Here is a 72,089-nt window from a genome sequence, read left to right as displayed (position 1 = left end):
GTTTCCTGTTCACCTGTTGATCGAGTAGGCCTAGGGGTTTTGATGTGACGCTAAGAAAAAAAAGGTTTTTACTTTTACTTTAAATACTTAAGTATTTTTGAAGGCAGATACTTTCGTACTTCTACTCAAGTAAAAAATTTAGGTGAATACTTTTACTTTTACTTGAGTAATATTCAATGCAAGGTAACTGTACTTTTACTCAAGTACATAATTGGTGTACTTCGTCCACCACAGACCACTTCTAGGCACTATGGAGATGCCTATGGCCTGGGAAATTAAAGATCTAAATTAAATACCATCTAAAATGGTATTAAAAACATCTTCTGATTTACTTCAGTTCTTCTTATTCTTCCAATATCCTGAGCAAGGCTCCCAAAATTAAAAATGTTTGGTCAGAATTTCCAGTGTTCTAAAAACTGTTTGCTCTGTTTTCTGCACTCATCTATTGGTCTGTGTAGTAGACTGGTGGAAAAATAAACAAGATGTTGAGGTTTATGATTATGTTCATTGATTCATTCATCATTCAAACTTAAGTTAATATTTCTCATGTGAAATATCGAAATGTGATTAAATGCGATTAATTTAGAATAATTCATTACAAAGCTTCTAATTAATTCGATTAATTTTTTTAATCGCACCCCACCCCTTATATATATATATATATATATATATATATATATATATATATATATATATATATATATATATATATCTATCTGTATATGTGTGTGTGTATATATTGTAGTGAGCTGTGGAGGGGTGTGTTCAAGAGCGACTGAGTGCACCTGTGAGTAATTGGGGACTGATGAGGGTGAGCTAGATAAGGGGATGGGTGATGTGAGGGAGACAGGTTTTTGGTTTGGGCGAACTTTGGCAAGACGGCATCTATGTGGTGCGGGAGGGTGTTGTTCGCTGCGGTTAGAGCAGCCGGCGACGAAGATAGCTAGCAGCTGGCTTAGATGCTCCTGCGGTAGGAGGGGAGGAGTGATTACCTCCTGTACCAAGATAGCGGGGGGAGATAGTGTAGGACTTGCCTGTGACGCTGTGGAGCCTAGCCCAGGGGTTCTCAACTGGTCTCAGCCCGGGACCCACTTTTTCTCATTGTCATTAAGTCGCGACCCAGTTTTATACAGTACAAATATTATAACAAATTAAAAGGGTAAACAATTGGTGGTTACCATGGCAACAAGATGGTTCTCATGCTGGGCTACATACTAAAAATTACTCAAGGAGCCAGTAGGTCCTAAAATGAAAAAATCAGGCACCAATAACTTTTTCTAGGTGCCATAATATAAACTAATAAGCACTCACATCAGGTCAGCTGTTATTTAGGATCTCTGTCGTCCAACATGACTGATGTTTTCTCTTCCTTGTAACTGTGGTTAAGTTGGTTTCATGTTCGCGTATTCGAAATTAGACATGTTTTAAATGTACTATTATTACCATCTACAAATGACCTTAACATGGACAAAAGTGGTGGTCGTAAAGGCCCCGGAGCACTGCGCACTCTTTTTTTCTGCAAAGATTTAAATAATTTTTTTAACGATTCTTCATAAGATAAAAACAAGTTGTATAAATATTAAGTGCACATTTTGTCAAATGTTTAAATAGCTTTTAAAATGTCCATTATAAGAGCATAAAACAAGTTATAGTTAAGTGCATCCTAATCAACAACCTTGTTTTGTGGAATTATGATGGCCCATTTAAAAGCTATTGAAATATTTGACAAAAACTGACCACCACACATTGATGCAAGGTATAAATACCCATCTTTTAGTTGTAGGTTGTTATTAAAGATTAACTTTATGTAATCCAACTTCTTTGGTGGTCTTAGATGGACCGTTTAAAAGCTATTGAAATTATTGCAAAAAACAGTGCGCAGTGCTCTGGGGCCTTTACGACCTCCACTTCCGTGTTAAGGTCATTTGTAGACGGTGCCTTAGACCGTGCAGCGGTGACAGGAGTATATTTAAAATAACATGTTTTAAAATACATATATTCCTGATGTAAACAAAGTTGTAGATGTTTGTCTTGGGTGCCAGAAATAAGAATTTGCATATTTTGGTACTTTTAACTTAAAGGTATTGAAGAAAGAATTCCGAATATGCGAACGTGAAACAAACTTGACCAGGTTTCATAGTATGTATATGAGTGACTTTTGATCCCATTAAAATGAACTTAAAACTATGTACAGTTATAAAGGAGTGTGTCCTCTTATGGTCCGATAGAAATGTAGACTGTGAAAAAATCCAATATTTTTGGCTTCGCTATTTTCAACAAGCTAACGCTTAGTGCTAAAGTTTCAGCTCGGCTCCGCTGCTTTGCGAGTCACGCTGGTGATTCCCGCTTTTGTTAATGGGCAGAGCGAACATGAGAGTGGGAACTATAGCATAGGCTATCGGTTAACTTTTAAAATACAACCTCAAAAGAAAATTGTGGATATTTTTCCAATGACAAAAAATCTTCACCCATAAAATATAATGCTCTTGTATCACCTGTCGCCACTGGCGAGTGAAATAATTTTATTACTCATTTATGGTCGCGATTGCGACCATTTTAGTCGCAGTCTGGAGCTGTGGCATGTGCCTCTGTCTTTTTTCAAGATAAAAGACGAGTACAAAATCTGAAGAGTAGACTTTTTTTTTTTTTTTTTAACAAGCTGTCCGCGACCCACCAAGAACGTGTCCGCGACCCACTTTTGGGTCGCGACCCACCAGTTGAGAATCACTGGCCTAGCCTGTGCAAGAACTAAACAACGCCATAAGCTCAGACCCCGGGGGAGGGTCTTATTCGCCAGCGAGATAAGTAGTGGTTTTAGAAACAATTATATTGTTGCTTGTTTTTAGTGTTCAAAATTAAAGGATAGGGAAGGTGTGTGGTTGTGGGGTGGATTAGGGGGTCCTGTAGTGTGTGGTGGTGCCTGCCCATTTATATGGTGTGCTATTTAAGTGATCTGTTGGGTTGGCTGTTTGCGGTGATCGTGACATCGAGGGTTGTGGTGGTGTGGTGTGATATCTTAAAGATAGCGTGGCCTCTGATTCCACGTACATAGTGATTGCCTGACCTGACCTATATGTTTCTGTGATAGTTTTACATCACTTTATTAATTATCTCGGTGGTGTGTGTGGTTATGTTCAGCCTCAGGGACCGGACCTTCCCGGTTTAACAAAGGTGGTGGCAGCAGTCTCGCTATCTCGCGAATTTAGGATAATTATAACAATATACTGTATATGAATCTATACATGGCACGTAGTATATATGACAGCTTTTATTGTCATATGGACAATATTACTTCCAGCAATAATATGATTACAAAGCCACATAGTGGCATAACAAAATAACTAACAAACTTAACAACTTGACCCTGACAAAATACAGGGGAAAAACAACTGGAAAGCTACTGAACCCTACATTGTTCACCCAGTGAGTAACCTCTGCAGCTTTTTTATTTTTATTTTTTATCTCTGCTGCATACTGTCAGCCCATATCAGCTGGCCCAGTCCGCGGCCGCGGTCCAACTCCTTCATGTGTTTACAGGCTCAGTCCGCGGCCGCGCGCTGAGTAGGTTTGCCTGACTGGAGCGGGCCGGGGCCGCAGTGCCACAATGGCTCCTCCACAGGCCGAGTTAAACTACCGGCGGCTGGCAGCCCGGCGGCCCACTAACCCATTGGCCCACTGGGGAAATTCCCGGTAGTAATGTATGCCAGTCCACCCCTAGACTCCCATTAGTCCAGCGCCCCCCACACAGGAAGTATACAGTAGCCTATATTTAAAAAATCTATTTAAATCTATTTATTTATTTAAAAATGTATAATAATTTACATAAGTTTATATGTATAAGTAGCATATGTTCTCTGGACAATTTGATGGGGGGGGGGGTGCTCTGATGAGACACCACTGGTTCAAGGAGGAAGAGCAGTTGTGTGGAACTAAGATGATCCAGGTGCCCACTCTGAGGGTTCTGCATCTTCTCCATCATTTGATGTGCTAATTGCGCACCATTCAAAACACACGTGCAATTCAAGTTGGTTCGCCAAAAACACAACCGTGTCTCTTACCACAATTTGTTAATTAATTCAATTAAAACAGAATTAATTTATGAAGAATGAGTGTTTAAAGAGTGAATGCAGTGTTATGTGAAACTATTAAAATATTTTCAACCACATGTAGTAGTGTCTGCTGTTTTCTGAAAATCACAATATGCAATTTAGATGACTTGAGCAAATCAGAAAGTATTGAACTAATCAGAAGCAGGAGCTTAGCTATCACAAGTTTAAATAATTCATGCAACAAGCTCCAGATCATCACTGAACAAGTCTACATGTGTTTCAAAATACAGATATCGGCTGTCAAACACAGTCAGCTGAATGGGAAGAACAAGATATGTGCTATAACCCACTGGCATATTAAGTTGAACAGAGGAGGAGATAGGGGTCACTGACATCAAAACAAGGAAACCACTCATAATGCGGTTTCGTCCTAAATCTAGAACCCTAAAACTGTGAAGGAGGTGGGCAAGGGATAGTGAGCATCATAGCCACTATTCAAGATGAAACAACCAAGATACAGGAGTACACCAGTAAAAGAGGCCTAAGTGAAGAAGTGCTTAGTGACCAGTCAGCAGAAAGAGTGCATCTTGGGAACAATTAATGTTATGTGCAGGAACCTCGAGCTCAACTAGAGGACCTGAGCTTCTGAACTTATATTGTTTTCACTAGACAGGATGGAAGCAGCAGTTTTTTGTTTGTTTGTTTTTTATGATCACATGAAGTGAACATAAAAATGAGCAGAGAAAATTACCAGTAAACCAGTCCAGAGAGCAGAGCAGGCTAGAGTAGAGCATTTCAGGTTCAGGTCACACTACCCCAGGTCATGGAATTAGCAAAGACCTCTTTTCACATGCATTTAGCACCTCAGAGGTTTTTAGAACATATAGCATGGAGTGTAAAAAGGTGCCAGATGTATTAATATATTTCTTTAAGTTGTATGTAATTACCTACTAGTTTAAAACATTAGTTTTACTTATCTTGTACACACAGAATGAAATTGTTTGATGTACAACTAAATGTGAATTTCAGTGCAGCTACAGTAACACAATGCACTGAACCATATCCATGATGGAAATGTTCAAAATGTTAATGACTGCAGCATTCTTTAATTCACTGCAATATGAATCAATCTCTTATTTATACAATATGTGTATCTGACACATAGGGAGTCTATTTAGGTTGCTTGCATAATTACATTTATTTTAGGAAGTTTTAGAAAGGTCAAAGATTTTAGGCACTATTCCATAGTTTCTCCATAAACATTTAGTGTATATTCTGTGCACTTCTTGAAAAAGCCTGCTTTGATTGTTTTTGCCAAAATTACAAATAAATAAATAAATAAATAAAATGTAAAAAATTGAAAGAAAAAAAGAACAAATGTGATTTATAAAAATGTCCAAAATGTGGTTTGATTCAATGTCCAGTAACATGTTTCAGATGAAGGCATTAATTTATTTGATTTTGTATAATTTATTTTAATGTATAAATAGTTTATTTTATACAAAATTTTACATGGACATTGTTCTCAACATGACATGAGACCAGGTGATCCTGACCTTAAAATCATTGATTTGTGTAAGTTGGTTAAACAGGCATCATGACCATCTCTATTGGGATTCATGAGTTAATAATTCATTTGAAAACAACTCTTTACTCATCAAAACTGATGATATAAAAAGGCACCCTCTCTGAGGATCCACCACTGGATAACCAGCCATGAGAGCTGTTGTGCTTGCCTTGACTGTGGCCCTTGTGGGTAAGTTATGATCAGATAATGGTTTAATTTCCTCAGAAACACTAATTGGAATCTGTAATCGAGTTGCAAATCTTTGCAAAATGGTTAATTATTTTATTATTTTCTTACCTCATTTAGCAAGTCAACAGATTAACCTAGGTAAGTGTTTTTTATAAACATAAGTTTAATCTCATTTTAGACACACTCAGACATTATTATTTAAGGTATTTCAAAGATGAAATGTATTTCATAAGTTCCAGACTTTGTTGCCGGTAAGACCTTTGTGTACAACTATGAGGGTCGGATCTTGGGTGGTGTGCCTCAGGAGGGCCTGGCCAAGGCTGGTGTGAAAATCAGCAGCAAAGTTCTCATCAGTTCTACAGCTCAGAACATATGCGTCCTGAAGGTAAAATAATTTGTCATTGCATGAAATAGGAACTGTGGCTATGTCATCAACACATACATGGCTAGTTTGTGCTTTTAAGAAACTCTAACAAAGATTTGGGATCCTTTTGTGTTCAGCTCTTGGAACCCAAGCTCTTTGAGTACTCTGGTGTCTGGCCTGAGGATTCTTTCACTCCTGCCACTAAACTCACATCAGCACTGAAGAGTCAGCTTGTAACTCCCATCAAATTTGAGTACTCTAATGGTGTGGTTGGAAAAGTATTTGCCCCTGCTGGAGTTTCATCTACTGTTCTGAACCTGCACAGAGGTATCCTCAACATCTTTCAGCTCAACCTGAAGAAGACCCAGCACGTCTATGAACTGCATGAGGTACGAGAACACATTTCTTTTAATATCTCTTGATGTTTCAGTCATATTCTGATCTACCATCTCAGCTTAAATAATTTCATTTTCCAAGGATGGAACCCAGGGTGTCTGCAAGACCCATTATATGATCAGAGAAGATGGAAGAACCAATCACATTGCTGTGACCAAGTCCAAAGACCTGACCGATTGCCATGAAAGGGTGATCAAGGATATCGGTTTGGCCTATCTTGAGACATGTGTTGAATGCCAGCAGGTGAGATCAAACATTATCAATGAGTTCAGTATTTTTAAGTGAGCATTAAAACTGGTAAAGTGTACACCTTCTAGAACTCATTCTGTTCTCATCACAGAGACTTAAGAGTCAGACTGGAACTGCAACCTACACGTACGACATGAAGTTCATTGATGCTCAACCTGTGGTCTCTGAGGCTAGAGTTGAAGAGGTCCATGAGTTTTCAGCATTCAATACACTGAATGGAGCAGCACAAATGAGAGCCAAGTATGATCTATCGTCTCGTATTTTCCATCCTGTCACTACATTGATAAAATATTGTATGAAAAATCTGAAAAGTAATTTTTCACACCAGCCAAACGTTGAACTTACTGGAGGTGCAGAACAAGCCCACCGCTCCTAGCAATGACCAGTATTCAGCCCGTGGAAACCTACGGTATGAGTTTGGCACTGAGATTCTTCAAACCCCTATTCAGCTTCTGAAGATCAACAATGTACAGGCTCAGGTATCATTGCTCATGTACATTAACATGCATGAATATGTTTTCATGAATTTTTCTGAAAGAAACATTTTGTTCTTTTACAAGTGTAATTTTATTATGCCATCAAAACTTCAGCCATTTCCCTTACTTTCAGATTGTGGAGGTCTTGAAACATCTGGTTGAAAACAATGTAAATAAAGTCCATGACGATGCTCCCCTGAAGTATGTTCAGCTTGTGCAACTCCTGCGTTTTGCAACTATGGATGATATTGAGGCAATTTGGGCTCAGTACAAGACCAAGCATGATTACAGGTAAAATTCCTTAGAACATTTCAATGAAATACAGTGCAGCGTGATTTGTGCTTTTCTAAAACTCTTCTTCTGGTAGACGATGGATTCTGGATACGATACCTGTTATTGGTACACCAGTAGCTTTGAGATTCATCAATCACAAGTTCCAAGCTGATGAGCTAACCAAGCCAGAACTCATCCAGGGCCTTCTGTTCACTTTGCACATGGTCAAGGCTAATCCCGACACTCTCCGCATGACTGCTGTGAGTAGATACTTTTATCCTTATGGTAAATGAAGTTCAGCTGACCCTTATAAATGCTAAAAAACCTTCTGACTTTCTGCTATGTTGGACAGAGTCTGGCTTTGGACCCGAAAATCAAATCGATTGCAATGCTGCGTGAGTTGATCATGCTGGGCTATGGTTCCATGATTGCCAGATACTGTGCTGAAGTTCCTTCATGTCCTGCTGATCTCCTGAAGGTAAAACGTCTGATTTATGAGTATAAATCATCTCCTTTAGATTCAATTACTTTTCTTAATAGGTATCAAATGGTATCAAATATAACAATGTGGACAAACGTAATTTGGAAACATGATCCGAGATCAAGAGAGGAAACAATTATACCGTTCAGTGTGATGAACATTTTCATTTCAATGTTCATTAATTCTAATGGACCTGGTCTAAAAACAAACACATTTAATCTCTGAATTTTTCTCCTCAGCCGATCCATGACATTGTTGCTGAGGCTACTTCCAGAGCTGATATGCATGAACTCACCCTGGCACTGAAGGTTCTGGGCAATGCAGGCCACCCATCTAGCATTAAGCCCATCATGAAACTCCTCCCAGGATTTGGATCTGCAGCTGCAAACTTACCCATGAAGGTGAAAGATAATGCCATCTTGGCCCTTAGGAGAATTGCCAAGACAGAACCGAACATGGTAAGCATCCTATGATGATTGATCATAATATGCATTTTAGCACATTTTCAACCTGGAGCTCAGTCTAATTGCTCTGTTTTAGGTCCAGACGGTGGCACTTCAACTGTATATGGATAAGACTCTTCATCCTGAACTGCGTATGGTTGCCTGTATTCTGCTCTTTGATACCAAGCCTTCAATAGCTCTTATGTCCACTATTGCTGATGCCTTGGATAAGGAACCCAGCATGCAAGTCACCAGCTTTACTTACTCTCACATGAAGTCTCTGACCAGAAGCATGGCCCCTGATTTCGTCAATGTGTAAGAATGTCTCACTTTTCAAATTATAACTTATATTGTTGAACTTTAAACTGCAACCCAGAAATGACTACTGTGAATCTTACAGGGCTGCTGCAGCTAATGTTGCCATCAGAATCTTAAGTCCCAGACTGGACAGACTGAGCTTCCGTTTCAGCAGAGCCTTCCGTGCTGACGTTTATTTGTGTAAGTGTTAAAGAACTTTGCTATTTTTCCAAAGACGGTAAATTACAGTAAAATAAGTAAATGATTTTATCGCTGAAGAATAAATGTTTATTTTACCTTCAAAGCTCCTGTTATGCTTGGTGCTGCTGGTAGCGCTTTCATAATCAATGATGGTGCCAACATCGTGCCCAGAGCTGTTGTGGCAAAATCACGTGCCTACCTGGCTGGAGCTGCTTCTGATGTTCTTGAGGTAGGACGCGCACTGTTTGAGGGTGTCAGTGCACTCATTTAAATGGTGAGATTTTTATTCTACAACTGGAATGACCACTTATTCTTTCATCCAGGTTGGTGTGAGAACAGAGGGACTCCAGCAAGTTGTGACGAAAATCCAAGCTGGTAATGAGAACACTGACTGGATGACCAAGATAAAGCACATCATGAAGGCAAGAAGACAACATTAACATTGAATTCAATTAATTTCAATAGATTAATCTGTATCTACTTCATCACATATTTACTTACTCTGTTATTCCTCTCCAAATTGAAGGACTGGAGAAATTTGTTGCCAACAAATCAGCCACTGGCTTCCATGTACGTCAAACTCCTCGGACAAGAAATTGCTTTTGGCCAAATTGACAAACACCTAATTGAAAGTGTCATGGAACAAGCAGCACAGGTATTTAATTATGCAATTATTTTATTTAAAAAGTAATGATTATTTACGTGCTAAAACTAATCTGTCATTCGCTCTGTGGAGGTTGCTACAGGGAAACGTGAATACCTGAGGGAGATTGTTAGGGCACTTCAGATTGGGATTGATGTCCAGTACTCCAAGCCCATGATGCCAGCTGAGGTGCGTCGCATCCTTCCCACTGCTGTTGGTCTGCCGATGGAGTTCAGTCATTACACTGCTGCTGTTGCTGCAGCATCTATCAATGGTAGGGCTTCACTTCAACATCACATCCTGGCTTGAACAATGCACGTTATTAGTTCTGTTTGATTAAAGGTGTTCCTTGATATCTTTTAGTTCAGGCAACCATCACACCTCATTTACATAAGCAAACAGAGCCCATCACTCTTGACCACTTGAGGAAGACTAATATTCAGCTGCATGCTGAGGCCAGACCAAGGTACAGTACCACAGACACCTTTCAACTGACTCAGAATACAAGCCAGTAAAACACCATCAAAATGTTCCCATTGTTTTTCTTTCAGTATTGTCATGCAGACATTTGCTGTAATTGGAGTGAACACTGCCTTCATTCAGGCTGCTGCAATAGCCAAAGGAAAGATCCATATAAATGTGCCAGGAAAACTTAGTGTAAAAGCTGACCTTCCAAAGAATAATTTCAAGGTGGAGCTTGTACCTGTTGAATGTCCTGATCATGTTGCAACCATTAGGTAATGGAAAAATGTCTTTATTGTATTTCTATTCTAAAAAACATAAAGCATTTAATAAAACTGTTAATATACGTAATAAGATCCATTTAGATCTTGCATATCGTCAGCTTTAATTTGTCACTGTAACCTGCTCCAACAGCTTTGAGACTGTGGCTGTAGCCAGGAACGTTGAGGACCTCCCTAGTCAGAGGGTTGTGTCTCTGGCACCTCCAGCGCCCTCTGATGCTCAGCCCACTTGGATCCCTACTTCGTTTCAAAAGACAGTGTGTGGTGTCATCCCCAAAATTCGCACGAAGGCATGCCTAGACATTTCCTTCCGCAACGCTGGCTTTATTCACAACGATCTTATTTACTACATTGTTGGACACCACACAGTTCGCATTTCAGTAATGCGAGGTAATTTCTCAGGATAAACCTTGAATAAGATCTGTTGTGATATTTTACCTATAGGAATAAAAATATGGCAAACTTACTCTCATGTTCACTTTAGCTGATGGCCCTGCCCTTGAAAGACTGGAGCTTGAGGTCCAACTTGGTCCTGAGGCAGCTGAAAAGCTGAGTAAAGGAATTAGCCTTGATCAAGGTGAAGGCTCAGAAGAACGTAACGTCCTGTTGAGGTTGAGGGAAATGCTGAAGGCTGGACTGAAGAACATCGGGTCAAGCTCATCGAGCTCCTCTTCCTCAATCAGCAGCAATCAGAGTCCCAGTAATTCCAGCAGTTCCAGCAGTTCTAAGAGATCCAGAAGTTCCAGTAGTTCCAGTAGTTCATCCAGTGCTCGCACATCTGAGGTAAGTTTAGAGTGAATCACTGATTTCAGGATGTATGTGGTCTTCCAGTGCTTATTTTTATTTCTGACCTTCTACAGAAACAATCTTGTGAGTCATTCATTATTTTTTCTTAGGCCACTTCTACACGTGGAAGCTTCCAGCAATTCCATAAGAACAAGGTTTTCAAACATAAAAATATTTAAAGAAGATTTAATAATAGTGTCTAAACCGACAAATGTATTAAATAATGAGTTTTCTGCTTTTGTGGCAGTATTTGGCCTTAGAGGAAGTGGCAGGCACCAGCAGCTCCAGTTTTGAGAAACAGGTACCACAAAGTCTCATGTTGTGATTTTAAATATGACCAACACAAGGCAAAATTTTAGGTCCATGAGCACCACTTTAAGTGCTAAAGAGTCTCTTTACACTTGTAGGCTAAATTACTTGGAGATTCTGTTCCACCTGCCTTTGCCATCATTGCTCGTGCTGTTAGAACTGACCGTGCACTGGGATATCAGCTTGCTGCTTACTTGGACAAGTCCACTTCAAGAGTCCAGATTGTGTTTTCCTCAACTGCGCAAAATGACAAATGGAAGATCTGTGCTGATGGTGTTCTGCCAAGCAAGCATAAAATCGCTGTAAGTTTGGTTTTCTGTAGCAGTTTTCAAGACAAGACACCAACTTTTGCAAATGTACATGTATTGAACTTAAATTGAGCATGACTCTTTCCTATTAGGCCAAGCTTGCGTGGGGTGTAGATTGCCAGGAATATTCTGTACATGCCAAAATTGAGACCGGCCTGCATGAGTCAAAACTTGCTGCCCGTTTGAAGTTGAAATGGGAAAGACTCCCAGAAATCCTGAACATTCTCAGCATCTACAACAGGAGGTACATTAATGAAGATCAAAACAACAAATGTCTTTCACTGTGATAAACTGAATCACACTTACTTTTTTCTTTGCTTTCCTCTTTGTTTTTCCTACATTAGGGCATCAGACTACATTACAGTGGTAGCGCCTTTGGTTGGAATTTCTGTTGACACAACCAATAACAAGAACAGACAGATTGTCTTGATCGTCTCTATTTCAGATCAGGACTCTGTAAACATTATTTTCAGGTGTCCAAAGGTGAGAAACATTCTCTTCATGGCATAGCACAATGTGATATTTCAATACTTTCATGTATTTATTATTTTAAATGCTGTTCATTCTTAATTGTAGATGACACTGTCAAGGAAAAATGTGCCTCTTCCGATTTGCCTGTCCCATGAATATGATCAACATGCTGCACTATAAGATAGACATCTTGTATCTATCTTAGGTATGTGTGCCATTATTGCAAAATTGCTCAAAAAGGCCTATTTCATTAGAATGTAACAAAGTAAATCATCATGTAAAATAAATATACAGCATCCCAAAAGAAACCTATGTCTCTTGTGTATTTTCTGTTTTTTTTTTTTGTTAAATATTTGCTTTAAAAATATTGTACTGATCTATGCTCATAGCCTTCAATATTTTCTTCACTCAAACTCAGATCAGGACTACACCACTATGAGTTATAGAAGACCACCAGTAGATTTCAATTATACTATGATTATGCCTCAAGTACCAGTTCAATAGGTAAAAAAGGGAATAAAATGCAATACCTCACACACCATATTACCACAAACAATTAATACATCACTTTATAAAAGGGCACACAAAAGGACCAGAGCTCAAAAACGGCACAAGCTAAAGGAATATTACTCTAGGAACAAAGAAAACAGTGGCTACGCAATTTAATTAACAACTTTACTGTGCTGTCCTGTCTCGACGCCTTGTCAGAGTCAACAGCCAGATAACTCCTCTCCCAAATAAAACACGGGAACACAAATCTCGATTGACCTTTTATGATATTGGGAATATGGTAAAACGAGGGTGACTTCAAAGGAAACCTTGAAAACTCAGCAAAGAAATCGACACCACGCTCTGCTTTTTCTTTGTCTAGCTACCCGTCTCTCACTTTTTACGTCATCCGCCAACCACCCCACAGAGAACATCAACATCTGCCAGTAGATGGCAACACATTAAACAGAACATTTACACTTTTCTCTCCAACTGCATCTATTTGCTGATATACCGGAAAAAGTAGAGGAACCACGGACATAATTTCGGGGGGGGGGACATGTCCCCCCCACCTTTTCAAAAGCCGGTTTTGGTCCCCCCGAGTTTTTACGGTTAAAACCAAATATTTAAATAGCAACGAATCCATGTCCCCCCCACTTTCCCACTTTTGAAATCAAAACTACGTCCATGAGAGGAACAACTTGGATTTCCGGACACGGACGTCGGGCGCTGCTCTCGTAGGGAGCTGGCTGGGCTAACTGTTGTATGTTTGTTTGTGAGTTTGTTAGCTGGATCTACCAATCTGCTTTTTATAGGATTTTTAAAGGACTTTTTCAGGATTTTCTAAAAGGATTTTAATTTCTTATGTGCATTTGAATTTGGGTGTATTGCGATGGGACTGCTTGTTTTTTTCTTGTTAGGCCTGCAGTGCTATTTGCTGCTGGGAATGTTTGGCCTTCAGTTTAACTCTGGTCTTCTTCCAGATACGGTGTTTCATCGTACTTACTCGAGAGAGTTCCTTTTTAGCCTGAAAGACTGCTCTCCGAGTACTTACAACTTTTGGAATATACCAGCGGAGTTATTGTCTCATTCTGATGCCGGTTATCAGAAGAGTTTCGGTTGAGGGGAATAAAGAACATGGCATCAGTGAACTCATCTGGAGTCCCTATCAGAAGAGTTTCGGTTGAGGTGAATAAAGAACATGGCATCAGTGAACTCATCTGGAGTCCCTATCAGAAGAGTTTCGGTTGAAGGGAATAAAGAACATGGCATCAGTGAACTCATCTGGAGTCCCTATCAGAAGAGTTTCGGTTGAGGGTAATAAAGAACATGGCATCAGTGAACTCATCTGGAGTACCTATCCGAAGAGTTTCGGTTGAGGGGGTTGCTGAAGGTTGTTGGCCTGATTCATTTAATTCATTTTTTACTAGGTTTGAAAGGGATATTCCAGGCAAATTAGATTGTGAGGCTAATATGGTACAAGGTTTTAGTTCTAGGCAACCTCTTAATCTTAATTTTAATATTTAATTTTGATATAGCCAGTGTTTCTCAGTGTTTTAAATCTATAAACGTAAATAAAGCAGCAGGCCCAGATGGAATTTGTGGTCGGACATTAAGATATTGTGCAAATCAACTGGCAGTTGTATTCCAACAATTGTTTCAACTTTCTCTGACCAGTGGTATCGTTCCCCAGACATGGAAACACTCCATAGTAGTTCCACCAGTGGGGAACCGTCAGGGCCCTCTACGCCCTCTCAGAGGGCCTAAAATATTCTTAAAACATTATATATATAATTATCCAATTTTATTTTATCTACTTACAGTTTTACAATTGACATCTAAACAATTACAAAAATATAAGCAAATAAATTATTCAACCGTGTCTATTCAATCTGTGTTGGAAGGTGAGGGGTTAAGTGGAAGCCTGTGAGCCTGTGTCTCCCCCTATCAGGACTGTGATGCCCGCTGTTCGTTTACAGAGGGCCTGGCAGTTATAATTCAACGCAATACCAGTTTCAAATGACAGTAAAATTGACCAATCATATCTTCCCTCTTAGTGGGCGGGCTTAACTGTATGATAATTTCATGTCCCCCCCACCTTTTCAAAAGCCGGTTTTGGTCCCCCCGAGTTTTTACGGTTAAAACCAAATATTTAAATAGCGACGAATCCATGTCCCCCCCACTTTTGAAATCAAAACTACGTCCATGAGAGGAACAACTTGGATTTCCGGACACGGACGTCGGGCGCTGCTCTCGTAGGGAGCTGGCTGGGCTAACTGTTGTATGTTTGTTTGTGAGTTTGTTAGCTGCATCTACCAATCTGCTTTTTATAGGATTTTTAAAGGACTTTTTCAGGATTTTCTAAAAGGATTTTAATTTCTTATGTGCATTTGAATTTGGGTGTATTGCGATGGGACTGCTTGTTTTTTTCTTGTTAGGCCTGCAGTGCTGTTTGCTGCTGGGAATGTTTGGCCTTCAGTTTAACTCTGGTCTTCTTCCAGATACGGTGTTTCATCGTACTTACTCGAGAGAGTTCCTTTTTAGCCTGAAAGACTGCTCTCCGAGTACTTACAACTTTTGGAATATACCAGCGGAGTTATTGTCTCATTCTGATGCCGGTCATCAGAAGAGTTTCGGTTGAGGGGAATAAAGAACATGGCATCAGTGAACTCATCTGGAGTCCCTATCAGAAGAGTTTCGGTTGAAGGGAATAAAGAACATGGCATCAGTGAACTCATCTGGAGTCCCTATCAGAAGAGTTTCGGTTGAGGGTAATAAAGAACATGGCATCAGTGAACTCATCTGGAGTACCTATCCGAAGAGTTTCGGTTGAGGGGGTTGCTGAAGGTTGTTGGCCTGATTCATTTAATTCATTTTTTACTAGGTTTGAAAGGGATATTCCAGGCAAATTAGATTGTGAGGCTAATATGGTACAAGGTTTTAGTTCTAGGCAACCTCTTAATCTTAATTTTAATATTTAATTTTGATATAGCCAGTGTTTCTCAGTGTTTTAAATCTATAAACGTAAATAAAGCAGCAGGCCCAGATGGAATTTGTGGTCGGACATTAAGATATTGTGCAAATCAACTGGCAGTTGTATTCCAACAATTGTTTCAACTTTCTCTGACCATTGGTATCGTTCCCCAGACATGGAAACACTCCATAGTAGTTCCACCAGTGGGGAACCGTCAGGGCCCTCTACGCCCTCTCAGAGGGCCTAAAATATTCTTAAAACATTATATATATAATTATCCAATTTTATTTTATCTACTTACAGTTTTACAATTGACATCTAAACAATTACAAAAATATAAGCAAATAAATTATTCAACCGTGTCTATTCAATCTGTGTTGGAAGGTGAGGGGTTAAGTGGAAGCCTGTGTGCCTGTGTCTCCCCCTATCAGGACTGTGATGCCCGCTGTTCGTTTACAGAGGGCCTGGCAGTTATAATTCAACGCAATACCAGTTTCAAATGACAGTAAAATTGACCAATCATATCTTCCCTCTTAGTGGGCGGGCTTAACTGTATGATAATTTCCGCCCGCTGTGGCGACGCTAGCTGTTGAACAGCCTCCGTCTGTATGTTCTTTTCTGGTTCCACAAGGGATCCACAGAAGTGAACAGCACAAAAGCATTGAAGGCGGAGATATCGATGCAATTAAAGAAGAGGACAAGAGGCCACCGGGCGGTCCGCCTCCTACAGCTGTAGGTGCTGACCACCTACAAACAACCAAGAACAAATAAAAGAATATAAATGAATAAATACTTATACCTATCACTCACAAGTATTTTATATAATTCACTCTTTATATAAATGTGAGACATATATCTAATGAATGATAAATGATAAATACAATAAATACATATTTATCTCAAACACAAACATGAAATCAGTGAGAATAAATAAAGTCTGGAATCAGTTCATAAAGTAATAAAAGCATATAATCACATACCTTGTCAAGGTTGTCCACGCCACCCTTGCAGCGATTGTAGTCAATGATGATTTGTGGTTTCTGCTTCTCATCCTGATGTACAGCTGGCTCCGCCTTCAATGCTTTTGTGCTGTTCACTTCTGTGGATCCCTCGTGGAACCAGAAAAGAACATACAGACGGAGGCTGTTCTTAGAGGAGCTGGGGAAATCCATGGTGTCCTCAGAGATTGCGCGGAGACGGCACCCTCCACGTACAGCAGCTGCTGCTGCTATGGTGATGGATTTGCAGGCCCCTGTTGCTTCTCATACAGAAACAACTGATATAGCCATTGGCACTACTGCCACCAGAAAGAGAGGTGTGTGCTGGCTGTGCACAGGCCTAAAGAAGAGGTCCTCTACCACCTGCACCAAGTGTAACATGTGTATTTGTAGAGAGCACCAGGTCACATGCTGCAGTGCCTGCTGGTCTGCTTGAAATTAACTAAACTTTTAGTAGCTAAACTCAAAGTTGGTCCAGAGGTTAGAGAAGTCAGCCCCCATCTGTACCCCACCCTCATTAGGACCACTATGGGCCCTTGAGCAAAGGCTCTCCAGGCACCTTACATGGCTGCCTCTTGTTCCATATGTGTGTATTGTTGTGTTATGGTTAGGGGTTATAGTGAAATTCAGAGTTCTAATTCCATTGTACATTTGTGACAGCAATAACAATTACAACAAAAGTGTTCTTTCTTTCTTCAATTCCTTCTTTCTTTCTAAACTGAACACACACACACACACACACACACACACACACACACACACACTTGGGGTTTCCCCGTTAGTCACATGACTCCATAATATAACTGGCAAAATTACAAGAATTTCATTCATCAGCCTAAAATGGAAAAATGGCAGAATCCAATGGAATATAGTAAAAATGTCAAATTTCACTACTTTTCTTCAAAATGAAATACTGACATTTCAAAATGCATGGTTTTATACTGTAACTGCAGTGAGATCAAAAAACGTGGTTTCAATGGAAGTCAATGGGGCATTTTTGGCCACGAAGGTGTTCAGAGGGAATATGTGGCACTACATAAAAATTGATAATGCAATAAAATCTATTTTTTTGCTAATCTTTGATATATCCAAGACTCTAATTTCCACCAATGTCCCATCCATCTAGTATTTATTATATGGAAAATAATTCAATTTTTGTGGGTTTTTTAAACTAATAATTAATCATTCATGTAATTAAACTGTCATTTAAAAGGTTAAAATTCTGGAAATGATTGAATATTTGATCATTTTGATTAGGGCTGAAGTAGATTAAGTGATTTATGAAAAAAAAGCAAAAAAAAAATGTTGACATATGAGGATTTTATTGCTGATTTTGTGCATGTACATTTTTGCCACAAAGGTGTCCAAAGGGTGCAAAATATGAAATCTGGCACTACATAAAAAATAATAATGCAATCAAAACAATTTTGTTACTAATCTTTGCCATATCTAAGACTCTAATTACCACCAATGCCCCATCTGTCTACTGTTTGTTTTATGGAAAATAATCAATTTTTTGTGTTTTTTTCCAAAAAAATTGCAATACTTCAAATAATTTAACAGTCATTTAAAGGGTTAAAATCCTGAAAATAATTTCATGTTTGGTAGTTTTGAGTAGGTCTGAAATTGATTAAGTGATTTATGAAAAAAAAGCAAGATAAAATATTGATGTATTATGATTTAAGAGCAGTTTTTTGGTGCGTGTCCATTTTTGCCACGAAGGTGTCCAGAGGGTGCAAAATTTGAGGAGGGCATGAGGGTTAAAGCTACTCAAGATAATTTGGATCCTCTACAGTTTGCATATTGCCCCAGAAGGGGATTTGATGATTCTAAACTATTTTTGCTGGATGTACTTCATAGACATCTTGAAGGACCTAAGACAAGAGCAAGAATTCTATTTGTGGACTTTTCTTCTGCATTTAATACATTATTAGCTGAGAAACTTGTACATTACTTTAGATTAGAGTATGGGCTGATACGTTGGAGTATGGACTTTTTGACCAAGAGGTCACAGAGAGTACTTGCAAATGGAACCCTCTCAGATATTATGTATACCTCAAGGTATATTATGTATACTGGTTCACCTCAAGGGTGCGTATTGTCCCCGTTATTATTATTCGTTATTATTCATCCTATACACTGATATCTGTAGGAGTGGTCATGAAAATCAGTATATGGGTCATTCCACCGAATGAGTGCCATTTGCATGTTGGAACTCTTCCAAATGAAACTTAATTTTGTATCTTTTTTTAAGTCTGGATCTATATATTTAACTATTCAAAACATGTATTGGTCAATCTCAGACAGCTGTATTTTATTTTTTACAAGGTTTCTAACCCAAAGATGGTTACATTTTTCTCAGTCCTGTTACCAAAACTTGTGTGACATTTAAAAAGCCTGTTTAAAAGAATGCCAGCTAATTTCTTCGATTTTCCCTCAAGAAAGTGTTTATTTTAAAGAAATTGTCGACTACATGTTCAAATAATTTATATTTATGACTAAAACATCACTATATATACACACATGTTATATTTTTGGAAAAGATGCAAAGCCATTTTTATCTTTTCAAGAAGACTCAAACCTGAAATTAATATTTTTTATATCATGTAATTTATTAAACAAAGAATAATAATAATAATTTTAAAGAATAATTTAAAATTTTAAAGAATAATCAAGTAACAGGAATGAAGATTGGGTAACAGGAATGAACACTGAGTAACAGGGACATGTGCCATGTGTGTGTGTGAACTTCTCTGGCCTTTTCTAAGACATCTTCTCTAACCTGGCCCAGAGCTCTTTTTTTATTTCCATATAGCGACCTGTGACTGGCCTCAGGGGTGGGATAATACACAAAACATCCTCAAAAAAGTACCAAAGCACGTCTTCACGTGTTGGCCAGAAAAACCTGTTGACCCCTATTTTGTGCATGCAACGGATCTCAACATGTGTTTCACTTGTATCTATGATGATGCCCGGGTATATGTCACTCTCGTACTTCACAACACACCATTTGCCAACAACTTCAGGACTTTGCCACTGAACTTCCATGGCTTCCATGGGAGTCGTCTGATGACTGAATTTGAAATGCTTTGTGTAACCCTGGTGAATTGTTGTGTCTCACTCATACACTGATTTTATTTATTTATTTTTTTTCCTTTTCTCATTCGTTATTTACAGGCGATTTTGCCTTAATATTACATTAAGGATAGAATATTGGCAGACGCTCCCTTGGGCCCCTCCCCCCATATGAGGAGTGATCCGTTGTTTTTTTCCAAACGGTTTTTTTTTTCCACCGTGACACACACGGAGATTAGTGATGGGATTTTCGGCTCTATTTTGAGATGCGGCTCTAATGGCTCTTCTTACTGTGGAGAGCCGGCTCTTTTCGGCTCCCAAACGGCTCCCCATATATATTTTTAACATTATTAATTAATTAATAGCTTAAACCTAATTTTATAACATTTTGTTTCATTATTGACATTGTTAAGTAAAAATGCTGCATAACAATGCTTTATTAATAAAAGTTTTATTATAACCAATTATTAAATTATCACAAAATAGAACGCGATACAGCTTGGCCAATTGCCTACCGTTTCCACAAAAAAAGTGGAGACCTTTTGTTTTCAGTGTTTTCCCACCACATTATTAACTGAAAGCTGCGTGTGATTGGTCAGATGTGTGGAGCACACGCTTGACATGCGGGAGAAGTTCTTTGCAGTGTTGTCTGAAACGATATGGGTGGTAGTATAAAAGAAACACCCCTAAAAAACAAGGAAAAACAGGATTTTACCTGACGAAAATTAATGTTGCATTGTGCTCCAGGTTTGAAAAGTGCTAAAGTAGGCTAAAGTACTTGAATATGTAACTGTATTTTGTTTCACAACAAATAGATTTCTGACTGAATCGATGTGATAAAAAAGCGAATTATTTCGAATTATTTCGAGTACATGTATAAATATTTAAGTTTAAGGTGCTGGGAAATATTGAAAATGGCAAGTGACGTACAAGTGCTTGAATTCCACCTTGTAAAGGTGTATGAACCCGGCATCAGGGGCGGATCTACCGGGGTGGCATGGGGTGCCACCCCTGCTGCCACCCCAGTTGGCAGCAACAAATTAAAAGAAAAGTTATGGCCATTTGACATTTACGAGCGCAAATCTCCAATGTCCGACGGCAGTGAACACGGCAAAAGATTACGTCAGACCGGCAAGAGACTGATTGGTCTGGAGAAGAAAAAAAAAACCCGCAAAGAGGCGGAGCCAGGAGGAAAGAAGACACGGGAGAAAAGAGGTAAAAACTGATTGCTATATATATTAAAAAATGAAATTACAGTGAAAGCACATTGTCATTGTTAGTATTGTTGCGATGCTGATTTTGAGATGATATAAATCAGGTTAAATAACGTTATTTCGCTATACATGTCAAGTTATCTGGGTCTGACGTTAGTTGTGTGTAAAGTAGGTTAAGCTAATACTAGGTATGCTGACGAACCAACGTTCGATGCGAAAAATTCTGGCTCAGTAATGTGTTCCAAACTACGTTGTACTTTTGTAAGGGTGTCATATAACATCACTCCTCACCGCCTAGCAGGTGTATGTTTTTTCCTGAATAATACTGTGACTTCGTTAAGCACAACCCAGCCAATCATCAGGCACTATTTATAGTCAACTCTGAGGCGATTTCAGGTCGGGAGACCAGCGAGAAGATACTTTGTTGTTTTCAAGCGGTCTGTTTTCTTCATCAACGCTCCGGACACCATCGAAATATATGTGGACCTAAAAATACAGCTTTTATCTCAATACTGACCAAATTTAATCGAAATCCGTGCAGGCGAAAGTATTTTACTAGACCGCGGAAAATAAGTAGTCATGATTGACATTGGTGTATCGAACGTCACGGTAGCTAGCAACTTTAGGCTAAAAGCGGCGTCTCGGTTTAACTCGTTCCCACAGTGTTTTCTTGAAATCGGTACTGATACCAGTGTTGTGTAGTTTAATCTAATTGTTTTCTGATATAACTTGTTGTTAAATGGTAATATAGTTAACATCACTTCGAATTAGATTATGATTAATTATTAATTATGATTAATTCGAATTAGATTATGTGAATTTCAGTCACACGACTTCTATTGTAATTATTAATGTATTATATTTTAATGTGATACATGATATTATAAATATCATAACTTTATCAATTCTAAACCAATTTTCAAAATCCAGGTATCATTTTAAAGGTATATTTTAGCTCTGTCTAGATATGTGATTCTTTTAAATCTTGGGGATGTTTGAAAATTTTGTCATCATACCTACTAATACTGATTCAATGTCTGTCAAAAACATTATAAAGTTTCTTGGGAATCTTACAGAAATGAAGAGGAAAGGTAATATTCATAGTTTTTTCTCACCAAAGAGAAAGGCGCCAGAAACAGAAACTGAAAAACAGAGCAAGGTAAACGAAGATGAGGTGGAAGGAGAGAGAGAAGAGAAGGATAAGGTGGAAGGAGTGAGAGAAGAGAAGGATAAGGTGGAAGGAGTGAGAGAAGAGAAGGATAAGGTGGAAGGAGTGAGAGAAGAGAAGGATAAGGTGGAAGGAGTGAGAGAAGAGAAGGATAAGGTGAAAGGAGAGAGAGAAGAGAAGGATAAGGTGAAAGGAGAGAGAGAAGAGAAGGATAAGGTGGAAGGAGAGAGAGAAGAGAAGGATAAGGTGAAAGGAGAGAGAGAAGAGAAGGATAAGGTGGAAGGAGAGAGAGAAGAGAAGGAAAAAGTGGAAGGAGAGAGAAAGGGGCAACAAAAATGTGACAACGATAGAATACAAGGCCAAGGCGACCAGGGACAGGAGGAAGAACACCACAGCGGTGAAGATATGGAGAAGGGAGAGCATCACCAATATGAGGAGGGAGAAAGAGAGAGACAAGATAACATGCAGGGCTCAGACAGTGAAGGGGAAAGAAGAATGCCTGAGAAATCACCAATGGTCTCCAGTCGAGCTGGTCCACATGGTATGGAAAGTGTTGCTGCATATTATACTAAATTACATATAAATAAGAACAAAACAGACATTTCGCTATAAGGTGCATTTAAAATATGTTGCTTAGATTTCTTCTAATAAATATAAATATTCATGTTTGCATAAATATGAATAATTGAGAAAAGTTGGGGACAGAGATATATTTTAGCTCTATTGCTCAGTTTAAATTCCAAAATTAAACAAACTAACCTAAAAATACTCTCCCAGGTTAAAATGTTATTGTCTTAACATTGTTTTGTGGTTATAACTAATCCATGACAGTTACAAATTGGTGTTGTTTTACTATTTGTTATATTGTATAATTAGTTCAGATGTAATGGAGTTACTCTCCTCCATCTTCTAGATATATCCAAGTCCAGGTATGAGGTGCCAGTTCAGCCAGTGCGAGAGAGTTTCCCCAAGATTGTCCAGGGAGGTGCCAGGAGAAGCTTCCGCAGTGACTGGTATAAATCTCATCCCTGGGTAGAATACTCACAATCTAAAGATGCAGCTTACTGTTTTGCTTGTAGACATTTTTCTCTCCCCGATGCTCCAAGGACTGTTTTCACCTCTTTAGAGGGTTATCGTAACTGGAAAAAGGCTACAATGAAAGATAGTGGTTTCTGTTCTCATGCCAGATCTGAAAGCCATGTAAATGCAATGTTTGCATGGACAGAGAACAAGAAAATTATGGATAAAAATACCTCAATGTTTGGGTTAATGGATGAACAAAAAAAGAAGCAGGTGGCTGAAAACCAATACTACATTAAAGCATTAGCAGAAATTTTTAGTTCTAACAGCCACAGAAAACATAGCACAGCGGGGCCACAGGGAGTCTCCCAACTCAGAAAAAAAGGGTGTTTTTCTGTCTATGTTAGACTTGCTGGGTAACCATAACCCCATCATTAAAAAAAGACTTGAACAACAAGTTAAAAATGCAAAATACACCAGTAAAACAATACAGAATGAAATACTTGAGTGCTTGGCTACAATGGTCAAAGAAGAAATCATCCAGGAAGTTAAAACAAGCAAGCAGTTTTCAGTTATTGTTGATGAAACTAAAGATGTTCAGAAAAAAGAGCAAATATCATTTGTTTTGAGATATTTTTACAACGGTGTGGTTCATGAGAGCTTTCTGGAGTTTGAAGTGGCTGAACACCTGGATGCTGCTGGCTTAAGTGACAAGATTATATGCTTCCTTGAGAAGCATGGGCTGGAGTACAAGAAAAACCTTGTAGGCCAGGGCTACGATGGTGCAGCAGTGATGCGCGGGGCACATGCTGGTGTTCAAGCAAAAATTAAAGAAGTCCCCAAACATGCCTTCTATGTTCATTGTAGTGCACACTGCTTGAACTTAGTTATAGTAGATGCTGTAAAAAGTGTGGCAGATGCAGGAAACTTCTTCTCATTGTTGAAACGACTGTATGTTTTCATGTCTGGATCTTATGTACATAACAAATGGTTAGAAGTACAGCGGGAGATGTTTGATGGTGCACCAAGGGAACTCCAACAGCTAAGTGATACTCGATGGGCCTGTAGGCACATAGCATGTCACAATGTTATGGACAGGTTGCCTGCAATAGTACAGGTGCTTGAAGAGATTGCATCTGAGAACCATCCACAAAGAGCTGTTGAAGCAAGAGGGATATTGGCTCAAATTGATCTGAATTTTGCTGGATCTCTTGTTCTGTTCAGAAAGGTCCTGAGTGACTCCAAATTTTTATCAGACATGCTCCAGTCTAAAACAGTGGACTATGCTAAGGCTGTTGAACTTATTGAAGCGCTTAAAGAGACACTTGTCCAGTACCGTAGTCAAACCTCTTTTGAGGAAATGTGGAGTGAAACTGTAACGTCGGTGGTAGACGCACACACCGCGTTAGAGAGAGCGAGAGAAAGGTGGAACCAAGTGCCACAAAAAATAACAGAACTAAAAGGAGCGCCTGAATAATCGCGGACTGCTCAACGCGTAAAAAGAAATAAGGCAAAAACAAGGACGTCAGGGGAAGTAGCTGACTAATAGCAAAAAGGCTACTCAAACAAAAAACCCTTCCCATACAAACAGCAACAGGATAGGAAGATAAACAGGTGGGGAAAACTTGAGGAAGGTCAGTAAGTGACGCAGGAGAGGACTCAAAAAAGACAGAGAAAACAGACAGGAGAGATAGGTGACGGGACACCTACAGAGGCCAACGCTGCAACAGAGAAAGACAAGAGAGGCTGAGAGCGTAACGGCATAACCACAACGAATCAGCAATGATCCGTCTCCACTGGCTTCCTTAAGAAGCCATGGCAACAGGTGAGACGGATCATTGCTGATTGCGTTGCCGGAGTCTAGGACTGGCTCGGGTGCCCCTTGTGGATGTAGATGGCACGGCATCCGAGCCAGCCCTGACAGAGCCCCCCCCTCTAGGCCCGAGACCCCGCGGGCCCAGAGCGACAGCCCTGTCACGACGGAAGTCACGAATAAGAGAGCGGTCGACAACCCGAGAGGCGGGGACCCATGACCGTTCCTCGGGCCCATAACCCGCCCAATCAACGAGGTACTGGTCCCGACCACGAACACGGCGGTGATCCAACAACCGAGAAACGGTGTACACCGGACTGCCGTCAACCACGCGGGGAGGCGGCGGGGCCGGAGCACGGGGCATGTGACACAAAACAGGGCGGAGACGCGAGACGTGGAACACCGGATGGACCCTCATGAAAGGAGGGAGTAACAGCCGGTAAGAGACGGGATTGATCCGCCTGTCCACCTTGAAGGGACCCAGGAACCGAGGGGCCAGCTTCTTGGTTCCACCACGGACTGGCAGATCCTTGGCGGAAAGCCAGACCCGCTGCCCGGGGTGGAAAGACAAAGCCGGAAGACGGTGCTTGTCTGCGTTGCGACGGTAACCGGCTGAGGCAGACAGAAGGGCCCTACGGGCCTTACTCCACGCCAACCGGCACCGCCGCACCAAGGCACGGGCACCCGGAACCGCCGCCTCGTCCTCCTGGTCAGCAAACATAGGAGGGGCATAGCCATAGAGACACTCAAAAGGCGACATCCCGAGGGCAGAGTGCCATAGGGTGTTGTGGGCGTATTCGGCCCAGAGGAGCTGGTCAGCCCAGGAGGAGGGGTTGGAGGACGCCAAGCACCTGAGAGTTTGCTCCAGGTCCTGATTGGTCCTCTCGGTCTGACCGTTGGTTTGGGGATGGAAACCCGAGGACAGACTGGCCTTGGCGTTAAGCAGACCCAGAAAAGCCCCCCAAAACCGGCTAGTGAATTGCGGCCCACGATCAGAAACCACGTCGACGGGGAACCCAAAATGCCTGACAATATGGTGCAGGAAGAGCGAGGCGGTCTCTTTGGCAGACGGGAGCTTGGGGAGGGCTACGAACCTAGCTACCTTGGAGAACCTGTCCACGATAACTAATATGGTAGTGTTGCCACGGGAGGGTGGCAACCCCGTAACGAAGTCTAATGAGGTGTGTGTCCAGGGCCTGGATGGAATTGGCAGGGGGCGAAGAAGACCCGAGGGCTTAGAGTGGGTCGTTTTGTTTTGTACGCACGTGACACAGGTCAAAACAAAGTCGCTAACGTCCTTATCAATCCCCGGCCACCAAAACCGTCTACGAATAAGTTCCGCCGTACGACGAGAGCCAGGATGCGCAGCAAAGGGTGAGTTGTGACCCCATTCCATGACCTTCTTTCGCAGGTTAGGGTGGACAAAGAGACGACCCGATGGCTCACCACCTGGGCCAGGATCGGCTGCTAACGCCCGTTTAACGGCGGTCTCGACCTCCCATTGAATGGGCGCAACAATTTTGGAGGCGGGAATGACTGTACCGGGCTCGGTGGAGTCGGGGGGGTGTCTCCCATTGACGAGAGAGAGCATCGGGCTTAACGTTTTTAGTCCCTGGGCGATAGGAGAGGGTAAACTCGAAGCGCTCAAAGAAGAGCGACCACCTGGCCTGACGGGGATTGAGCCTTTTGGCTTGCTGGAGGTAGGCCAAGTTCTTGTGGTCTGTCCACACAAGAAACGGGTGTTTGGCCCCCTCCAGCCAATGCCGCCATTCTTCCAGGGCTAGCTTTACAGCCAAGAGTTCCTTATCACCCACATCGTAATTACGCTCGGCAGGAGACATACGGTGTGAGTAATAAGCACAAGGGTGGAGCTTAAGTGGCGTACCCGTTCTCTGGGAAAGGACGGCCCCAACCCCGTAGTCAGACGCATCGACTTCCACCACAAACGGTAGGTCAGGGTTAGGCATGCACAGAACCGGCGCCGAGGTAAACCGCTCCTTGAGCTTATCAAAAGACTCCTGGGCTGCAGGAGACCAGACAAAGGGACCCGGGGTTTTCTTGGTAAGCGCAATGAGGGGACCAGCCAAAGTGCTGTAGTTCTTAATAAAGCGACGGTAGAAATTAGCAAACCCCAAGAACCGTTGAACCAAACGAAGCGATGTGGGAGTGGGCCAGTCGGCGACTGCTCGGATCTTAGCAGGGTCCATAGCAAGAACGTTTTGGGCTATTCTGTAGCCCAAAAAGGCCACCTCCTGGACGTGAAACAGGGATTTTTCTAATTTAACGAACAGGAGGTTCTCCAACAGAAGTTGGAGAACCCTCCTGACGTGTTTGACGTGCTCAGACCGTGTACTACTGTAAATAAGGATGTCGTCAAGATACACGAAGGCGTACCGGTCGAGAGCCTCACGCAACACCTCATTAATAAGTCTCTGGAAGACAGCCGGGGCGTTCATCAGACCAAACGGCATCACAAGGTACTCGTAGTGACCCGATGGTGTGATGAAGGCTGTCTTCCACTCATCCCCCTCTCTGACCCTCACTAGGTTGTAGGCACTCCGAAGGTCTAGCTTAGTGAAAATGGTGGCTTGTTGGAGTGCCTCAAAGGCCGTTGACATAAGCGGCAGGGGGTGACGGTCTTTGACTGTGATCTTATTGAGACCCCTGTAATCAATGCATGGCCTCAACCCACCATCTTTCTTGCCGACAAAGAAAAAACCAGCACCGGCTGGAGACGTTGAGGGCCGTATGAACCCAGCGGCTAACGCCTCCTGGATGTACGTTTCCATGGCTCTTCGCTCGGGGGCGGCCAAAGAGAAGAGACGACCCCTAGGAGGACTAGACCCGGGAAGTAGGTCAATGGCGATGTCGTAAGACCTGTGAGGCGGGAGAAAACTGGCCTTCTTTTTGCTGAACACCGCTTGGAGGTCGTGGTATTCAGCAGGGACAGAAGACAGGTCAACGATCTCGACCGGCTTTTCCGCAGAAGAAGCAGGGAGGCTCTTACGACATGTATTTTTGCACATAGCACCCCAAGACCCGATACTGCGCGAGAGCCAGTCTATGTCAGGGTTGTGTCGTTGCAGCCATGGAAACCCTAGTATGAGCGGCATGTGAGGGGCGCTGATGACATATAGGGTGACTAACTCAACGTGCTCCCCGACGTGCATCTCCAGCGGTATGGTTTGGCGGTCGATACCGCCGGAGATAAGGGCGCGGCCGTCCACCGCGGCGACAGCGAGGGGTTTTTCAAGGCGAACCAGAGGGATTTGTAATTCCTGCGCTAAAGAGCTGTCGATAAAATTTGCCGCGGCACCAGAATCAACAAAAGCCATAAGGCGCTTTTCCTGTGATTTATGCCACGACAGCGAAACGTGGATGGATAAACCGGTTGTGGGAGGACTTGTGTTACGACCCGCCAGAGCCTTCCCGTCTACTGGTGGGTCGTGTCTTTTCCCTGCAGCTCGGGGCATTTGGTACGTTGGTGTCCCCCGCCCCCGCAATACAGACACTGCCCCTCCTGTAAACGCGCCTGTCTTTCCTGCCGTGACAGGCGTGTATGACCGAGCTGCATGGGTTGCGGTTCACTACTGGGATTATTGGTTTCACCGGACTGCACAACGTCAGGCATGCGGGGTGTTTCGCGATGGAAATGCTTTTTGGTGTTTTTGCGCTCGCGCTGGCGGTTATCGAGCCGTACCGTCAGGCTGATCAGCGTTTCTAGATCAGACGGAGGGTCGCGGAGAGCTAGTTCGTCCTTCAACTCCTCCGTTAGCCCTTCCAAAAACACGGACATGAGAGAGTCCGAACCCCAACCACTTTCGGCTGCCAACGTGCGAAACTCTATGGAGTACTCTGCTACAGACCGCTTTCCCTGCTTGAGACGCAGAAGCCGCTGACCGACAACCCCGCCCGACGAGGGATGGTAGAAGGCTCCTTTCATGGCCCGGGAGAAGCTATCGTAAGTAGCACAAACTTCGTTCTGTTTTTCCCATACGGGGGTTGCTCAAGCCAGGGCTTTGTCTGTAAGTAAGGCTATCACGTATGCTATTTTTGCGCGCTCGGTAGGGAAGCGTAGAGGTTGCTGTTCGAATACAAGCGAACACTGTAGTAGAAAACCCCTACACCCTTCGGGATCCCCTGAATAGCGAGCCGGGGCGGGGAGAGTAGGCTCAAAGTGCCGCGGGGCTGCTGCGGGTTCGGCTGGGCTCGCGGGAGGCGGATCCCGATGAGCGGGAGACGGGTTACTTAAAGCCCGAATGGCAGTGGTCACGTTGTTGAGCTGATCCATGATCTGGCGAAGGACCTGGTCATGGCTGCCCAACAACTGACCCTGCTGGGAGAGGGCTGCCCTTAGTTCTGCTGCTTCGTTAGAAGCGGCTGGTTCCATGTCACAGGCTGATTCGTTCTGTAACGTCGGTGGTAGGGACGCACACACCGCGTTAGAGAGAGCGAGAGAAAGGTGGAACCAAGTGCCACAAAAAATAACAGAACTAAAAGGAGCGCCTGAATAATCGCGGACTGCTCAACGCGTAAAAAGAAATAAGGCAAAAACAAGGACGTCAGGGGAAGTAGCTGACTAATAGCAAAAAGGCTACTCAAACAAAAAACCCTTCCCATACAAACAGCAACAGGATAGGAAGATAAACAGGTGGGGAAAACTTGAGGAAGGTCAGTAAGCGATGCAGGAGAGGACTCGAAAAAGACAGAGAAAACAGACAGGAGAGATAGGTGACGGGACACCTACAGAGGCCAACGCTGCAATAGAGAAAGACAAGAGAGGCTGAGAGCGTAACGGCATAACCACAACGAATCAGCAATGATCCGTCTCCACTGGCTTCCTTAAGAAGCCATGGCAACAGGTGAGACGGATCATTGCTGATTGCGTTGCCGGAGTCTAGGACTGGCTCGGGTGCCCCTTGTGGATGTAGATGGCACGGCATCCGAGCCAGCCCTGACAGAAACACTGGATTTATGTCAACGAAGTAACATTGATACAACTCGAAAATTAAAGAGGCCAAGACAGACAACAAAGGTGCTTCAGGATACTGTCATTCACTCCACCTTAGGACAGCATGTAGCTCCAGATAGTAAACACACTTTTTGTGTCTCTGTGTACTATCCAGTTATGGATAACATGATTGGAGAAATAGGAAGAAGATTTTCTAACACAAATTGTAATATTATGCAGGGTGTACAGGCACTAAATCCATCAAGTCCAACTTTTTTGAGAGAGGAGGCTGTTCTGTTATTGGCTGAAGCTTATCATTCAAATATTGAGGATCTCAAACATGAGTTACATCAGACAAGGAGAGTACTAGACAGAAAAAAGGGGGACAAGGAGAGTCCTACAACTCTAATGGAGTTTACTCAGTTTTTGGACCCATACCAGGATGTTTTTTATGAGTTGTTCAGGTTGTGTAAAATAGCAGTTGTTTTACCTGTGAGCAGTGCATCATGTGAACGAAGCTTTTCATCTCTTAGGCTCATAAAGACTTATTTGCGGTCTACTATGACAGAAAAGAGACTATCGAGTTTGGCTGTACTCAGCATTGAATCAAAACGCACAAAAGCATTAGACCTAGATAAATTTGTGAAGCGTTTTGCTGAGCAACATGCAAATCGCCGCATTCAGCTCTTATAGTGTTGTTGTTATTGTACTTGTTCTGATGTTTTTTTGTTTTAATGTCTCTTCTTTTGTATATAAATCTGTTCAAGCTATCAAGGGACAATTGGGGAGAATGTGTGTTCTGAGTAAACAATAAAAGCGATGTTCAGTACCTTGTTTGAGTGTAATGACCCTTTTATTTCCAATGTATTTATGCACACCTTACTACATAGATACATAGATTTCCTTGGGTACGTTTTTTATTTACATAGTTTCTTGTACAAATGCTGCCTACAATGCTGCCACTTTGACATAGTCAAAAACTGTTTGCTTTTTCTCTCGTACATACTATTTCTTATTAAACTGTGATAACTGATTAAATTCAGTATGTATACATCTGCCATATGTTGCCACCCCTCAAAAATCCCTGCCACCCTCTCGCCACCCCATAAATATTTTTCTAGATCCGCCCCTGGTTGTAGAGCATATTTCCTGTCCTTGATGCTATGATATGTTTCCCTCCACTTTTTGCGTTGTCTGCACTTTCCTCTATCACTTAAGTTATTAATTCGTTTCTTCCTGCCTGATTCTAGGTCTTCCCTGTATTTTTCTCTTTCCTTCCCTAAATATCTTTCTCTCCTCTCTGGGTCAGCATCACGTCGAGCACGATAGCGTCGCTGCTTTTCTGCAGCACTTAGTGGTGGATTGGCACCCTGTAAGTATGGCATCCATATTGTGAAACTGAACCTTAACTAATTTCATGTAAAACCTTTAAAAAGGCAAAATAGTATTACATAATGTATGTAATATTCACAATAATAAATCAATAAACCAGAGGCCTCTACTCACTCCTGTTACAGGCACTCAGTCCTGTTACTCTTTAAATGAGTAACAGGACTGAAAGTAACAGGACTGAGTTTTTAGCATAGAATTAGCAAAAACATGAAATATAGCTACATCGTGGCTATAGTAATAGCATGAGGACAGTAAGCACATTCTAGTGATTTTCCCAAAATGTGTATTTTAAAAATAAACAAATTACATCTAAGAATTAATTTAGGTAACATGACATCACATTAAGATTGATCTCCTCAGTCATTGTCATAATATGATCAAATATACAAAAAAAGACATGGAGAAAACTTACTTTTGGTCTTCCCATGACCTTCAAAAGATCCAACTGATGCAATTTCCTGTTGAACATGTGATGTGTGGAACTTTCCAAATTTTTCAGATGGGGTAATGTGATATGGTAACAGGACTGAGTGAAAACCTAGGGACACAACTACAATGTGTATTTTAACTTAAATATTCAGGATTTCTTATGAAAAAAATATTTTTAAAGTATAGATGGGATATGGAGTCATACAACAATGCAAAAAAAAAAAAAATCTCTGTAGAATTTTAATAATGATATTCCATGGTAAAGTGTATAGAGAGTGGGGACATCTAACAAATGGTCTTTTTTCAGTGTTCTAGGTTGTTTTTATTAATGTTTTTAATTATATACCTTAAATTTGCCATTATGCCAATGTACAAGTCATTATGAATTATAATAAAATGTATTTTACAGTTATTGTTTGTGCCCATTTATACATGTAATTGCCTGGGGACGGAAATGGCACCGATTCGGCGGAATATACCATATTATGATACAGTTCTGTTTTCTCTGCTCTCTGGTGAATATCAGGATCATGGTCCAGCTTTTCAGGAGTTTATAGATTGGTGTGATCGTTCATACTTAGTGCTGAATGTCTCGAAAACCAAGGAGATGATTATTGATTTTTCCAAGTTGCCACCTGTGAATTCTGACACCTATATAAACGGACGAGCAGTAGAGAAAGTTAGCACTTACAAATACTTGGGGACAATTCTTGCTGATAAATTAAAATTCGAAGACAACACAGACTATTTTTAAAAAAGGTCAGCAACGTATGTATTTTCTTAGGAAGCTAAAGTCTCTTTCTATTGATACATCTGTGTTCTTTACATTTTATTGTTCATTTATTGAGAGTGTTGTTTCATTTTCTTTTATCTGTTGGTTTCAGTCTCTGAGCTTAAAAAATAGAAAACGGTTGCAGTATTTAATATCTACGTTCAAAAATTGTCGGACTTAGATCTTTGAGTGCATTGCACAAACAGTTAACATTGAAGAAAGGACGGTCTATTATTAATGATCCTTCGCATGTTGTTTATTATGAGTTTGAACTTTTGCCTCATGGCCATATGTATCGTTGTCGTAGATGTCCGACTGTTCGACGGAGATTGACCTTTCCTGAAGCCATTAGACTACTAAATGAACATTGATATTATTGGATACTAGACTCATTGCTTGTGATTGGTATTCATATTTGTTTATGTTTGTCTGTCGTCTTGTGATGTTGTGCCCAATATTAATTGCCCCCTTGTGGATAAATAAAGTTGATTGATTGATTCATTCATTCATACTGATTGTACATGTTGACTCAATTGGAATTGTATCGCGTGACTCCATGTTCTTACAACCTCATTCCCCCGTGTGATGACATGATTTGCCGATCACATGTGCTGGCGCCCCGTGGTGTCTTGAGCACTAGTCACCACATTCTGAGGGTAGACACAACTTCATAGAGACTTCTTTTTATTAGGCATTAGGAATGTTTATTCAACCCTGTTTATAGTTACTGGTTACCAGAGTTACTGGATAGGGCCTTAGGAGCTTGTACATCCCACAGACATCCACTATCTGTTGTAGGTTATTTGATAGGGCCTTATGAGTTGTTCTTAATGTTATTTTCATATGTTCTTTCATAAGGCCTGGGGAGTTTGTACTGAGGTTCTTGGAAACATTGGTAATTAATTGGAGCATCGAATCATGCTCTACCAAATAGCTCAATTTCACACCTACAGCGAGTTCAGAATGCTGCTGCCAGGATCCTGACACGCAGGAGAAATAGGGATCATATTACACCTGAACTCCACTGCAGTGGTTACCTGTCAGCTTTAGAATTTATTTTAAGGTTCTGGTGATGGATTTTAAATGTCCTCATTGTAACACTGAGGACGAGGCAAGCGTGTTGGCACACACACACGTTTATTCACACACGAAAAGTCCAGCGCAGATAGCGCACAGCAACTCTTGCGTTGAACACGAAACATAGACATTGGCATTTGACAAAGACAAACACGGGACGTTGCGCGAACGCACATTAAATAGATGAACTACATAAGCCCCAAGTGATCATGAGATGAGCCACAGGTGAGACAGATGAACACGCTCATATACAACCACACCCACGGATATACATACACGTACATAACCAGATGTAGATTACATTAACACACGCCCAAAAGGAGGGGTCTGGAGCTGTTCCTTGACACTCATGGCTTTGCTGCTCTTTACCTTACTGAAATGATTGTTAGATATGTTCCAGTTAGGTCTGTCTGATCTTCAAACAGCAATCTACTTGTGAATCCTAAAACCCGGTTAAAGATAAAAAAATAATAATAAAAAAGGAGCACTTGTATAGCACCTTTCCCGATACCCAAGAATGCTTTACATACAAATAGTAGAAACATAAATAATAATAATAATAATAATAAGGAAACAAACAACAAAAGGCAAAGAAATCCCATCAAATGGACCTAAATTGGAAAAATTGGGTGGAAATGTTGAGCGAATAAATGAGTTTTTAATTGAACCCTGAATGTATTGAGAGATGATGAGAGACACAGAGAGAGGGGAAGAGATTACCAGAGTATCGGGGCAGCTAAACTGAAAGACCAACCAGCCATAATGTTTAACTTAAATCTGGGAACAACCAGGAGACCAGTGTCCGATGACCATAGCCTATGTGTGGGGATATAGCGGTGTAGGAGGTTGGCCAGATATAAGGGTGCCAAGCTGGAGAGTGCTTTAAAAGTGAGTACTAAGATTTTATTCTGGACACGGAGGTTAATAGAGAGCCAGTGTAGACATTCTAAAACAGGATTTATATGTTTGTATTTCTGAGCGAATGTAAATGTGATTCAAATGACAAAACGGAACAGAGCTCCAAGATTACGTGCAACAGAGAACAAATTCAAAGGAATATCAGCAACAGTTAGGGATGTGTTGTAGAGAAAAAGGACCACAGATTTAGAGCTAATTGTCACGGTGACAGCTCCGGACCCTTCCCTGTGGGCGTGTCTTTGCTTGTGTCTCAAGCAAAGACAGTCAACTCAAGTCAAGTCTCGAGTCAAGACAGGCAACCATCAAGTCAAGTCCCAAGTCTGAAACTTGGAATTTCAAGTCCTTTCGAGTCTTTTTTTTTACAGGCACCAACGTTTTACGAATGCTACGCTGATGCGTTTCTTTACTCGTTTTGTTGGTGTCCGCCAGCCAAAAGATGACAGATCATTTACATTTTATCTTCTCTTAATTACATAAATGTACTTAAACAAGAATGTTTCGTTACATCATTTTACATGAAAATAGCAAGCTTCATCGTAAGCAAGATGCTGTCATTACGAATGGTTATTCTAAACATTTGGATAAAATGTTTAAATATAGACTAATAAAAGGTTAGGGTTATTTTTTCATTGTTTTCTGTTATTGTGGGGTCACGGTGTAGGCTACTATTGTTACCTGGAGATTCAGTGGGGTCACATATTCTGATGGCTGCCGTCAGAATTGGTGGCCCCAGTTAAAAAGGCTCACCTGTACATCCCATTCATGATTTCTTTGTTGGCTGCAATGGTGAGGGGATGGTAAATCTTGTTTAAGTACATTTATGTAATTAAGAGATGATAAAATGTAAATATAAACATCTGTCATATTTTGGCTCGTGGACACCAACAAAACGAGTAAAGAAAGTGCATCAGCGTAGTTTACGTAGCTTTCGTAAAGCGTTTGTGCCTCTGAACAGAAACTGTGAAATAGCGCCCCCTGTGGTCACAAAACTCGACGGTCACAGAATCTGGTGTAACACCGGTCTGCGTCAGAAGGACGGAAATGAAATTAATGGGGTGCACTTTCTAAATATTAATATGCGTTTTAAAATTTAGATTTGGGGTTAAAAAAAATCAAGTCTTTGCAAGTAAACAGGTTCAAGTCCAATTCAAGTCCCAAGTTATTGGTGTAAAAGTCCAAGTCAAGTCTAAGTCTGAATATTTTTTCAAGTCAAGTCAAAAGTCTTAATATTAATGACTCGAGTCTGACTCGAGTCCAAGTCATGTGACTCGAGTACCCACCTCTGGTTAATAGTCAAGATTGAAGCAACATAAAAAAAAAATTGACATGAAAATTTAATTGTCAGACACTGTATTCAAAGTCCAGAGAACAGAGCAGTGGTGATGTTTGGGTCACATTATCCCAGGTCATGTCATGAGCCATGAGAGTTTTTAGAATTTCACTTACAGTGGAAAAAGACATCAAACTTAACAATAGGACTTTTTGCAAATGTCTAACTTACTTTTACTTACTTTACTTACGTTCACTAGTTTTGTGCATCTTGCATATGCTCATGAACCTGACATGTCAATGTAAATGTACAGATGTAAATGTCAGTACAGGTACAATAACAGTGGGGTTGAATTTAGGTGTTCAAAGCCTGCTGCATTTTTTATTTAATGCTATCCATATCATCCATATCCATATCATGTCCATATCATCTCCATTGGCCATATTCATGTACAAAATGTATTTGACAAATAGTGATAGTATCTATTTCCAATTACATTTATATACATTCCATAGTATAGTCTTAAATATACAGTTAAAATGAAGGGTTTAGGTATGCCAACACATAAAATGTTTATATTCTTCTAGTTTTTAACACTGTTGGCATTTGCTCGTGCAGGTTCATGACAGACACCAGGGATGGTTTTCCAGGACCACACTTTAGTACATATACTTTGCACTTCTTATAAAGGCTTGCTTGGATTGTCATTACTAGCCTACTCCAAGATATGATAAAAATACCATAAACAAAACTCCCTCAAAAACCAAATGTTTATCTCAATATATTATTTTAAAACAACACAATAAACTTTTCAAATGTACTTTTCATGTGGACATTATTCTCAACATGACATGAGACCAGGTGATCCTGACCTTAAAATCATTGATTTGTGTAAGTTGCTTAACATACATCATGACCATCTCTATTGGGATTCATGAGTTAATAATTCATTTGAAAACAACTCTTTACTCATCAAAACTGATGATATAAAAAGGCACCCTCTCTGAGGATCCACCACTGGATAACCAGCCATGAGAGCTGTTGTGCTTGCCTTGACTGTGGCCCTTGTGGGTAAGTTATGATCAGATAATGGTTTAATTTCCTCAGAAACACTCATTGGAATCTGTAATCGAGTTGCAAATCTTTGCAAAATGGTTATTTATCTATTTTTTTCTTACTTCATTTAGCAAGTCAACAGATTAACCTAGGTAAGTGTTTTTTTTTTTATAAAAATGAGGTTATTCTCATTGTAGACACACTCAGACATTATTATTTAAGGTATTTCAAAGATGAAATGTATTTCATAAGTTCCAGACTTTGTTGCCGGTAAGACCTTTGTGTACAACTATGAGGGTCGGATCTTGGGTGGTGTGCCTCAGGAGGGCCTGGCCAAGGCTGGTGTGAAAATCAGCAGCAAAGTTCTCATCAGTTCTACAGCTCAGAACATATGTGTCCTGAAGGTAAAATAATTTGTCATTGCATGAAATAGGAACTGTGGCTATGTCATCAACACATGCATGGCTAGTTTATGCTTTTAAGAAACTCTAACAAAGATTTGGGATCCTTTTGTGTTCAGCTCTTGGAACCCAAGCTCTTTGAGTACTCTGGTGTCTGGCCTGAGGATTCTTTCACTCCTGCCACTAAACTCACCTCAGCACTGAAGAGTCAGCTTGTAACTCCCATCAAATTTGAGTACTCTAATGGTGTGGTTGGAAAAGTATTTGCCCCTGCTGGAGTTTCCTCTACTGTTCTGAACCTGCACAGAGGTATCCTCAACATCTTTCAGCTCAACCTGAAGAAGACCCAGCACGTCTATGAACTGCACGAGGTACGAGAACACATTTCTTTTAATATCTCTTGATGTTTCAGTCATATTCTGATCTACCATCTCAGCTTAAATAATTTCATTTTCCAAGGATGGAACCCAGGGTGTCTGCAAGACCCATTATATGATCAGAGAAGATGGAAGAACCAATCACATTGCTGTGACCAAGTCCAAAGACCTGACCGATTGCCATGAAAGGGTGATCAAGGATATCGGTTTGGCCTATCTTGAGACATGTGTTGAATGCCAGCAGGTGAGATCAAACATTATCAATGAGTTCAGTATTTTTAAGTGAGCATTAAAACTGGTAAAGTGTACACCTTCTAGAACTCATTCTGTTCTCATCACAGAGACTTAAGAGTCAAACTGGAACTGCAACCTACACGTACGACATGAAGTTCATTGATGCTCAACCTGTGGTCTCTGAGGCTAGAGTTGAAGAGGTCCATGAGTTTTCAGCATTCAATACACTGAATGGAGCAGCACAAATGAGAGCCAAGTATGATCTATCGTCTCGTATTTTCCATCCTGTCACTACATTGATAAAATATTGTATGAAAAATCTGAAAAGTAATTTTTCACACCAGCCAAACGTTGAACTTACTGGAGGTGCAGAACAAGCCCACCGCTCCTAGCAATGACCAGTATTCAGCCCGTGGAAACCTACGGTATGAGTTTGGCACTGAGATTCTTCAAACCCCTATTCAGCTTCTGAAGATCAACAATGTACAGGCTCAGGTATCATTGCTCATGTACATTAACATGCATGAATATGTTTTCATGAATCTTTCTGAAAGAAACATCTTGTTCTTTTACAAGTGTAATTTTATTATGCCATCAAAACTTCAGCCATTTCCGTTACTTTCAGATTGTGGAGGTCTTGAAACATCTGGTTGAAAACAATGTAAATAAAGTCCATGACGATGCTCCTCTGAAGTATGTTCAGCTTGTGCAACTCCTGCGTTTTGCAACTATGGATGATATTGAGGCAATTTGGGCTCAGTACAAGACCAAGCATGATTACAGGTAAAATTCCTTAGAACATTTCAATGAAATACAGTGCAGTGTGATTTGTGCTTTTCTAAAACTCTTCTTCTGGTAGACGATGGATTCTGGATACGATACCTGTTATTGGTACACCAGTAGCTTTGAGATTCATCAATCACAAGTTCCAAGCTGATGAGCTAACCAAGCCAGAACTCATCCAGGGCCTTCTGTTCACATTGCACATGGTCAAGGCTAATCCTGACACTCTCCGCATGACTGCTGTGAGTAGATACTTTTATCCTTATGGTAAATGAAGTTCAGCTGACACTTATAAATGCTAAAAAACCTTCTGACTTTCTGCTATGTTGGACAGAGTCTGGCTTTGGACCCGAAAATCAAATCGATTGCAATGCTGCGTGAGTTGATCATGCTGGGCTATGGTTCCATGATTGCCAGATACTGTGCTGAAGTTCCTTCATGTCCTGCTGATCTCCTGAAGGTAAAACGTCTGATTTATGTGCATAAATCATCTCCTTTAGATTCAATTACTTTTCTTAATAGGTATCAAATGGTATCAAATATAACAATGTGGACAAATGTAATTTGGAAACATGATCCGAGATCAAGAGAGGAAACAATTATACTGTTCAGTGTGATGAACATTTTCATTTCAATGTTCATTAATTCTAATGGACGTGGTCTAAAAACAAACACATTTAATCTCTGAATTTTTCTCCTCAGCCGATCCATGACATTGTTGCTGAGGCTACTTCCAGAGCTGATATGCATGAACTCACCCTGGCACTGAAGGTTCTGGGCAATGCAGGCCACCCATCTAGCATTAAGCCCATCATGAAACTCCTCCCAGGATTTGGATCTGCAGCTGCAAACTTACCCATGAAGGTGAAAGATAATGCCATCTTGGCCCTTAGGAGAATTGCCAAGACAGAACCAAACATGGTAAGCATCCTATGATGATTGATCATAATATGCATTTTAGCACATTTTCAACCTGGAGCTCAGTCTAATTGCTCTGTTTTAGGTCCAGACGGTGGCACTTCAACTGTATATGGATAAGACTCTTCATCCTGAACTGCGTATGGTTGCCTGTATTCTGCTCTTTGATACCAAGCCTTCAGTAGCTCTTATGTCCACTATTGCTGATGCCTTGGATAAGGAACCCAGCATGCAAGTCACCAGCTTTACTTACTCTCACATGAAGTCTCTGACCAGAAGCATGGCCCCTGATTTCGTCAATGTGTAAGAATGTCTCACTTTTCAAATTATAACTTATATTGTTGAACTTTAAACTGCAACCCAGAAATGACTACTGTGAATCTTACAGGGCTGCTGCAGCTAATGTTGCCATCAGAATCTTAAGTCCCAGACTGGACAGACTGAGCTTCCGTTTCAGCAGAGCCTTCCGTGCTGACGTTTATTTGTGTAAGTGTTAAAGAACTTTGCTATTTTTCCAAAGACGGTAAATTACAGTAAAATAAGTAAATGATTTTATCGCTGAGGAATAAATGTTTATTTTACCTTCAAAGCTCCTGTTATGCTTGGTGCTGCTGCTAGCGCTTTCATAATCAATGATGGTGCCAACATCGTGCCCAGAGCTGTTGTGGCAAAATCACGTGCCTACCTGGCTGGAGCTGCTTCTGATGTTCTTGAGGTAGGACGCGCACTGTTTGAGGGTGTCAGTGCACTCATTTAAATGGTGAGATTTTTATTCTACAACTGGAATGACCACTTATTCTTTCATCCAGGTTGGTGTGAGAACAGAGGGACTCCAGCAAGTTGTGACGAAAATCCAAGCTGGTAATGAGAACACTGACTGGATGACCAAGATAAAGCACATCATGAAGGCAAGAAGACAACATTAACATTGAATTCAATTAATTTCAATAGATTAATCTGTATCTACTTCATCACATATTTACTTACTCTGTTATTCCTCTCCAAATTGAAGGACTGGAGAAATTTGTTGCCAACAAATCAGCCACTGGCTTCCATGTACGTCAAACTCCTCGGACAAGAAATTGCTTTTGGCCAAATTGACAAACACCTAATTGAAAGTGTCATGGAACAAGCAGCACAGGTATTTAATTATGCAATTATTTTATTTAAAAAGTAATGATTATTTACGTGCTAAAACTAATCTGTCATTCGCTCTGTGGAGGTTGCTACAGGGAAACGTGAATACCTGAGGGAGATTGTTAGGGCACTTCAGATTGGGATTGATGTCCAGTACTCCAAGCCCATGATGCCAGCTGAGGTGCGTCGCATCCTTCCCACTGCTGTTGGTCTGCCGATGGAGTTCAGTCATTACACTGCTGCTGTTGCTGCAGCATCTATCAATGGTAGGGCTTCACTTCAACATCACATCCTGGCTTGAACAATGCACGTTATTAGTTCTGTTTGATTAAAGGTGTTCCTTGATATCTTTTAGTTCAGGCAACCATCACACCTCATTTACATAAGCAAACAGAGCCCATCACTCTTGACCACTTGAGGAAGACTAATATTCAGCTGCATGCTGAGGCCAGACCAAGGTACAGTACCACAGACACCTTTCAACTGACTCAGAATACAAGCCAGTAAAACACCATCAAAATGTTCCCATTGTTTTTCTTTCAGTATTGTCATGCAGACATTTGCTGTAATTGGAGTGAACACTGCCTTCATTCAGGCTGCTGCAATAGCCAAAGGAAAGATCCATATAAATGTGCCAGGAAAACTTAGTGTAAAAGCTGACCTTCCAAAGAATAATTTCAAGGTGGAGCTTGTACCTGTTGAATGTCCTGATCATGTTGCAACCATTAGGTAATGGAAAAATGTCTTTATTGTATTTCTATTCTAAAAAACATAAAGCATTTAATAAAACTGTTAATATACGTAATAGGATCCATTTAGATCTTGCATATCGTCAGCTTTAATTTGTCACTGTAACCTGCTCCAACAGCTTTGAGACTGTGGCTGTAGCCAGGAACGTTGAGGACCTCCCTAGTCAGAGGGTTGTGTCTCTGGCACCTCCAGCGCCCTCTGATGCTCAGCCCACTTGGATCCCTACTTCGTTTCAAAAGACAGTGTGTGGTGTCATCCCCAAAATTCGCACGAAGGCATGCCTAGACATTTCCTTCCGCAACGCTGGCTTTATTCACAACGATCTTATTTACTACATTGTTGGACACCACACAGTTCGCATTTCAGTAATGCGAGGTAATTTCTCAGGATAAATCTTGAATAAGATCTGTTGTGATATTTTACCTATAGGAATAAAAATATGGCAAACTTACTCTCATGTTCACTTTAGCTGATGGCCCTGCCCTTGAAAGACTGGAGCTTGAGGTCCAACTTGGTCCTGAGGCAGCTGAAAAGCTGAGTAAAGGAATTAGCCTTGATCAAGGTGAAGGCTCAGAAGAACGTAACATCCTGTTGAGGTTGAGGGAAATGCTGAAGGCTGGACTGAAGAACATCGGGTCAAGCTCATCGAGCTCCTCTTCCTCAATCAGCAGCAATCAGAGTCCCAGCAATTCCAGCAGTTCCAGCAGTTCTAAGAGATCCAGAAGTTCCAGTAGTTCCAGTAGTTCATCCAGTGCTCGCACATCTGAGGTAAGTTTAGAGTGAATCACTGATTTCAGGATGTATGTGGTCTTCCAGTGCTTATTTTTATTTCTGACCTACAGAAACAATCTTATGAGTCATTCATTATTTTTTCTTAGGCCACTTCTACACGTGGAAGCTTCCAGCAATTCCATAAGAACAAGGTTTTCAAACATAAAAATATTTAAAGAAGATTTAATAATAGTGTCTAAACCGACAAATGTATTAAATAATGAGTTTTCTGCTTTTGTGGCAGTATTTGGCCTTAGAGGAAGTGGCAGGCACCAGCAGCTCCAGTTTTGAGAAACAGGTACCACAAAGTCTCATGTTGTGATTTTAAATATGACCAACACAAGGCAAAATTTTAGGTCCATGAGCACCACTTTAAGTGCTAAAGAGTCTCTTTACACTTGTAGGCTAAATTACTTGGAGATTCTGTTCCACCTGCCTTTGCCATCATTGCTCGTGCTGTTAGAACTGACCGTGCACTGGGATATCAGCTTGCTGCTTACTTGGACAAGTCCACTTCAAGAGTCCAGATTGTGTTTTCCTCAACTGCGCAAAATGACAAATGGAAGATCTGTGCTGATGGTGTTCTGCCAAGCAAGCATAAAATCGCTGTAAGTTTGGTTTTCTGTAGCAGTTTTCAAGACAAGACACCAACTTTTGCAAATGTACATGTATTGAACTTAAATTGAGCATGACTCTTTCCTAATAGGCCAAGCTTGCGTGGGGTGTAGATTGCCAGGAATATTCTGTACATGCCAAAATTGAGACCGGCCTGCATGAGTCAAAACTTGCTGCCCGTTTGAAGTTGAAATGGGAAAGACTCCCAGAAATCCTGAACATTCTCAGCATCTACAACAGGAGGTACATTAATGAAGATCAAAACAACAAATGTCTTTCACTGTGATAAACTAAATCACACTTACATTTTTCTTTGCTTTCCTCTTTGTTTTTCCTACATTAGGGCATCAGACTACATTACAGTGGTAGCTCCTTTGGTTGGAATTTCTGTTGACACAACCAATAACAAGAACAGACAGATTGTCTTGATCGTCTCTATTTCAGATCAGGACTCTGTAAACATTATTTTCAGGTGTCCAAAGGTGAGAAACATTCTCTTCATGGCATAGCACAATGTGATATTTCAATACTTTCATGTATTTATTATTTTAAATGCTGTTCATTCTTAATTGTAGATGACACTGTCAAGGAAAAATGTGCCTCTTCCGATTTGCCTGTCCCATGAATATGATCAACATGCTGCACTATAAGATAGACATCTTGTATCTATCTTAGGTATGTGTGCCATTATTGCAAAATTGCTCAAAAAGGCCTATTTCATTAGAATGTAACAAAGTAAATCATCATGTAAAATAAATATACAGCATCCCAAAAGAAACCTATGTCTCTTGTGTATTTTCTGTTTTTTTTTTTTTGTTAAATATTTGCTTTAAAAATATTGTACTGATCTATGCTCATAGCCTTCAATATTTTCTTCACTCAAACTCAGATCAGGACTACACCACTATGAGTTATAGAAGACCACCAGTAGATTTCAATTATACTATGATTATGCCTCAAGTACCAGTTTAATAGGTAAAAAGGGAATAAACTGCAATACCTCACATGCCATATTACCACAAACAATTATTACATCACTTTATAAAAGGGCACACAAAAGGACCAGAGTACTCCGGTTTCCTCCCACAGTCCAAAGACATGCGTGTTAGGTTGATTGATCATGCTAAATTGCCCGTAGGTGTGAGTGTGTGCGTGTGTGTTGGCCATGCGGTGGACTGGCAACCTGCCCATGGTGTACCCTGCCTTTGCCCGGAGATGCTGGGATTGGCTCCAGCCCCCCCGTGACCCCAACTAGCGGGATTAAGCAGTTTGAATAATGATGATGATGATGAATAAGGAAACAAACAACAAAAGGCAAAGAAATCCCATCAAATGGACCTAAATTGGAAAAATTGGGTGGAAATGTTGAGCGAATAAATGAGTTTTTAATTGAACCCTGAATGTATTGAGAGATGATGAGAGACACAGAGAGAGGGGAAGAGATTACCAGAGTATCGGGGCAGCTAAACTGAAAGTCCAACCAGCCATAATGTTTAACTTAAATCTGGGAACAACCAGGAGACCAGTGTCCGATGACCATATATATATAACCTTTATTTTGACTCGAAGGTACATTGAGGGTGACCCTCATTTTCAATGTAGCCGAGCATGTGATACAGGGATTGACATAAGTATACAAATAGTACATCAAATTTAATCAATTAATTAATATGTAAAAAAATTTTTAACTCAGAAGTACATTGAGGTAACCCTCATGTACTCATTTAAAACATTCACAGGCTTTCTGATGGTGATCAGTAACTAAAAGTTTTAAATGGTTTAGTGTTCCCAGCGCGCTGAGCTTCAACGTTTCCTGTAGTGAATTCCAGCTCGCTGGTGCACTGTAGCTAAAAGCAGATTTTCCTAGTTCACTAAAAACTCTCGGTACCTGACAGGTGATTCAGTCACTGGAGTGAGTCTGATAATTATTGTTATTTATGGAAATCAGAGAAGATATATAAGCTGGCAAATGGCCAGACAATGATTTAAAAATAAAAATTAGCCAATGTGAATCTCTTTGTGCAGCTAGAGAGGACCAACCAACTCTATCATATAGTCTGCAGTGGTGAGTATTATACGGGTCACCAGTAATAAACCTCAGAGCAGAATGATAGAGTGAATCTAGGGTTTTAAGAGCGCTGGCGGACGCTTTTCTATAAATTACATCACCATAATCCAGGACTGACAGTATGGTTGCCTCCACTATTCTTTTCCTAGCGTGCATGGGCAGACATGATTTATTTCTGTAAAGGAATCCAAGCTTTTGTCTGCATTTAATGGAGAGTTTGTTAATATGGGATTTAAAAGAAAGTTTTTCATCCAGCCAGATGCTGAGGTATTTATATTCACTGACTTGATCAATACTGGATCCTGTCAGGGAAGAAATAGTTTTAAAATTTAAAATCTTATTTGAAAATCTGGAAAACAGCATAAACTTAGTTTTATTAGCATTTAAAATCAACTTGAGTTTAAAAAGAGCAATCTGTAAGGTGTTAAAAGAATGTTGAAGTTTTTCTAGTGCAGCATTTGCAGAATCTGCTGAGCAGTATAAGATTGAATCATCTGCATAAAGGTGTAATTTGCAGTCTAAGGTAGAGGCGGCAAGATCATTGATAAAAATATTAAATAATACTGGGCCCAAAATTGAGCCCTGTGGGACACCTTTTGTTATCGACTGTAGGTCTGATTTTTGGTTACCGAGAGACACACATTGCTTCCTGCCAGAAAGGTAATCCTGGGCCCACAGGGCTGCATCATTACTAAAACCAATCTTGTGTAAGGAAGCTATTAGTAAATCATGATCTACAGTATCAAAGGCTTTAGTGAGATCAATAAAAATAGCAGCACAGTACTTTTTTCTGTCTAAGGCCAAGTAAAGATCATTTAAAACCAGCGTAGTTGCAGAGATGGTGCTGTGTTTTTCTCTGAAGCCGGATTGATAGCTGGACAGGACAGAATTTTCATATAAATAAGTCTTGAGCTGGTTATTCACTAGGGATTCTAAAATTTTAGCTAAACAAGACAGTTTTGAGATTGGTCTGTAATTATTAAGATCTGTCACATCACCACCTTTGTGCAGAGGAACAACGTGTGCTGTTTTCCAGATACTGGGAATTCTGCAAGATAAAAAAGAGAGATGAAAAATATATGTAATATGCTCTAAAATAACTGGGGTTGCCAGACGCAGTAGGTAGGGGTCCAGACCGTCCTCACCTATTGTTTTTTGGGAATTAATAGAAGAAAGAGCTTTAGCTATTACGTATGGGGAGCAGGTCTGGAGAGTGAAGATATGGTGATTCTGGGAAGCAATAGTAGTGATAGTAGGCTGATCTACAGGCAGGTTTATGTCAATGTTTCTAAAAGTCTGACCAGCTACAGCAAAGTACATTAAAAGCTTGACACAGTTCTTGCTGGTCAGAGATCATGTTATTGTTAACTAGAATTTTAGTTGGATTTTGTTTGGAGTGAAATGCTTGAGTGAATTAACTGCTTTCCAGAAATCCAGTGGGTTTGTGGAGATAGATATTTGGCTGATAAAATACTCTGATTTGGCTTTTCTGATTTCAAAAGTGCATTTGTTTCTCAGTTTCCTAAAAGTAAGCCATTTTTCACTTTCTCCTGTGCGTCTGGCAATCGACCAGGCTTTGTTTCTTGACTGTAGCAGTGAGGAAATTTCACCTGTAAACCAGGGACTAGATCTATCTCTTATTCGCAGTTTTTTGTAGGGTGCATAGCCTATGTGGGGACCATAGCCTATGTGTGGGGATATAGCGGTGTAGGAGGTTGGCCAGATATAAGGGTGCCAAGCTGGAGAGTGCTTTAAAAGTGAGTACTAAGATTTTATTCTAGACATGGAGGTTTATAGAGAGCCAGTGTAGACATTCTAAAACAGGATTTATATGTTTGTATTTCTGAGCGAGTGTAAATGTGATTCAAATGACAAAACGGATCAAACAGAGCTCCAAGATTACGTGCAACAGAGAACAAATTGTCACGTAGGGCTACGCCCCCTCTCCTCGCTGTCACTCAAATGTCTCTGTTCCTCGTGTTTCTGTTATTCCTTGCCCGCTAGCCTCGCCTAGCTCGTCTGTTGCCCTGGGTTCCCCTGTCTGCCACGCCTCGTCATCATCGTCCTCACCTGTGTCTTGTTAGTTCCGTGTTCATATAATCCCTGTATTTCCCCAGTCTGGTCATCTGTGGTTTTGTGCTTTGTTTATTCCTGTTCGCTGTCCTGGGGGGTATTCCAAGAAGCGGGTTTAACAAACTCTAAATCTAATCACTGTAACAGATGCAATAGTTTACTTTAAAAAAATAAACAGTATATAAAATTAATTTTTACAGTCATAATATGTAGAAAGCACACATTTTTAATGTTAATTTCAATGTTTTAGGTAAAATATATTGGAAAATTCCGTAATGTAGTAAACAAGGAATTACCCTAAAAATAAAAAAAATATTCAGTCTAAATTACAGATTTTGCTGATGAGTAGCCTACATTTCAATTTACAGTGAAAACCATTCATCAATCAGCAAAATCGCACCTTGATTTCTACAGAAAGAAAATGCTAAAAATATGGCCAGTGCTGAAAGGTAAAGCATGTTGAAATATAGGACAATGTACTGCCATTTTAGAAATTGTCTTTGTAAATATGGGTCAAATATTTATACATATAAGGAATACCGTATTTTCTGGACCATAAGGTGCACTTAAAAGTTTTCGATATTCAAGTCTTGCGTTATCATTGCTGCCTTCAGTCGAATGGTGACTGTAGAGACGCTTCTCCCAGCTGTTCTTTACTCAATTACGTTTTACGTAATGTTCTCTGGTTAGTTTATCGCTGCCAGCGTACACAATACGTATCTGTGTCAGGGACAGATTTTTTAATTCAGTGCACATACAAGGCGCACTGCTGATTTTTGAGAAAAGTTAAGGCTTTTCTGCTTAAAGTCTGTAAAATTGTGTAGCGTCGGTCCACTGGGGACGGCGCTACTTCACATGAGCCCCCGCGGCTCCGTTATTGATATGCGCTATGTGTAAGTGTTGACATGCTGTTGTTGATTATGTATTTGATTATATGTTTTGTTAGTTTAAGTCTCCCTGTATTAGTTTATGTAGTTGTACATTGTCTGAGTCTACCTACCGTGTTTGTGTAATGTTACAGTGCTAATGACCTGCCCTCATGTGTCACGTAATGTGTTTAATACGCGTGATTACGGCTTCATGCGTGATTACGTTGCTAAGGCAAAATAAAAGTGCCTTGTTGCCTTAAAATGTGGCAACCAATGATCTATATTATAGATAATAATACAGATCATTGGTGGCAACAACTGGGAGGCCCTAGTGATGGTGGCCTGCCAGTAATTTACTGTGAAGTTGGACTTTACAATCAAATACTGTAAAATAATAGTGGTTGTAATGTGTTCATCATAGAGATAAAACAGTAAATGTTCTGTCCTCGTCAGGCGCCCATTCACTTGACTAGACAGACAGCTAACGATGGAAAGAATTTCTGAGGCAGAAGCGAGTTTTGAACGTTTACTTCAATCTTCAGATACATAGAATTCTTCCTTCACTCTCGTAAAACTAAACAAACAAACAGAAATGTACATAGAAGTGTGTTCGCTGCATCTTCTTACATACATTTTCAGTAGCATACGAATTACATACAGAAACGAACATACTAGTTAGCTCTACATGACTTGCCGAAAATCGTCAGGCATTCTATCTATACACAAACAATATAGACTCATAAAGGCATGAATTGGTCATTTTACATAAAACTATAAACAATATCCACTTACAAGCAAAGCCTTCTCAAGGGCAAGAACGGCTTATAAGGATGAGCACCTCTTCACTTTGTGATGGTTTAAATTAACTGAAAAAACGAACTTCTTCTCGAGCTAGAAATGACATCACAGAAAGTTCCATCAGTTGAAGGTAGGCTTAATAATGGATTTTTTACTAGAAGACACCAGGGTGGCGTCAGAACCCCAAACATTTCCATGTCATGACACTCCCCGTCTGGTATTGTGGGATACCACTACAATTGCACACTATATATTACGTGAACACACAATTAGGGTCTCTAAACACTGTCCTGTGACTCTAGATCATTGTGAGACATGAGAAGCACTGTTTCAGATACAGGTCTTTGGTAGGTCTTAGTTGCTCCATTCTTGAATATCTTGACCTCGACTTTTCTGACCTTACCATCTTTGTCTGGAAAGGTGTCGTTGATGAGTCCCATTGGCCATTCGTTACGATTTACTTGCTGGTCTTTTAGCAGCACTAAATCTCCAACTTGAAGGTTCGGACGGTCGGTCTGCCACTTTCCCCGGCTTTGAAGCGTCCCTAGATACTCCCGTCTCCATCTGTTCCAAAACACATCCGCAAGGTGCTGCACCTGCCTCCATTGCTGCCTGTGCAGATCTTTTCCGTCTGAACCACCTGGGAAAGGAGGAGGAACGCAGACCTTTTGGGTGAGGAGCATCGCTGGTGTAAGCAGGAAAGGTGAGTCTGGGTCTGTCGTGATAGGGGAAAGTGGTCTGGCATTGATAATGGCCGTTATCTCTGCCATAAGAGTGGAAAGCACCTCATGTGTCAATTGAACACGGCTGGACTGGAGAAGCATTGCATCTAGGATGCGTCTAGATATCCCTATCATTCTCTCCCAGCTGCCTCCCATGTGAGAGGAATGAGGCGGGTTAAAGACCCACGTGCAACCTTCTTCTCCGAGGTACCTTCTGATGTTGGACATGTTCGGGTCTGTCTGCAGAAACCCCAGCTCCCGACAAGCGCCAACAAAATTGGTACCACAGTCTGATCGTATCTGTTTGGCAGGTCCGCGCAAGCTGGTGAACCTCCGGAAGGCATTAATAAAACTGGAGGAGTCCATCGACTCAATCAGCTCAATGTGGATGGCGCGTGTACTAAGACACGTGAAAAGGACAGCCCACCGCTTGCTGTTTGCATGCCCCCCCCTGGTGCGCCGTGTGACAACTGACCAAGGACCGAACACATCTAGACCCACAAAGGTGAAGGGAGGTTCCATGCTCAAGCGATCGGGTGGTAGGTCTGCCATCAGCTGAGTGTTTGTTCTGCCTCTAAGTTTTCTGCAGATGATGCAGTTGTGCAGGACATGCTTAATCAATCTTCTTGCTCCAATGATCCAATATCCAGCAGAACGCACTGCTCCCTCTGTGAAGACTCTGCCCTGGTGCATCACTTGCTGGTGATAGTGCCCTACAAGTAGTTTTGCAACGTGGCCCCCTGGAAGAACAAGAGGATGTTTCTCCTTATATTCTAGATCGCCATGTCTGAGCCGTCCTCCTATTCTCAGCATTCCTTCTTCATCACAGTAGGGACTAAGTTTGTACTGAGGACTGTGTGTGGGGATGTCTTTTCCGCCGGCTATGCAGGTAAGTTCTTCCTTGAAGGCTTCCTCTTGCACACTTTTGATGATTGCCTTTTCTGCCTTTGCTAGCTCTTCAACGCTGCGTGGCTGCTTGCAGTAATGCCATGGACGGCATGTCTGATCTTGGGCTTTGTTCTTGATGGATCTGATGTTGTGGACTAGCAAGCTCATGGCCCTGATTAGCTTCTTCCATGAAGAAAACCGTTCAAACCTCTGACATCCAAGCTGAGGTCGATTGGTGAGCAGGTGAGTAACTGTTGCTCGTACCTCCACATCCACATCAGGGTCAATGAGTTCATAGGCTTCCGTGTCTGTGTCTCTGTTGGCATGTGACAAGAAGGCAGGCCCCTTTAGCCAATCGCTGTCACTCAACATGGCTGCAGACACAGACCGGGTGCCTATGTCGGCTGGGTTACAGTTGGTGGGGACATAGTGCCACTGCTTGGGTGCTGACGATCTTCTGATACGTTGCACCCTGTTGCCAACATAAACATAGAACCTCCTAGTCTGGTTACTAATGTATCCAAGGACTACACGACTGTCTGTGTAGAATTCAACAGCATTCAGTTCAATGTCCAATTCACTGGTGATAACTTCTGCAATTTCCACAGCTAGAACAGCAGCACCCAGTTCTAATCTGGGGACGGTGTGCGCAGACTGTGGAGCTAGTTTTGCTTTGCCCAGTACAAACCCGACGTGAGGATTGTCTTCTACATCAATAACTTTGAGGTAGGCAACAGCTGCAATAGCTTTCACCGAAGCATCAGAGAAAACATGTAGCTCTTTCCTTGTAGCCATTGAAACTGAGGTAGCAGCATAAGGTCTTCGAATCTGTAACTGCTGAAGATCACTGAGAGAATCTCTCCATGCACTCCATCCAGCCTCCCTGTCTGCAGGAAGAGGAGAGTCCCAGTCCAAAGTCTTGCTTGAGAGTTCTCTGAGCAGCATCTTTCCCTGAATTGTGACTGGTGCAGCAAACCCCAGTGGATCGAATAGACCGTTGATGGTGGCTAGGACACCTCTCCGTGTGTAGGGTTTGGCTGTGTTGGTCACTTGGAAGGTGAAAGTGTCTTCGGTTAAGTTCCACCTTAGGCCTAGGCTTCGTTGAATAGGTGTTGCATCATCATCTAGGTTGAGTTCTCTGAGCTCTTTTGCACGATCATCGGCAGGAAATGCTTCCATGACTTCCTTGCTGTTGGATGCTACTTTGTGGAGACGGATGTTGGATATGGCAAGCATTTTCTGTGTCCGTTTCAATAGATCGATCGCCTCACCGGCTGTGGGTCGTGAAAGAAGCCCATCATCTACATAGAACTCTCTCTCCGTGAAGCAGCGCGTATCTGAGCCAAATTCCTCTTCGCCGTGAGCTGCAGCGCGTCGAAGCCCGTATATGGCAACTGAAGGAGAAGGGCTGTTGCCAAATATATGAACTTTCATGCGATACTCACAGAGGTCATTGGCAGGATCATTGTGCTTGTGCCAGAAGAACCGCAGGAAATCTCGGTGGTCTTCCCTGACAACAAAACTGTGAAACATCTGTTCTATGTCCACGGTCACAGCAACAGCTTCACGTCTGAACCGCAACAAAACACCGACCAAGCTGTTATTTAGGTCGGGTCCAGACAGCAGGACGTCATTGAGTGAAACGCCATGGCTCTTCGCACTTGAATCAAAAACCACCCTGATTTGGCCAGGTTTCTGCGGGTGGTAAACTCCAAAGAGAGGTAAATACCAGCACTCTTTCCCAGCTGGGAGAGGAGGAGCCTGCTCAGCATGGTCACGGTCGAAGGTGTTCTGCATGAAGGCGACAAAGTGTTTCTTCATTTCAGGTTTTTTCTCCAGAGTGCGTTGGACAGAAGCTAACCTTGTGAGTGCCTGGTCGCGACTATGAGGTAGGCGTTCGCGAGGTGTTCTGAATGGAAGTGGAGCAACCCAGCTGTTTGTATTGTCCATGAACATCTCTTTATCCATAAGCTCTAGGAACAGTCTGTCTTCCACAGAGAGCCCTATCTTGTCATCATCTTTGGTTGTCTCAAAGATTGTGCTTCCTAGTGAACACTCTAAAGATCTGTGAATGTCTGGAGTGGCTGTCTGCTCGAACAGGGACCCAAACTTCTCCTTGACGCGAAGCCTGTTAGGACAGGGTCTAAAGAAGGAAGGTCGTTTGTTCTCAAGAATGTTGGTGCGGTAAGTTTGAATAGCTGCAGGCCTGTGAGTGCTTCCTAAGCAGACATCACCTACAATGACCCATCCCAGGTCCACTCTCTGGGCATACGGCGTATCATGAGGACCATTCCGCTGCTCCCTTACTTTGTGGACTCTTAGTAAGTCACGGCCCAGCAACAGGAGGATCTTGGCTTCAGGATCTAGTGGTGGGATAGAGTGTGCTATGGGTTTGAGGTGAGGGTGGTATAGAGCCACCTCAGGAGTTGGGATTTCGGTCCGGTCGCTTGGAATGTTGCTGCACTCGATTAACGTGGGCAAGGTGAGCATTGTAGTTCCATCTAGTGACTGCACAATGAACCCTGTGGCTCTTCTACCTGTCATCTCGGTTGTTCCAGCACATGTACGCAGTGTGAAGGGTAGGTCTGATCCCTTGATGTTGTACATGTCAAAGAAGTCAGGTCTCGCGAGAGACCGGTTACTTTGGTCATCTAGAACCACGTAAGCTCTTGTCACTTTCTCTGGGTGTGCTTCAGGAAAGATCTTTACCAAACAGATCTTGGAGCAGGACCGTGGACTTTGACCCTCTCCACACACCTCAGTGCAGCTTGACTCGACAGTTAGTGGCGGTGTTACTCCTGCGCTCTCCCCGCCATGCCTAGATGGTGAATATGGCGGTCCAGGATGGAGAGCTGAGACGTGATTCGTACTATCACACTCCCTACACCTAATGACTGCAGTGCACTCTTTGGCCATGTGACTCGTTGAGGAGCAACATCTAAAACAGGCACCAATGTCCTTCAAGAGGGCTTTACGTTCCTCTAAGGATTTGCTGCGAAACTCTCTGCAGCGCTTGAGAGGATGCGGTTTCTTGTGAAGGGGACACTGCTTCTCTACATCGCCAGCTTGGTGTCCTGAAACTTCTTTCTTGTCTTTCTCTTGTGATATATCTGTCTTGTGGGCAAACACTAGACTCTTCTGTGGTTTCTTATCAGCGGCGCCTTGCTTTAGGTACTCTGTGTTACCAGTTTGCAACCTGAAACCTGGATCATTGCGTGCTCGTGCCTCATCGTAGACGAACTCACAAAAGAAGGAGAATGGAGGGAAGGTTACACCATGAGTGCTCTTGTACTTGAAGCCCTGTTTAAGCCATCGCTCTTGGAGGTTGTATGGTAATTTTTCCACTATAGGAGCGACACCACGTGCAGTGTCCAAGTAGCTAAGGCCAGGGAGGTAGCCTTCCAGCTTAGCGGCTTCTAACTCATGAAGGAGATCACTGAGTTCTCTCAGCTTCACTGGATCCTTGTTAGTGACCCTTGGGAAGTTTGTGAGCCTGTCAAAGAGTGACTTCTCTATAATCTCCGGAGAACCGAAACATTGTTCCAGGCGTTCCCAAGCCTTGATTAATCCAGCAGAAGGGTTACCTACATGCACGGCTCTCATTCTTCTGACATGCTGTGCTGACTCTTGTCCTAACCACTTAATTAGGAGGTCCAGTTCTTCACTGGCACTGAGGTGTAGTCCAGCGATAGCGTTGGTGAATGATGATCTCCATGCCCAATAGTTCTCAGGAGAATCATCAAACCGTGAGAGGCCTGAGGTAATCAGATCTCTGCGTGCCAAGTATCTAGCTACATCACTAACACCTGAACTGCCATCTACTGGCTGTTGTGAAACGCCACAGAGAGGTGAGAACTGTGCTGCACCAGCTGTAGGTTGCCATGGAGATGTGTGATGAGGCATAGGCTTGGTGGGTTGCGGTGTTGGTCTATAAAGTTTGGGCATTTTAGAAAAATTGGCTTCAACTGTGAACTCAGTAAGGCGCTGTCTAAGAGGAGACTCAGATTTCAGCACGTGAATTATTGGTGATGTGGGTTGTGCATGTGGCTTAACATCCTCTGTTAATTGTAACTGGACATACTGACGTGTTCTCTCTTCCGCTTCTTGCTGGAGCGATTTATCTGCAACCACTTCAGACTCCTCTGCCGCTTCAAGCGCACTAACTTCAGCTAAGGCAGCCGCCACCTCCCTTTCATGTCTGAGTGCGTTTAATCTAGCTTTAATTTGTGCTTTCTCAATCAGAATGTCTGACTCCTTCTTAGCGAATTCGGCTTCTGCGCGGGCTGTCTCTACTCTAGCATAAGCTGCAGCTACGGCTCTGCTGGCTGACGATTTGCCGGACAAAGATTTACTGGAAGACGCACGAGCAACTGACCTGGTTTCCACGGTAGAGGAATGTGTTGTTTTTCCATCCATCATTCAGATAAGCTGCAAACCAGGTGTGAGTAGTGGCAACGATGATGAGAAGTAGGATAACAATTGAAGATTACTTTCCTTGAATAGTTCCGCCCGCCCGATGCTTTTTTACTGTTCTGTCCTCGTCAGGCGCCCATTCACTTGACTAGACAGACAGCTAACGATGGAAAGAATTTCTGAGGCAGAAAAAAAAATTTTTTTTTAAATTTTAAAATTATTTGCCGTAAATAGGTTTATTTTAAAAAGTTGTTAATTTTACAGTGTATTATTGTAAGCTGTAAAGTCATTTTCCGTAAAAAGAACAGTTCTAAATGATGAAATTTACGGTTGTCAAAAAAGATACCATAGTGTTTTTTTACATTGTCACCGTTTCACCGTCAACCACAGTTGCCAGTCTATTACCGTAAATTTAATGGATTTTTTTTTACAGTGTGTCCATTCGACCATGGTTTTGGTATTCCCTTGAATAAATCTCGCTCTCCTCAGCGTTTGTGTCCGCCTCCTCACAGGAATATCAGCAACAGTTAGGAATGTGTTGTAGAGGAAAAGGACCACAGATTTAGAGTTAATGATGAAGTACTCAGTCTTTTGTGCATTTAATAGGAGAAAGTTATCAAGCAGCCACAGGTTGAGTTCACAGATGCACTTGGTGATGGATGGAGGTGGGAAAGGGCCATATAGTTTGAAGCTAAGATAAAGCTGAGTGTCATCAGCATAGAGTTGAAAGCTCAATTCATGCTGCCGTAGCAAATCGCCAAGTGTGACAGAAATTATGTCACTTTGAATTATGTCAACGGCCCGCGGTGAGGTGCAGCGATTCCCGCGGTGGAGTGAGAACGGCCCGCGGTGAGGTGCAGCGATCCCCGCGGTGGAGGGGAGAGATCATGGCTATGAAAGTAATACAAAAAGATATAGAGGAACTAAAAGATGAACATGAACATGATGTCCGGTGAGTTGGCTACACTGACTAAACAACAGACAATTATAACTGAACTACTAAATGAAATCAAGCAGCTCAAAATGCTAAACATGGAGCAATCTAAAATAATAGAGTCTTTGGAAAACAGAGTAGCTGATTTGGAGCAATATTCCCGATTTAATGATGTCATAATAACAGGACTAGTAATAAAACCACGGAACTATTCACAGGCTGTGAGAAGGAGCAGGACTGACAACATTTCAGAACATGAAAATACAACAGAGGAGCAGGTAGTCACATTCCTGCAGAGTAAAGATATTGACATTGAAATTAAGAATATTGAAGCCTGTCATACTCTATCAATCAAAAGTCAGAGAGGAAAGTCTGCTGTATCACCAATAATCATTCGATTCAATAACAGAAAACACAAGATTGATTTACTGAAGCAGGGAAGAAATCTGAAAGGCACAAATGTATATATTAATGAACATCTCACCAAAAAGAATGCAGACATTGCTAAGAAAGCCAGATTACTAAAGAAACAGAATAAAATCCAGGCAACATGGACAACAAACTGTAAAGTTTTTATAAAAACAAAAAATGCCCCTGAAAATGCTAAGGGTCTATGGATTAGATCCTTAGTGCAACTAGATAGGTTAGAAGATGATAAGTAGTTGGATACACAACCATTCATTTTTTCCCTCATTCTTCTTTTTTAAAATTAAATATGGTACTGTGTTATTGGACTTAGATAAATATAAAAATTAAATTAAATATGAATACTCATCGAGAATCAGAGTATAAAATATATGATGCTGATATTATGGGTGAATCAAATTTTTTTCCAGTGATTGAAGATTGTCAATATTATAATGAGGAGCAATTCAATGACAAGGAAATGGTAAATGGAGGTTTCTCAATCATTCATTTTAACAGTAGAAGTATGAATTCAAATTTTTCAAAAATAACAGACTATTTAAAACATTTAAACAGACACTTCAGTATAATAGCAATATCAGAGACCTGGTTCAATGAAGAAAATACAAATAATTATGAAATAGAAGGATATACTGTCACGGTGAGGCGGCCCCCTACCGGCCGCCTCCGTCCACAGCGGCTGTTGTTGTTGTCTGGTGACGTCATGTGCGTCCCTCAGGTGGGCGGAGCCCGTGATCCGTCTCACCTGAGGGTCGTTTGTTTGGCTATATATGTCTTGTCTTTGTACCAGTTGACCGCTGGTCATTATATCCTTAATTTGGAGATATTGCACGGGTTTTAGGTTTGCACACTTTCTATTAAACCATCATTTTTCCCTGAGACTTGGCGTGATCGCTTCCTTTTAGTTGCTCACCCCTGCCCGTCACATATACACTATATTATATGAATAGGAGCAATAAAAGAGGTGGGGGGGGTTGCGTTATATATTGATATTGAATTGAAGTGTCATCAATGAGCACCTGACAAAGTACAACGCTGACATGGCTAAGAAAGCACGTTATCTCAAGAAGCAGAAAATAATTCAACATACTTGGACTTCAAACTGTAAAATCTTTATCAAGCTGAATGGAACACCAGAAGAGGCTAAAGTGTTGATGGTGAAGAGAATTGAGGAACTGGATAAATATTAATGGAACTGGATTGTAAGGTAACTGAATCTGAAACATAATACAATAACATTACAGGTGCTGGAGAAAATATAGCTCAGAGGATCACTGAACTGGATAACTTGGATCTGCAAACTTTTCAATACACTGATCACAATTCACTGAGCAATGAACATGATATTGATCCAGATAATTACTTTTTTAACTCCATCAATAACAAATGTTGCTATTATACTGACGAACAGTATAATCAAATGAACAAAAACGGGAAATTATCTATTATACATATTAACAGTAGGAGTCTGTATGCAAATTTCTCAAGTATTAGGGATTACCTTAATCAATTCACACAACCATTCAATATCATTGCAATATCAGAATCATGGATTAATACTGAAAGAGGAGTGGATTTTGAGCTTGAAGGATATGATTTTGTACATAGGGATCGACACAACAAAGGAGGTGGGGGGGTTGTAATATATGTGGATAAAAATTTAAGCTTTAGAATGTTGGACACAATGTCAACTGTTGTTGATGATTTACTGGAATGTATATCAATTGAAATGTATACAGAAAACAAGAAAAACCTAATAATTAGCTGTATATATCGAACACCTGGATCTAGTATTGAACTGTTTAAGGAATGGATGGAGGAAATATTTATTCAAAAGAGTAATAGAACATATTTTATTTGTGGAGATTTCAACATCGACCTGCTCAATCCTAGTAACCATAAAATGACAGAAGATTTCATTAACACTATATGTAGTATAAATCTGTATCCAAAAATCACCAGACCAACTAGAATAACTTCACACTCTGCCACTCTTATCGATAATATATTTACAAATGACATCACAAGCAACATAACAAGTGGATTGATAATCAGTGACATCAGTGACCATTTGCCTGTATTTATAATATACGAACAAGTATATAAAATTAATCAACTTAACAGAACAGAATATAGAAGGGTGAGAACAGAAAATATGCTAAATACATTTAAAAGTGATCTACTAGCACAAAATTGGGATAATATGTATAAATCAAATAATGTAAACGTGGCATACGAGGAATTTTTAAGAATATTTTAAAAGTTATATGATAAAAACTGTCCTATAAAGAAATTTACCAAAAAATCCAATTACATTGGTCATCCCTGGATTACTAGAGGTTTACAAAATGCATGCAAAAAGAAAAATACATTATATAGAGGTTTTTTAAGAATGAGAACTAAAGAGTCAGAAAATAAATATAAAAAATATAAAAATAAATTAACTTGTATCTTAAGAATAGCTAAAAAAGAATATTATAATAAAATATTACAAAATAATAAAAATAATGTTAAAAGAATATGGAATATATTAAACACTGTAATAAAACATGGGCACAAACAAGTAAATTACCCAAAGTATTTTTCAATTAATAATAAAGATAATTATGATATGAATAAAGTAGTTGATAGTTTAAACAGTTTTTTTGTAAACATTGGACCAGAGCTTGCAGGACAAATTTCTGATTCAATAACTGCTATAGAACAAACAGAACCTTACATTGACAGAAATCTGAACTCAATGTTCCTCACAGCAGTTTCTGAGAATGAGGTAATTGATACAGTTTTTAAATGCACAAATAGAACATCTACAGATTGTGATGACATTGATATGTTCGTACTAAAAAAGGTTATCGAGGGAATTTCTAAACCCTTAACATACATTTCTAATTTATCATTTCAAACCGGTAAATTTCCAAATAAAAGGAAAATAGCAAAAGTGGTACCTTTGTTTAAAACTGGCAACAAACACCTTTTCACAAACTATAGACCAGTCTCATTACTACCTCAGTTCTCCAAAATTTTAGAAAAACTCTTTAATAACCATTTAGACCAATTCATTGATAAACACAAATTAATCACAGAGAGTCAGTATGGATTTAGAGTTAACCGATCAACAACACTGGCATTAATGGACTCAATTGAAGAAATTACTAACTCAATAGAACAAAAACAGTATACAGTTGGGGTATTCCTAGACCTAAAGAAAGCATTTGATACCATAAATCACAACATTTTAAATAAAAAGCTTGAGCGTTATGGGATCAGGGGAATTGTGTTGAGATGGGTGAAAAGTTATCTCAGTGACAGGAAGCAGTTTGTAAAAATGGGTGTGCACTGCTCTTCATGTTTGGACATTACTTGTGGTGTACCGCAGGGGTCAGTTTTGGGACCCAAGTTATTTATTTTGTATATTAATGATTTATGTATGAGTCCTTGAAATGTGTCTTATTTGCTGATGATACAAACCTGTTTTTTTCAGGGAATAATTTGAAATTGTTGGAGCATAGAATAAATACAGAGTTAAAGAAAATAAAAAATTGGTTTGACAATAACAAACTATCACTAAATGTCAGTAAAACAAAGTTCATTATTTTTGGGCACAGTGGAGATAAACTAGAACTACAAGTTCATTTAGATGGATGTCAAATTGAAAGGGTAACTGAAATAAATTTTCTTGGTGTAATAATTGATGATAAAATAAGCTGGAAATCTCATATTAGACATGTACAAGCTAAAGTATAAAGGGGAATTGCAATATTTTATAAAGCAAAACAAGTTTTGAATTACAAATCACTTCATATTTTATACCAGGGGTAATCAATTAAATCTTTCCGCGGTCCATTTTTGGCAGATAGCTCAGACCTTAGGTCCGGGTCCGCGGTGGCGAACGAAAGTTGTTGAGTTGTTGAGCGGGGGGGGTGCGAACGAAAGTTGTTGAGCGGGGGGGGGGGGGACGTAACACTCGTCTGAAAATAAATTCTCCCGTTTTAAATTTTGGTCTCCCGTTAAAATTTTTTTGGCATTTGGGTCCGTATCCAGTTAATCGGGAATGTGATTGGGTCCGGACAGGACGGCGTTCGGGTCCGGATCCGGACCGCGGTCCGCCATTTGGTGATACCTGTTTTATACTGTTCCTTAGTTCTCCCATACTTAAATAATTGTGCAAGTATATGGGGCAATAATTATAAAACTGTTATACAACCATTAATTATTTTACAAAAGAAAGCAATAAGGATAATACATGGGGCTGGCTACAGGGATCATACCAATTCACTATTCCTGTTGTCAAAATTACTCAAATTTACAGATCTTGTAGATTTGCAAACAGTAGAAATAGCATTTAAAGCAAAAAACAAATTATTACCAGCAAATATTCAGAAACTATTTTATTGAAAGGGAAGAGGGTTATCAATTAAGGGGACAGTTAATTTTTAAAAGAAGAAATGTTCATACAACACGTAAAGGGTTCTGTATTTTGGTGGTTGGAGTAAAATTATGGAACATTCTGAGTATGGAACTAAAGGAATGTCCAAACATGAAAAAATTTAAAGAAAAGTACAAAAATAATATTTTTAAAAGATATAGGGAGGCTGAGTGTGCCTGATTATTATTTATGTATATACATTGTAATAAAGGGAATTTAGGGGGTTTGTGTATATGTCTGTATGCGCTTGTACTTATGAGTGTATGCATATACACTGTATATTTATGTTTAAAGTTATATGATACAAAATATATTCATAGAGTTAAATGAAATGGTAGTTTCAGTATTTATGAAATGTAATTAATTGAGGGGGGAGGGAATAATATTTTTTTTTTTTTTTGTAATAAGCTTTGGAGAAGGGTGGGATTAAATAAGTTTTATACTTCTTCCCATTCCTTTTCAAATATGTAAAATTGTTTTGTTATCTGTTTTATCATTTGTTTTGTTTTTGGTTTTCCATATTTGAAATAAACATTGACATTGACATTGACATTGAAGTGTAAAATTAGAAAAAAAATGTCGATAAGCGTTGATGGTATAATGGAAATGATTACAGCTGAAATAATAAATGACAATTCAAAAAATATAATAATTAGTTGTGTGTACAGGTCACCCGGTTCTAATATTGACGTATTTACACACAAAATCACTGAGTTCCTGGAAAGTAGTTGTAATAAAACACTTTTTCTGTGTGGGGATTTTAACATTGATCTAAGAAGTCAAAACGATTCAAATAATACTAGTATGTTTATCAATACAATGTATAGCTTAGGACTCTATCCATTAATAACCAAATCAACAAGAATTACAACCCACAGTGATACAGTGATTGACAATATCTTTACAAATATAAGAAATGAAGAGGTGCTAAGTGGGATCTTGATAGCTGACATAAGTGATCATTTGCCAGTGTTTACAATTTGTAAAAATAATCAGCACAGCAAAGAGACAGTTTTAATTAAGAAACAAATGATAAATAGATCAAAAAAAGCTATGGATAAACTAAAAGATGATTTAAAAAAACAAAATTGGAAAGATGTGTATGTTAATGATGTAAATATAGCATATGATGTGTTTATGAATATTCTGAAAACACTGCATGAAAAAAATTGTATGCAAAAAATTTGTGTTGAGAAATGTTGTTGATAAGCCTTGGATGACGAACGGATTTGTCAGGAATAGCCGATGACATATCAAGTTCACCTGTTTTCACCACCACGCCCACATTCCATACATACTTAAGCACCAGCACCTCACTTCCTGGTTGCGAAGTATTGCCTCCATGTTGTTGCATACCAAGCCTTTTCTCCGGTCTGTCTGCCTGTGTACCGAACTCTGCTTGCCCCCTAGACCACGTCTCCCGCCTGATCCCTGGATACCTCCCGGACTCTGCTCTCGCCTCTCGACCTCGGACCGTTCTGACCACCGCTACTCCCCTACTGCCCTACACCAGCATAACACCGCTGTGTGCTCTACGTGGCCTGCTGTACTGAATTATCTTAATAAAAAGCACTTACTTCCGCATCAGGATCTCTCCTCGCGTGTTCTATTCGTTACAGAATACTTCGCCATCAACACAGATCCTGCGGAAACTCAGACTCGTCCGGCTCATCGAAAGACGCAGGTCACAGTTCTAACGAGGTACAATCGACAGTTCTCCGAGACCATACCCCAGAACACCCAAAGTGCCAATCCCGAGACACCTGTTCCCTTGACCGCTGCTATGCTCCTCGCAGACATCCCAGTGGCTGTACCTGAACGGTATGATGGCTCTCCGGAGCGTTGCCGGAACTTTTTAATGCAGTGCTCAATATACTTCACGTACCACCCAGTCCAGTACCAGACAGACCGGCAACGGGTGGATTGTATGCTGTCCTTCCTGACCGGAGAAGCAGGGACCTGGGCTACAGCTCTTTGGAACAGTGGAGATTCCGCCCTGGGGTCCGAACGCCGCTTCACAGAACTACTCAAGTCCGTCTTCGATCACCCCGCTGCAGGTCGCGATGTCGGTACCCAGCTATGCGAGATCGAGCAGGGGAGACGCAGCGCTGCAGATTACGCCCGGGAATTCCGTACGCTGGCTGCTGGTAGTGGCTGGAGTGAGACCGCCCTAAAGACTGTGTTTCGCCGTGGTCTGAGGACAGATCTGCAGGTTGAGATGGCCTGTCGAGGAGAGAAGCGATCCCTTACTGAGTTCATACAAACAGCGGTGAACGTAGATAAACTACTCACTACTCACCATCCCTTTTCAGCCGGTGCATGCTCGACCACTTCCCCCAACCAGTCATCTCGTTTCTCAGAAAAGGCTATGCAGCTGGGCCGGTCTCCGCTCACTCCCCTGGAGAGAGCTCGTCGCATACGTGAGGGGCTCTGCCTCTACTGCGGCGAGGAGGGTCACTTCCGTGACCAATGTTCCACACGACCATCTCGTCCCCACGAGGGCTCCCCCTCACAAACCGAAGTAAGACCACCTTTACTTTCTCTGTGTGCCAAGTCCCAACTTACCCTGCCTGTACAGCTCACCTGGGGGGGTAATGACCACTGCTTCTCAGCTTTGGTCGACTCAGGCGCAGGAGGGGACTTCCTCGATAGCGAGTTAGCAAAATCATTACATATTCCCGTTGAAAAAGTGAATCCCCCCTTGAGAGTGAATTCTGTGAGTGGACAACCCATTGGTACTGGAATGGTAAAGTTACGTACCAAGCCGTTGCTCCTCCGGGTTGGGCTGTTTCACTCTGAACTGAGACAATTCTATCTGGTCTCCGCCCCTCGTGATTCAGTGATTCTCGGTTTTCCCTGGCTGAGAGAACACGATCCGGTCATCTCCTGGCAGAAACGGGAATTAATCGCGTGGAGACCGCGCTGCCTGCAGAATTGTGTGCACTTACCCCTTCGCTCCTCGACAGTCGAGAGCCCTGAAACGCCCCTCTCTGATGCGGTTCCTGAACAGTATTGTGCATTCAAAGACGTGTTTAATAAGGAGCGCGCTAGTATGCTTCCTCCTCATAGAGCTTGCGACTGTGCCATAGACCTCCTTCCCGGGGTGACACTACCTAAGAGAACAAAACCTTACCCACTGTCCCGTCCAAAAGATGCCGCCATGGAAGCGTATGTCAGCGAAGCTCTCCAGAAGGGGTTTATCCGCCCGTCCACGTCACCTGTCGCGGCGGGGTTCTTCTTCGTAGAAAAGAAGGATGGGGGTTTACGTCCTTGTATAGATTACCGGGCCCTGAACGCTGTTACTTCCAAATTCGCTTACCCCCTGCCTTTCATCTCTGCCTCACAAGAACGGTTGATGGGGGCTACGATCTTCACCAAACTTGATCTCAGGAGCGCGTATAACTTGATCAGGATCCGCGCGGGAGATGAGTGGAAAACAGCCTTCGTCTCCGCCAGAGGGCACTATGAGTATTTAGTAATGCCATACGGACTGTCAAATAGTCCGTCTGTATTTCAGGCGTTCATGGATGACATATTCCGGGACATGATTGACAAATACGTGTTCGTCTATATTGATGATATCTTGATCTATTCCCCCTCTGTCCAGGACCACATACAACATGTTTCTTCGGTCTTGCAACGTCTGCGAGAGAACGGCTTGTATGTGAAGGCAGAAAAATGCGAGTTTCACGCACCGACTATCTCCTTCCTAGGCTGTACCCTCTCTCCAGGACGCATCGGCATGGACGACCACAAAGTGGAAGCCGTCGCTAACTGGCCAGTTCCCCGCTCTGTCAAGGATCTCCAACGGTTCCTTGGATTCGCCAACTTCTGTCGTCGGTTCATCAGGGGTTTTGGTTCGGTGGCGGCCCCCCTTACCGACCTCCTTAAGGGGGGAAAGAGGCGCCACTTCGTATGGACGCCTCTAGCGGATCGTGCGTTTAAGACGCTGAAGACCGCATTCACCAGCGCTCCCATATTGCATCTCCCGGACCCTTCGTTACCTTTCATCGTCGAAGTCGACGCATCAAACGTAGGAGTGGGGGCTGTTCTGTCACAGAGACAAGGTAATCCGCCCAAGCTGTTCCCGTGTGCCTATCTTTCTAAGAAGCTGAAACCGGCCGAAGTGAACTACGACGTAGGTGACCGTGAACTCTTAGCTATGAAACTGGCTCTCGAACACTGGCGACACTGGTTGGAGGGAGCGGAGCACCCCTTTCTGGTATACACGGATCATAAGAACCTGGAATACATCAAGTCCGCACGACGGCTCAATCCCCGACAAGCTCGATGGGCACTGTTCTTTTCCCGCTTCAAGTTCACCGTGCACTACCGACCAGGGTCCAGAAACACCAAAGCGGACGCGTTATCTCGGATTCACGATAGGACGCCGAACAACAAAACACCTGACCGTATCCTCGGGGAATCCTGCTTCATCGACCTCATCCGGTGGGATATCCAAGACGACCTGGAAGATGCGCTTCGCGCTGATCCGGGCCCTGCGGACGGCCCAGATGACAAACAATATGTCCCTGTTCCGATCCGGGGGCGTCTCCTCCAACTAGCACATGACACTCCCAGCACTGGTCATCCCGGTATAACCCGCACTAAACACCTGATCTCACAGAAATACTGGTGGCCGTCATGGGAGGAGGACATTCGCGACTATGTTCTCGCCTGCGCCGTATGCGCACAGTCACGCACCCCTCGAGCGCTGCCCACCGGTCAGCTCCTCCCATTGTCGATACCCCGCCGTCCATGGTCTCATCTAGCCATCGACGTCATCACGGACTTACCTGTCTCCGGTGGCAACACAGTAGTACTCGTGATCGTAGACAGATTCTCGAAGATGTGCCGCCTAATTCCACGACCTAAACTACCCACTGCTATGGAAACAGCCTCAGATGTGTTTCACTACGTGTTCCGAATATATGGACTACCTGAAGACATTGTGTCGGATAGAGGCGTGCAATTCACCTCCCGCGTCTGGACTCAGTTCTGTAAACTACTCGGGATTACTGCCAGCCTAACCTCCGGATACCACCCCCAGTCTAACGGTGAAGTAGAGCGATACAACCAGGAGCTAGGTCGCTTTCTCCGCCAGTACTGCTCTTCTCGGAGGGACTGGCATAAATATATCCCCTGGGCCGAATACGCACGAAACTCCAACATTCATTCGTCCACCAAACTAACCCCTTTCCAATGTGTATACGGTTACCAGCCTCCGTTCTTCCCTTGGGATAAAACCCCCGCTGATGTTCCCGCTCTGGACGACTGGCTAAAGAATAGTGCCCGTGCCTGGGAGCTCGCGCACGTACAGTTGCGGCGCGCGCTCCACACCCGCCGTATGAATGCTGACCGCCGTCGTCTCCCCGCTCTCATCTATCATCCCGGTCAGCGAGTGTGGCTGTCCACCCGCAACCTCAACCTCCGCCAACCTTGCCACAAGCTCAAACCCCGATACATCGGACCTTTCAAGATCCTTCGCAGGGTAAATGCGGTCACCTATAAACTCTTGCTACCCCCCCAATACCGCATTCATCCCGTTTTCCACGTCTCCCTCCTGAAGCCTGTCCATTACAGCCCCATGTCAGTATCCCCGTTACAGGACCGCCCCCCGGAACCTCTGGACATTGACGGTAGACCTGCTTACATTGTACGGGAATTACTGGAATCACGACGTCGACGTGGAGGTCTCCAGTATCTCGTCGACTGGGAGGGATATGGTCCCGAGGAACGGGCCTGGGTATCCGCTCGCGATGTCCTCTGCCCGTCGCTCATTGCTGACTTCCATACTGCACACCCACATTTCCCTGCCCCCCGGGGTCGTGGCCGGCCGCCTTCGAGGCGTGGAGCGTCTAGAGACGCTCCGTTGCGGGGGGGTAATGTCAGGAATAGCCGATGACATATCAAGTTCACCTGTTTTCACCACCACGCCCACATTCCATACATACTTAAGCACCAGCACCTCACTTCCTGGTTGCGAAGTATTGCCTCCATGTTGTTGCATACCAAGCCTTTTCTCCGGTCTGTCTGCCTGTGTACCGAACTCTGCTTGCCCCCTAGACCACGTCTCCCGCCTGATCCCTGGATACCTCCCGGACTCTGCTCTCGCCTCTCGACCTCGGACCGTTCTGACCACCGCTACTCCCCTACTGCCCTACACCAGCATAACACCGCTGTGTGCTCTACGTGGCCTGCTGTACTGAATTATCTTAATAAAAAGCACTTACTTCCGCATCAGGATCTCTCCTCGCGTGTTCTATTCGTTACAGGATTAAGAAACGCCTGTAAGAAAAAGAATTTCTTGTATTCATGCTTCTTGAAATTAAGAACAAAAGAAGCAGAAGAGAGATACAAGAAGTATAAAAACAAGTTGTCATGGATTTTAAGAAAACATAAGAAGGAACATTATAGTGCCTTACTAAATAAAAGTAAGGGTAACATGAAAGCAGCACGGGGAGTAATGAATAGTGTTTTGAAAAATCATAAAACAACTTCAGGTGTTTCACAGTATCTTGTAAAAGATGATAAAGAAATATTTAATCTTTTTAAATATTCAATTCAAATCAATACTATGCGAATGTTGGCCCAAGTCTTGCAGATAAAATACCAAAAGATGATAATAATACAAGCCATACAGTCAGGGGTTGTGTCAACAGCATCTTTCTTGGTGAAACTGATAAAGAGGAAATAATAAGCATTGTTAAAAAATGTACAGATAAAAGATCAAAAGATTGGGCTAACATGGATATGATGTTAGTGAAGGATATAATTGATTGTGTTATAGAGCCATTTACATATATATGTAATTTATCATTTTCAACTGGAATATTTCCTGATAATATGAAGTTAGCTAAGATAGTTCCTCTCTCTAAGAATGGTGACAAATCTCTCTTTGAAAACTATAGACCAATATCATTGTTGCCACAGTTTTCAAAAATTTTAGAGAAATTTGTGAAAAGATTAGATAAATTTATTGATAAACAAAATATTTTAAGTAGCAGTCAGTATGGGTTTAGAACAAATTATTCAACATCAATGGCCCTCATTGAGTTTATGGAACAGATAACAATGGCTGTTGATCAAAAACAGTACTGTGTTAGCGTATTTGTTGACTTAAAGAAAGCATTTGACACCATTGACCATAATATTCTTCTTGGAAAATTGAATAAATACGGGATTAGAGGAACAGCACTACTGTGGGTATCTAGCTATCTGGAAAACAATTTGTACAATTAAATGATATACGATCTGAACTTTGCAATATTACGTGTGGAGTACCTCAGGGTTCCGTACTTGGTCCAAAGCTATTTATTTTATATGTGAATGATTTGGTGAATGTATCAAGACTGTTTACATGTATATTATTTGCAGATGATACCACATTTTTTTGTTCGGGGAATGATGGATAGAACGCATGCTGGATATGACACAGAAAGAATTTGTAAAAATACAAACTTGGTTTCAACTTAATAAATTATCATTGAATCTGGATAAAACAAATTATATGATTTTCAGTAATAGAAAGAAAACTATAGATATTCCATTTAGAGTTGATAGTGTTGAGGTACGTAGAGTCAGTGAGGTAAAGTTTTTGGGTGTCATCATTGATGAAAAGCTGACATGGAGACCACACATAAATCATATAAGAACAAAAATTGCCAAATCTATTTCATTGATGTACAAAGTAAGGGATTTATTTAATGATTAAGCTCTGTATATGCTGTATAATGCAATAATTGCTCCACACCTGAACTACTGTATTGAAGTCTGGGGTAAAGCATGCAAAACAATTATCAATCCTATAATAACTTTACAGAAAAGGGCTGTACGAATAATCACCAGAAAACATTACAGTCACCCATCAAATACACTGTTTTATCAGTTAAAATTATTTAAGTTAAATGATTTGGTTGATCTGAATATTTTATTGCTAATGTATAAAGCACATAAAACCATATTACCATCAAACATCCAATCAAAATTTGTAAAGAGAAAGAGCAGTTATAACCTAAAAGGGATAGAAATGTTTGAAAAACCTAAATTTAGAACTAGCTTAATTAATTACAGGAAAATTAACGAACTAAAAAAAAATAACACATTTTAATGCATTTAACGCATGAGACACTTTTGCACCGTGGAATGTTTCTCAGTGCACGAGTTCCAGGCATACAGATTATATGGACGCACAATAAGATGAGCATGATGGAGATGACTGAAGAGGCTACGCTGGTGGATAGGAAATTTAAATATAAGAAACTTCCAGATGGAAGTACAAACACAAATAGTGTTATTTGCACTTTCTGCAGGAAGGAGTTCGCTTATCACAGGAGCACTTCCACCCTTCATTACCACCTCAACGCAAAACATGTTGGGGCTAACGCGCAGGTCAGTAATGATAACTTAGCTGCTAAATGTATTCCTAGTACGAGCAAACAGTGTCGCCAGTCAACACTTAACCACATGTCGGGGTTCAAATTAAGAAACAAAATGGCAAAGTCCACGTCGGACAAATTGACCAATTCAGTGGCGAGATGGATTGCTGTGGACTGTAGATGCTCTCTGTGGTCGAAGGCTTAAGTAAGACGCGGCGAGTTTAAACGCCTCCGCCGTAGGAGTCGCGCTCTACGGTCACTCGTGAAAGTATAATCCAGGCTTTACAAGAAGTTCTGCGAATTGCGTCAGCTGATGCAAGTTACGAACTGCCGTCCAGAAAGACAATGCCGAAGAAAATCCAGCAGCTGTATGACGAGGAAAGGGAAGTAAAACAGGTTTTTTTAAAGTGAGGAAATGTCCTGGTTTTTTAATTACCTTCATTGGACCATTAAGACTGGATTAAACTTTTGCGAGTGACCGTAGCGCGCGACTCTGCACTCCTCGCGCGAGTGGCGGAAGCGTTTATACTTGACGCGTCACATTATTTGCAGAGTTGTTCGCTGTGGTCGAATATAAAGGCTTACGATAAGCGCTGCAAATTGCGTCAACTGATGCAAGTTACAAACTGCCGTCCAGAAAGACAATGTCGAAGAAAATCCAGCAGCTGTATGATGAGGAAAGGGAAGTAAAACAGGTTATTGTGAAAATCGCCACAAACTGTGTCTCTGACTGAGATCACTGGACCTCTGTTAGCAACAAGAATTATCTTGGTGTGACAGCTCATATTATAGATGATGAATGGAAGATCCAGTCATTTGCTTTGATCATGCAGAAGACCACTTCTAGGCACTATGGAGATGCCTGTGGCAGAGGCCTGGGAAATTAAAGAAAAAGTATACCATCTAAAATGGTATTAAAAAACATCTTCTGATTTACTTCAATTCTTCTTATTTACATTTACGGTGTCACGTATGGCCTCGCGCCCCTCCCTTAGCTGTCACTCCGGGTTCCCTCGTGTCCGTGTTCCTTACCTGTTTGTCTCACCCTGCTCGTTTGTCTCCGTGATTCCTCGTTTATTACCACGCCCCTGTGTCATTGTTATCACCTGTTCCTTGTTTCAGTCCTGTGTATATTAGCCCCTGAGTCTCCCTTGTCCTTCGTCGGTTGTTTTGGATGTTTGGTTCTCGCTTGGTTAGTTGTGTATGTTCTAGTGTTGTCTGCTTTTCGCCCGTTGTTACTTGTTCTCAGTGTATCCCTGCCTGGTTAGTGTTTCTTGTTCATCATGCCCGTATATGCGTGTTTCTCTGACTGCCCTCCCGTTATGGACCCGGACTGGTTTTCTGACGACGATGATGGAATGTCCTTTAACACTAGGAACCCGACGGCCGCGAAAATTTTCGCAAGGCTTAGTAAGGTCCATGTAGCCCACTCCCCTGCTGTGAAGAGATTAACGCCCATTGTCTTGGTAATGCGGTGGAAGCGTCTCACCCCCAGCTCATACGCCTGCCAAAGCACAAGCGGCTCACCTCCAAGCTCATACAAGGCACCAAACGTGATACTTCACGAAAAACTTGGTTACAAACAAGCAGACTGTATATGTTACGATCCTACAACAAACAGCGGAAATTTTGTAGACTCGTGTTTCAAAAGATACAATTCAAGCGCACGTAGAGAGTTTCTCAAATGAGTCCCGTCAAACAATAAAAATAAATAAAATTGTCTGAACCTCTTTGTATATTGTTTGAAGCTCTTTGTATATTTACTACACTATATATTTGTTACACTTTCTGTTTCCGCGTTTGAATTCGCGTTTGAAAAGCTAAGAAATTATATGGCGCAATTATATATATGGCTGATAAATGTTGTGATCTAAACAGCAGACTGGAAAAGGAGAGGAAAAGACAGGAAGAACAAATTCATGTGCTGTAAAACAACTTTATTTTGATCAAACATGGATGTCTATTCCGGGTTTCTTGAAGTGGAATGTCAAGAAAGTTGAGGGTGTCTTGAAGTTGAGGGTGTACTCGCCAGATGCACTTGCCGCATGCAACACACGCGTTGATGCTGTGGAGAACAATTCAAGGTACACCTTACATTTTCAATAAAATCTTTCAGAAGACAAAAATACGTAACATATGTGGTGTTACGTATGTAGGCCTACTTATCAACGTACCTTCATGTAGTTGTAGCCAACAGTTGCTACACAGCCAGGGTGTACTCGCTGCATGCAACGGGCCACCGGCGTGTTCCTGCGTGCACTGTGTATGCACGCACCTTCATGATGTCTGTCAACGGCGCACTGCAAAGAACAAAGTACATGTTATATTTTGAACGAATTTATTCATGTGTACCAGCCAGGGACCCTCTTTCTTACATTTGCGGCAGGTTCATCGTTCATCGCTGCCAAGGTCAACGGGCCACCGGCGTGTTCCTGCGCGCACTGTGTATGCACGCACAGAAGTACATGTTATATTTAGAACGAATTCATTCATGTATAAATTGATTCTGTGAAAATGTCACAGGCATGGGTCATAACAGAACGGGAATCCAATTCCAGCAACCATGAGAAAAATAACCAGCAACCACGACGAGAAATAAACAGAGGACTAACACGGAAACAGACATGAAATGGCAGGAGATGCGGGGCAGACCGTGACACCGGGTTTCATGATGTGCGACTGTGGAACAGAAAGAGAAGAGATTTTTGGTTATGTTCAAATAATAGTGTGTGTGTATATATATGTGTGTGTGATTGGTTGTCTGTATATATATATAATATATTTATATATATATATATATATATATAAATATACTTATCGACGTACCTTCATGTAGTTTTAGGTACACAGTTGCCACACAGCCAGGGACACTCTGCCCTACACTTGCGACAGGTGTACTTGCCGCATGCAGCGCACGGGGTTATGCTGTGGTTCCGGTTGCAGTTTGTCTGCACCTGACACGTAGTCTTCTTTCCAGGAGCAGGCGAAGGACGTGGCGTTCTCTTCAACTCCTTTTCCTGTAGGAAACGAAGACGGAGTTCCTCAGCAAGAGTACACATAAAAACTCTCCTACTCTCTGTGGACCCCGTACATGCCGTGTACAAAACATGCGCGTTCATCGCTGCCAGGTCAAGTATGTTATAAAACACTGCAACGGGCCACCGGCGTGTTCCTGCGCGCACTGTGTATGCACGCGCCTTCTGGTCCATGATGTCAACGGCGCACTGCAAAGAACAAATACAAAGAA

General features: G+C 41.5%; 2 protein-coding genes across 2 annotated transcripts; both read left to right on the top strand.

Moving 5' to 3' along the window:
* Positions 1 to 5,738: 5,738 nt before the first annotated feature.
* Positions 5,739 to 12,553, top strand: LOC143528575 (vitellogenin-like). Its single transcript, XM_077024333.1, has 27 exons — positions 5,739 to 5,805; positions 5,923 to 5,943; positions 6,039 to 6,190; positions 6,307 to 6,558; positions 6,647 to 6,808; positions 6,906 to 7,054; positions 7,143 to 7,293; positions 7,424 to 7,581; positions 7,658 to 7,823; positions 7,916 to 8,041; positions 8,284 to 8,502; positions 8,585 to 8,802; positions 8,888 to 8,985; positions 9,090 to 9,214; positions 9,309 to 9,407; positions 9,512 to 9,640; positions 9,722 to 9,902; positions 9,992 to 10,094; positions 10,180 to 10,365; positions 10,505 to 10,761; positions 10,856 to 11,154; positions 11,268 to 11,312; positions 11,405 to 11,458; positions 11,565 to 11,768; positions 11,867 to 12,018; positions 12,119 to 12,257; positions 12,351 to 12,553. The coding sequence occupies exons 1-27, from the start codon at positions 5,766 to 5,768 to the stop codon at positions 12,423 to 12,425; spliced, it is 3,960 nt and encodes a 1,319-aa protein (XP_076880448.1). The 5' UTR covers positions 5,739 to 5,765; the 3' UTR covers positions 12,426 to 12,553.
* Positions 12,554 to 36,809: 24,256 nt separating this feature from the next.
* LOC143528573 (vitellogenin-like) lies at positions 36,810 to 43,619 on the top strand. The gene is made up of 27 exons (XM_077024331.1): positions 36,810 to 36,876; positions 36,993 to 37,013; positions 37,114 to 37,265; positions 37,382 to 37,633; positions 37,722 to 37,883; positions 37,981 to 38,129; positions 38,218 to 38,368; positions 38,499 to 38,656; positions 38,733 to 38,898; positions 38,991 to 39,116; positions 39,359 to 39,577; positions 39,660 to 39,877; positions 39,963 to 40,060; positions 40,165 to 40,289; positions 40,384 to 40,482; positions 40,587 to 40,715; positions 40,797 to 40,977; positions 41,067 to 41,169; positions 41,255 to 41,440; positions 41,580 to 41,836; positions 41,931 to 42,229; positions 42,340 to 42,384; positions 42,477 to 42,530; positions 42,637 to 42,840; positions 42,939 to 43,090; positions 43,191 to 43,329; positions 43,423 to 43,619. Exons 1-27 carry the CDS (start codon positions 36,837 to 36,839, stop codon positions 43,495 to 43,497), a joined length of 3,960 nt encoding a protein of 1,319 aa, XP_076880446.1. The 5' UTR covers positions 36,810 to 36,836; the 3' UTR covers positions 43,498 to 43,619.
* The last annotated feature ends 28,470 nt before the right edge of the window (positions 43,620 to 72,089 follow it).

This window comes from Brachyhypopomus gauderio, chromosome 12 (genome assembly GCF_052324685.1).
Source record: "Brachyhypopomus gauderio isolate BG-103 chromosome 12, BGAUD_0.2, whole genome shotgun sequence".
In the NCBI taxonomy this organism is placed as follows: domain Eukaryota; kingdom Metazoa; phylum Chordata; class Actinopteri; order Gymnotiformes; family Hypopomidae; genus Brachyhypopomus; species Brachyhypopomus gauderio.
Note: the sequence above shows the minus strand (reverse complement) of the source record. Positions and strands in the feature narration are given on the sequence as shown.

Coding starts and splice junctions, on each gene's coding strand:
- LOC143528575 (XM_077024333.1), top strand. CDS start 5,766: ATGAGAGCTGTTGTGCTTGCCTTGACTGTGGCCCTTGTGG. Junction 10,366..10,504: donor GATCATGTTGCAACCATTAG/GTAATGGAAAAA, acceptor CTGCTCCAACAG/CTTTGAGACTGTGGCTGTAG. Junction 12,258..12,350: donor TTATTTTCAGGTGTCCAAAG/GTGAGAAACATT, acceptor TCTTAATTGTAG/ATGACACTGTCAAGGAAAAA.
- LOC143528573 (XM_077024331.1), top strand. CDS start 36,837: ATGAGAGCTGTTGTGCTTGCCTTGACTGTGGCCCTTGTGG. Junction 37,884..37,980: donor CATGTGTTGAATGCCAGCAG/GTGAGATCAAAC, acceptor TTCTCATCACAG/AGACTTAAGAGTCAAACTGG. Junction 42,531..42,636: donor GCTCCAGTTTTGAGAAACAG/GTACCACAAAGT, acceptor TTACACTTGTAG/GCTAAATTACTTGGAGATTC.